This window comes from Tetrao urogallus (genome assembly GCF_951394365.1).
Source record: "Tetrao urogallus genome assembly, chromosome: 22".
Taxonomy (NCBI): Eukaryota; Metazoa; Chordata; class Aves; order Galliformes; family Phasianidae; genus Tetrao; species Tetrao urogallus.
Window position 1 is genome coordinate 2,911,758 of NC_136835.1, and position 53,527 is coordinate 2,965,284.

The 53,527-nt window shown below is 47.3% G+C and overlaps 1 protein-coding gene across 1 annotated transcript; it reads left to right on the forward strand.

Moving 5' to 3' along the window:
• Positions 1 to 296: 296 nt before the first annotated feature.
• ARHGEF12 (Rho guanine nucleotide exchange factor 12) lies at positions 297 to 29,730 on the forward strand (the record flags this gene model as incomplete). Its single annotated transcript, XM_079545870.1, has 35 exons — positions 297 to 346; positions 1,080 to 1,137; positions 1,710 to 1,888; positions 2,420 to 2,497; positions 3,132 to 3,251; positions 3,747 to 3,881; positions 5,081 to 5,152; positions 5,894 to 5,986; positions 6,580 to 6,690; positions 7,183 to 7,281; positions 7,899 to 7,941; positions 8,334 to 8,439; positions 9,262 to 9,399; positions 9,918 to 9,950; positions 10,683 to 10,797; positions 11,988 to 12,093; positions 12,351 to 12,563; positions 13,013 to 13,142; positions 13,227 to 13,262; positions 13,864 to 14,018; positions 14,669 to 14,815; positions 15,578 to 15,663; positions 17,297 to 17,422; positions 18,140 to 18,254; positions 20,568 to 20,668; positions 20,937 to 21,014; positions 22,016 to 22,091; positions 22,505 to 22,672; positions 23,181 to 23,268; positions 23,752 to 23,841; positions 23,981 to 24,057; positions 24,419 to 24,643; positions 26,465 to 26,950; positions 28,570 to 28,886; positions 29,647 to 29,730. The coding sequence occupies exons 1-35, from the start codon at positions 308 to 310 to the stop codon at positions 29,728 to 29,730; spliced, it is 4,323 nt and encodes a 1,440-aa protein (XP_079401996.1). The 5' UTR covers positions 297 to 307.
• Between the last annotated feature and the right edge of the window lie 23,797 nt (positions 29,731 to 53,527).

The window sequence follows — 53,527 nt, forward strand, 5'->3', positions numbered from 1 at the left end:
TGTTGGGATGCAGTGAATCACCTCTCTCAGCATCTCGATGTATTTGCAAACTGACTCTCACATTTGAAAGAAAACAAAGAATTAGGGTGACGTGGTGGGATTGTGGCTTGTATCTACTGCAGAGTGGAAAGAGAACCTTCTTCAGTCTAGATACTCAGAGATTTTAGTCTGATTAAAAAAAGAGGAAGCTGGAGTGGGAATGGGAAGTAGCTTCTCATGGAAATACAGAAGTGTTTAAACCATTCCTGTTTCCTGTGACGTTGAAATTGGAACTAAATGGTTTCTTGCTTCTCTAGATGGAGCAGCCATGCGAGCTGGAGTGCAAACGGGTGACAGAATTATCAAGGTAAGGGCATTCAGCTCATCTGAGAAATTGATCCTTTCACTCAAATGAGCTCTTTCCTTGAAAGAAAGTCACTGATGTCTCTGCACTGATGTTTGCTTTTGCCTGTGGAGGAGAGGAGTGGTAGAAGTTTTCCTGTTTGGGGGATGTACAGTAACCACTGCGAGCCCACTGCTGAAAGCTGGTTTTGTTATGGAGATCATTCTCATCTCAGGACTTGATGCAAGTCCAATATCCTACAAGGTTCCAACAGCAATGTAGGGGAAAGGAGTAGATCTGCACCCAGAACAAACTTATCTCTCAGTCTCTAATGACTTACAGATTAAACCATAAACTAAAAGGACTTTGTAAGTCAGTGCTGCAAAATGATGGCTGTTATTGCTGCTATGACACAGACATACTTGTTTGGAACCCCAGTTCTGTAAATTAATGAGTAAAATTAACTACCCTAAATCTTCTTTTGGTGTGTTGCTCTTCTGCATTTGGTTGCTTGTTTCCTTTGGTGTGTGTCTGTGGTTTTCTTTTTGTAGAGCTCACTGAACAAACTCAGAGAGAAGTTGTTCATCCGTTAGTTTCTTGAAAGACAGAGGAATAGAGAAGGGGGAAAACATCACTGTTCCTCATTCTGCTGCATTGCTTATTGTGTAATGTGTGTGTACCCGAAGGAGATTTTCCTTGTCTGGAAAGCTGTAGCCAAACACAGTTTGCTTTCTTCTCTTCCCTCTGATATCCCCAGGTGAATGGCACTCTTGTAACACACTCAAACCATTTGGAGGTGGTAAAGCTGATCAAGTGTAAGTAAAGGCATGTTCCTATTTTTTTTTTTCCACTTCACTCCTTTAAAAAGCAAGAAAGGCAGAATTTAAAAGGACCAATGTCTAATTTATCTATCGAGTACACGGACAAGGTCCATGTCACTGCATAGATAAGTGACCCTGTGCTGAGAGGTAAAGGTGTGTGTAAAACAGGCAGTAAAGTGAAAGGTGGGGTGGCTGCTTCTGCAGTTTCTCCTTGGTTTGGCGTCTGAAGTTACTGCCAGACCTTGCCTGCTATCTTCCCCTGCTTTGATTTCACCTGAAATGCTGTAGCTGCTCAGGCAGCATTAAGGCAGATTGCTTTGTGTTGCGTGCAAAACTGGCATTTCCAAGGGAAGTGAATTCTTGGTTGGAAGAAAGTGTTAGCGGTGTTTTCTGCCCTAGCACAGTTTATTTTGTGGTATGAGTGTATGTATACTGTAAATGTAACCTGGTAGACTAGAAATTACACCGCGTGCTTTCATTAAGAATGCTTATCACAAAAGGGGAGAGGAAATGGCAATTAGAAATCTGCAAGTACGTCTGAAATACGACTTCTGTTCTCCCTGCAGCGGGTTCCTATGTAGCTCTCACTGTTCAGGGGCGCCCACCGGGGTCGCCCCAGATTCCCTTGGCTGATTCTGAAGTGGATCTGGCAGCATTTGGGCATATGTCTCCCATCATGACATCACCCCATTCGCCTGGCACATCAGGAAATGCAGAAAGGATTACTAGCCCGGTGCTTATGGGGGTAAGATTTTAAAGTGTTCTTTCCAGAGAACCAATTTAGCAGTGGAAAAAATGTAGTCATGTATTATTTTGTTTTTTTTCCTCAAAGGAATTGTTTTGAGCTTCTTGCACAAATTGGAAATAGAATATTTGCCTGGCCATCCAGTGGGCGTTGAATCACGTGGGAAAAACATGTTGCAAGTACATATCCTGCCCCATCTGAGATAATGCAAGGGCAGTTGAGAGGTTACTCTGCTCCTAGGTTGGCTTCGAGATGTGCTCCAGTTTGCATGGTGTGAGATTATGTGATCACAGAGTCACAGAAAGGCTGAGGTTGTAAGGGACCTAAGGACCATCTGGTTCCATCCCCTTGCCATGGGCAGAGCTATCGGTCTGATCCAGTGCTGTAATTTCTGTTAAGAATGGGACTGTAAGGCATGAAGATTTGTGACAGGGAAATGAAAGCAAATGAATACACGGACACTTCTCTTTTTTTTTCTTTCTTTTTTTTTCCTTCTCTGTAACTAACCCTTAATTCCTCTGTATTTTCTAGGAGGAGAATAATATTGTCCACAACCAGAAGGTGGAGATTCTGAGAAAGATGCTACAGAAAGAGCAGGAGCGGCTGCAGGTACTGGAATTTGTTGCTTGCCTTCAAGAGGGGTGCAGGAAAGGGAAGGGGCTGAATTATAAGGAATGGTTGTTGATGTTCAGTGGCATTTTCTTAACATGACTTCTTAACATGACAGTAGCATTCCTTAACATGACTTGTGTTTTCATCTAGCTCTTCTGTGTGCAGAGATCTGACTCTAATTGCTCTTGTTGATCAGCCCTGTAGTTTTCAATCCTTGTCAGGGTAGGAAAACAACCAGCAGTGGGTGCTTTAAGTGGAAACATACTTATATGTCAGTCTGGTCCAATCCTAGGACACGTGAGCATCTGTGACTCAAACTAAGCATGAGTCATTTCTCTCTGGGAGCGACAGTTGGCACAGGGCTCCTTGGTGCTGCTGAGTTACTGGTCTTCAGCTGTATCCTCACTGCAGTTGTGATTATTTCAGTAGATCTCTAGATTGCAGTCATGTGGCACAGGACAAAGGAGAGCTATTTAAAATAGACGTTCCATAGCATCTATAGTGGCTGTGCAAATGTACTGAATATTATTTAAGATGTGTAAGTGGAATGAAGATTAGTGGTAGGCTGTAATTGTAAGCTCTGGTACCGAGGAGATCCTGAGTGATGAAGCCTCATAAAACTACTTTTCAGTCTCTGCAAGAAGAGTACAGCCGATCTTCCAGCTCACGACTGCTCAGAGAGATACAGGAAACAAAGAAGCACATTACTCAGCTGCAGGAGCAGCTGACCAAAGCCACAGGCTGTGCTCAGGTAACCAAATGTGTCAGGCTTCTCTGTGATATGTTCTGGTTGAAAATTCTTGGGAGATGATGGTGTTCTGGGCAAGCAGGAGTTTTTTTACCGTGCTCTTTGGTGCTTGCACAGGCAGATGGCACCCTCTAGAGCTGAGACTTGTGCTGGCAGAAGCAATACAATGCAATGTCAGTGTGTGAAGTGTGCTCTACAGTGGGCTTCCACACAGTCTGTGAAGGACTGCTTTTAAAGCAGTAAGAGCCAATTATGGAATGTATTAGTTTGCCTGAAAACGTGGTATGATTTTCTGTTATCTTTTCTTAGAAGGTCATTGCAACCTCTTTTGGGTACGTGAAGAAAGTTTAATAAATGGTTTATAAATAAGATTTTATAAACGGGTTAGGCTTTGAAACAGCTTTTTTTTCCAGGTTTTGAAACAGCTAATGTTGGAGTACTGTCCCTTGAAATATTTTACTGGCTCAGTGCTGCTCACAGCTCACTTTATCTTTTCAGGATGGAGTTTTGTCCTCCAGGTCTGTGGCAGAATCGCTGCAGGTCAGTGAAGTGGAGGCAGAGAGTGGAGATGCTCTGAGCAAACTGGATTACAGTAGTGACAGCCCCTCTCGACCGAACAGTGACATTGCTGATGTGAGTATTGTACAGCTCCATGGCTGGGATTCTATACCTCTTGGTTTGCTTTCCTTGTGCAGATTTTTAAAGCTTGTGATGTTCTGTCTATTACAGATAGGTGCTGTGTCTCAATAAGGCTGTGTGTTACTAGAACAGGCTTTTAAGTACTCACCAAAGACATTTCCCTGAGGAACCATACTACACTGGTTTTCCATTAGGGATTGGGAAAGCAATAGTGTGGGTTTTGGGTTCTTATCCAGGATTAGATTTTCCTGGCACACTCCCTGTAACCAGACGAAGAAAGATGGATGACAGCATCTTTCTCAAAATTGAGAGAGGCCAATTAAGAGTATCTTTTTAAGAGCATGTTAATGTTCCAATTACGGTAGCTGTGACTCAGATCCAGTCACTGGGCACATTGCCACGAAAGTGAGGAAGAGCCTTACTTCTACCAAATAAGCTTCAATTATTGCCAACAGTAAAAGCTCCTAGTCTGCTCTCTCTTCAGTTATCAATCTGTACTCGTATGGTCTCCTTATTGGAGTGCCTTAACACCTAAACCTTAATTAAGTCACTGTCTGATTAGTGCAGTGGAATTGAGTCTCTGTGCTTGGGCTTTGACTTAAGCTTATTGCTTAAGTTAAGGATGTGGGAGCCAAATCTGTGCTAGTAGTTGGTAGTGATAGGAAGATGGGTCAGGTGCACCTCCAGAACATGAGGTATGATGATCATCACAGATGACTATTTCAAAATACTCCCCTACCAATTCCTTATCTGGTTAGAGGTGTCACTCATGTTTGTTTATAAGAAACACAGAACAGAATTCCTGGCTATCTTCCTAATAAATATTGGGAAATGGGAAAGGGGCTAGCCAGAGAAACTAGCAGCACGAGTACTACATGAACTGCTGTAAAAGGTGGAGAGAGCAAAGAGGAAGATAAGGAGAGGTGTACTGGCAGGTTTTATTTTTACAGCTCTGCCTTTATTCAGTGCTTCTAGCATTCTCCATTGGGTTGTTCTGTTTTGTTGGATGTTTTTGTTGCTGTTTGTTGTTGTTTCGGAGCTGTGCAGTTTGCCTGTTGGTACTTCAACTGGTTAACAATTCGCTCTGAGAGAAAGGAAAACATTTGTCTGTCGTGGCTGAAAAACGTACTGTGCTGTTCTCATTTTCCTGGATTTGCTGTTACTCACCAGAACTGAACTTCCTTTTTTCCCAGAGTCCTCGCAGTGGCCTGAAGGAGCGGGTTTATCTGGATGAGAGCCCAGAGAAGACTGAGGTTCAAGATACTGTGAGTCCAAAACATAAAGAATCACAGCAGTGTCGCATGTGATAGTCCCATTTGGCATGGTTTTTTTCCTTTCTTTTTAGATGAAGCACCCATAAACTTTGCATTAGAAAATGAAACGCGATTAAAGTTGTGCAGGGAATGTTAATTAGCTGAATAAATGTTTATGGAGCTGAAGAGCGGGCCCATTTAGAGACAAGAAATAGATAATCAGCAGTAAAACAGCTGGACCTAAAAGGGCTAAAGCTGTTGTGCATGTTTTATTCCCTGAATTCAACACTAAATGAAGAGCAGTGTTTTTTCTTTAGATCATTATGGCCTTCAGAGCAGATAGAAATGGAACGTGGTTGGAAGTGCTGTCGTTTTCCTTAGGATGACTTCTGAAGTATTTTTCCCTCATCTTACATGATTTTCTACAGTCATATTTCTCCGTTTATACTAAGCTGACATTTATCATATGCTGCATGCTTAGTGTGCTCAGAAATCTGTAGATGATGCAATTGGTTTTGAGTCATCTGCTTTGACATTTCTGAATGCTTCCAATTTGGGAGAACTATGCTGAAAGGAATCTTGCAACCCTAAGCTTGTACGAGGTTGAATGAAGGCACTTGGGTTTCCATTGAAATTTGAGGAGGATTAAAATGATAGCAATATCTTTGACTGGGTGAAGAAAGATTACTGTTCAAGGGAGTAACTGCAGTGCACTTCTCTTCCTTCCCTTCTCCCACTCCTGACTCACCCCAGGATTCTCAGTCCAGCATTGGAAGCCCTTCATCCCGTGTGGGACCACAGATCATTGGAGCAGAGGATGATGACTTTGACACTGAGCAGGAGCAGGTGGGAATGACTTGCAGCCTCAGCCATTCTTCTTCCCACATTGACTAGTCTTTCTGTGCTTTAATTGCAAATGTTCCATGACTTAATTTTATTGAACTGTTCTCGTGTTCAATTAAGGATTAGGGCATGTGATTCCTCTTACCACTGATCGTGCCAAATGGTAACACCTGGGGATTTTTGTCTTTATTTCTATTACTCTTCTTGAATTTCAAGAAGGCTTGAAGTTTTATTTGCTTTATTTAGTTTCCTTTTGCTTATTAAGTTTCTTCTAACTGTTCTGCGCTGTGGTCACAGCAGTGTAGCTCACAAGGCTTTTGACATATTCATTCTGAGGTACTTTAGCTCTCCTGTGTTCTGAGTTGTATTTCATTACATTATATTCAGTGTTGAGAGATGTGTTTAAAAGGTGTGTTGTCATTGTAAGCCCTTCCTGGGATACTACAATGATACTGTGGAGGTTCTGGAATTGATCAGTTTTCATTTCAATTCAACAAATGAAGTGCTAAGCTGTTGGAAGAAGCTTCTTGTTTTGTTTTTTGTTCTGCACAGCAGCTTTCTTGAATAATTCAAACAGTTTCCATGTATCTCCACAGATAAATGGACAATGCAGTTGTTTCCAAAACATTGAGCTCCTGAAGTCTCGCCCAGCTCACCTGGCTGTTCTTCTGCACCATGTGGTGTCCCAGTTTGACCCTGCAGCATTGGTAGGATGTTCTAGAATTGTTTCCCTGGCCAAAATTTGTAGTGTGTGTCAGGATCTCCTTATTCTTGTGTAGGATTACCAACAACATAGCTGGATTGGAAAGGAGAGAAATACAGATCTTCAGCAGGCATGAGCTTATGTCAGATAAAGGAAGAGAAGAATGAAGAGAACTGTCTCTAGAACATTCAGCTATTTACAAATAAATATTTAGCTCTGAAAGCATTTAATTTCAGCCTAAGGTAGTGGGAATGGTCTCTGTCCCTTAGTTCTGAGTTGTGTAGCCTGATCTCTGTGTTTTTCCTTCTCCTGCACTGATTCTGGGGCAGCATAGCTGACCAGCTGAGGCTACCTGTGGTTGGCTGAAGATAGCTAGGAAGGCTTGCAAATCAGCAATGCTGAATTGTTTGCATGACAGTGAAGAAAGGTTTGAGTTAGGGGTGTTAGAAGCGTTGTTGTAGTGTCTCTAAATTACTTCTCCTCCTGTTTCTCACAGTTGTGCTACCTGTACTCAGACTTGTACAAGCAGACCAATGCGAAGGAGACTCGGCGTGTCTTCCTGGAGTTTTACCAGTTCTTCTTGGACCGAGCTGCAGTAGGTTCCAGACCTTTCCTTTGTTTTCAGGCATATTTAGAAAGTTGACTTTTACCTTTCTTTGCTCTCTGAAGTGGAAAAAACTAAGGAGTTAGTCAAGCCTTCAAGAATCAAAAGGATTTTACTGTGTTGTTTAAAATATTACCATTGAATAAAGTAAAATAAATGCCAAATAGCCCCAGCTGCCTGGTAGTTGTATAAATCACAGGAAATGCATTATCTGATAGGAAAAATAATTTGGTTACGTGCAATCTAGCTTTAATTGTCATACACTGCATTTTAGTTAATATCTGCTGCGTGTATCGATGTGTCTGTTGTCAAGCTCAGGCAATTTCATGTGCCTGAGAAACCTCTTTACCATCTCATCTCAGACTGCCATGTTGTGTTGCAGAGGCTATGATCACCTGCTTAGATGAGGTCATCCTTGTGTATTACATTTTATATATGTGTGTGTCTGTGTGGATCATGGGGGAGGTTTCCATCCTGAATATGTTCAGCTGTTTTCAGGTTATATCATTTGGGGTTTGAAGGGCATTGTATTATGCACTTTGTATTGTGCATTTTATTGAGGTGCTGCTTGTTAGATGTATTCCTCTAATGTTCCTTTTCTTTTGCAGAATCTTAAAGTTCCAATACCAGATGAAATCTCTGTAGATCTAGGTAAGGCACTCCTGCCTTGGAATTCTGCTTTTCAGCTTCTGCTGTTTGAGGCAGTCCCAGCAAATAACCGTGGGGTTGCTTCAGATGTACAGTACTGTGTGTTTACAGGGAGAGACAGAACAAATTCTTGTTTTGGACGTGGTGCATGCTCTGATAGATGCATTGGTGGTGGGAAGAGCTGGCCATGTTGGCAAGTGTATCTTTTGGTCTAATGCTGGATGTGACCAAAGCTATTTACGCTTAATGCACTGAAATTCATATTATCAATAAGTGGAAAGCAAAAGGGAATTCTTGGATGGTTTCAGTTGTGTATGAACGACTTTATTCTAAGGTAGTGTGAACTATTTCTCTTCTGGAAAGAATAATCTGTTAACTTTCTCTTCTGACTTAAGAGAAAAGAAGGCCAGAACTCATTCCTGAAGAGCTTCATCGCCACTATATACAAACTATGCAAGATAAAGTCTGTCCAGAAGTTCAGAGGAATCTGGAAGATTTCAGGTAACAGCAGTTGCCTGTACAGTTTTTGTTTAATTCATGCCTGATAAGAAGGAATTCCAAACTCAAGGAACATTTATCTTGGACTGAATAGGAAGATAGCACTGGAGAGAAGGCTCACTCTGACCAACCTCTGAGTGTCTTTTGACACCGTGCTGCATGTAGTCAGTTGCAAGATCAGTATCAAAGACTGGATTCTTTATTCTAAAAGTTATTGGAGCCACATTTAGAATATTGTTGCTTAATGGTGTTACATAAATCTTTCTTAGAATTGTAGAATCATTTGAGTTGGAAGAGACCTTTAAAGGTCATCAAGTCCAATCCCTCTGCATTGAACAGAGACTCTGTATTTTTAATCAATGTATATCATTTTTTATTTTTACTCCCCTTTAGACAAGAAATAATCCACTTTAGAGAACTATCATCTACAAATCATATAATTTGGTAACTGATAAGTCCTTTTATGTGCAGTCATGAGCATTCTGTGCTAGTGTGAGAGACCATCTCAAGATAATCTGTTCAGTAATTGTCGTCTTCATAGCTGAAAGTATTCAAGTCTATGCTTCAAGTATATAACCTTGGATGCTGCAAAAAGAATGCCCACTTCTGGTCATTGCCATAGCTACTTCTCTTGATAAATGCTGTAAAATGTTACCCCTCTGAAGGCCATCTTAGCTCTGTTTTACAGTGATTGCAAATGCTGTAGAGAAATGCCGCAAACCAATAAGGCAACCTTTTTGGCCTTCTGAATGTCAGGAGGTTGCTTTCTCTTGTTACAGGTCAGTATTTATTTTGAAGTGATTCTTTCTTCTCTCTGTATTTCAGGCAGAAACGTAGTATGGGGTTGACCCTGGCAGAGGGAGAGTTGACCAAGTTGGATGCAGAAAGGGTTCGTGACCGGAACGCGGTGGAGAAGGAAAGAGCATGTGCAGAACAGATTATTGCCAAGATTGAGGAAGTCCTGTGAGTATTGGCAAGTGTAATTGAGTGAGGTGAAAATGGTTTCATCCTGAACCTGACAAGTGCAGAGCAAAAGAGTTAGGAGCTACGACAGAAGTGATTTGTTAGCCAGTACTTTTGCATTACTTCCCTGTTTTGCTGCTAATGTATCTCTGAGTAATTATAGCTAAAAGTAAGGCAGTAGTTAGTTAAAGTCCTTATATCTTTTCAAGGAGGCTACTGCTCAAATAGGAGTGGCAGTGCTTCCATTGTTGTCCTGTGTATTATTTGACCTGAGTTCTTCACGGGCTGTAGAAGCAGGTAGTTCCAGAACCTCGTTTGTCTTTCATTTTGATGTGAACCCAATTGTCCCAACTGACCCTTCATTTTTGTTGAACTTTTCTTTTTTTCTGGGGCTTTTTTTATATTGGAAAGAACACTTTGAACACAAGAGCTGACACTCTGGGTAGATGTGACTGGGTATTAATTGTTAACTGAGTTTCTTTTTTTACATTCTCATTTACTTTTACATTTTTACATAGGATGACATCTCAGCCTTTGGAGGAAGACAAGAGGTAATGAAAGTTGTGTGGTCCTAGAAATGAGAACTCGGTTGCTGATGCTGGTTCTGCTGACCCTGTCTTCTGCTGAGCAAAACAAGACAGCCCTCTGCTGGCTGTAACTCCAGACTCTCCCTTTCTGAATCTGCTGGCATAATGATCTCCGATTTGGAGCATCAACCCCTTGTTTTCAAACTCTCCTTGTTCTGAAGTTCATTGTCTTTGATTCCCACCAGAAAAAGTTCCCGAGAGTTCATCTGTGTCGTTTGGTTTTGTTCTGTGGTTGTTTCAGTCCAGTCTGATGTTCATTATCTGTGCATGCTGTGCCCCATTTGGTTTATCTGACACCCTGCAACCAGCCTGTTAGCTTTTACTGTTCTTACAGCAACCAGACCTCTTGCTGTACTGATTTTCAGTGCAACTCTAAACCATGATCTGACTTCAGATATGTGCCTAATCTATGAGTTTACACCTGTGTAATTGGTAACATTTTAATTTTACCTCTCAGGCTGGTACACCTTTTATAAACTGCATCTTTTGTTTATGAGGAATTAGATTCTAATATTAGTTGGGGCTGTCCCATAGTAAGTAATGCATAGTTTCATATTTAAAAAAAAAAAAAAAAAGCTTCTGGTTTAATTAATTTCTCCATGAAACTTTTACATTTGATCTGTTTTATTTTCTTAACAAAATGGATTTTTCCCAGTACATTTCTCCTTAACCTCCATCCTTGTATTTATTTGACAGCTCCACCATACAATATGTGATTCTTACTTACATGAAGCACCTGGGAGTCAAAGCTAAAGAGGCTCGGAACCTGGAGCAGAAGCGTGGCCGTATTGGTTTCTTGCCAAAGATCAAGGTAGTAGTGCTGTAGCCAGTGTGCATTTGTATAAAGCTGCCCAGCATGGATGCTTCATTAGAACTCAAAATATACTTTTGTATGATACCACGAAGTTGGTGTGATTTTACTGCATTCATTGTGTCAAGAGCATCTAGGATTATCAAGCTGCACAGCCAAACAGCTGTGATTGGGTTATACAGAATCACAGAATGGCCAGGGTTGGAAGGGACCTCAAGGATCACGAATCTCCAACCTCCCACCACAGGCAGGGCCACCAACCTCCCCATTTCATACCAGCCCAGGCTGCCCAGGGCCCCATCCAACCTGGCCTTGAACACCTCCAGGGATGGACGGGGCATCCACAGCCTCTCTGGGCAGCTGTTCCAGCACCTCACCGCTCTTACAGCAAAGAACTTCCCCTCTACATCCAACCTAAATCTTCCCTCCCTCAACTTAAATCCATTTCCCCTTGTCCTGCCATTATCTACCCTTGATACATATGTTACATATGTTTTCAGATACATCCATTCGGGCAATTGGTCACTATAGGTCAATTTTTGTCTTAAGAAACTTGCCTAAGAATGAGTTCTCTCACCCAAACTCCATCTCTGCTGTCATCTCTCACAGTATGGGGATGTGTCTGGTCTCAGTAACTGTATATTTTCATCAGCATTCCACCTTCCTTTGAAATGTTAGGGCTGTCATAAGCAGTTCTGCACTGACAGTGTGAAAAGGTTAGATGGAGCATTAGCAGCCTTTCTGAAGCGGTATGCTAAGTTGTATTTCTCCTTCCCAGATTAGAATCTATATGGTTGTGGAGCTTTAGAGTCACGAGGTGTTGTTCCTTAGAGAAACAAGACACTGCTGGTTGCTGTGGCTTTGTCTCTTACCCCAGGAAGGAGAGTGTTTTTTAGCTCCTTAGCTGCTAAGTTAAAACCAGGGTGTGAGTTTTTGCTTTTAACAGATGCATCTTGAGGATGCTGTGACTCCCTGCTGCTATAACCCTGTTACACACTATTCATAAGCTGCTCCTGCTCTCTGTGGCTGTTAGCTGCAGGATGCTGAACCCTGAATAGGTTGGTACAAATGAACTTGTACCAAACTGCTGCTGCTATTTGAAATAATTAGTCAATACGTCAGTAAACAACTGAATGTGAAAAAGTGAGTTACCTGTTTGCTTTGCTCTTCTGTCCTCTGTATTATTGCAGCAAAGTATCAAGAAAGAGAAAGAAGGAGATGAAAAAGGAAAGAGGAGAGGCTTTCCTAATCTCTTGGGTCCACCGAGGAGACCGAGCCGACATGACAGCAGTGCAAGTATGTCAGACAAGGAAATGTGTGCACCCCAAGTATGAGCTTGAAAACCGATCAGACTCTGTCTTTAAAAAGAAAACAAAATATGCACACACACACAAAAAAAGCACTAAAAAGACTCAGCAGAATTTTCTTCTTTAAATTAAGATTTGTCTTGAAAAACGCATTTTATGTAGGTATCCTGGAATAATTCTGATTCCGATTCTGTTGGGAGCAGGTAAAAGCTCTTTCAGCCGTGTAACAACTCTGTGTTTGTTTAGTTGGCAGAGCCATGGAGATACAGAAGCAGCGTCACCAAAAGCACATCCCTGCAGTGCCTTCTGTTAGCCCAGAGCCTCCAGATTCGGGCAAGGTGCGCCAGAGTGGGTCCTCCAGCGATGGCACAGATGCACCATACCCACCTGCCAACCCCATGTCTCCGTTGGCAGTGGGTCCTTTCTCATCTCCAGAGGGAAACAAGGACAGTGAATCAGGTTAGGATGATACTGTTGCAGAGGGACTCTGTTATAAGTTGTATTTGGAGTGGAATACAGAAACGATGCCTCTAATGCAGGGGACCTGAGCAATGAAGATGTGTTTATGTCACATAATCTTCCTGAGTGCTCGGTCATCTTTTCAGACTTGATCCTTGATCAAGTCAGGAGATCTTACTGTGGCCAAAAATTACTGTCTGGTGGCTTTTGTCATGGTGTTGTTGGATCATCCAGTGGTAAAAAGACAGCCTGAGGTCCCTGCTGCACATATCAGTGTTGCCTGGAAACATATCTAATTGAGATTATTCTTACCAAGCTTACAAATTCAGTTCTAGCTCTGAGTTGGAATGAGGCTGTGAATGAAGAGGCTGTGAAGAGGTTGTGAAGATATACTCTAATGTACTCCAATTTGATAGGATTTTTGATGTTTCTTATTCATTCCCTCTCAGGCTCGAAGCAGACAGGAGAAGCCCCACCTGCTAATGAGTGTGTGGATGGCACACCCCGCACACCCAACACTACTTTTGAATTCCCATCTCCCTTGGAAAATTTGCCGGAGGAGGAGGGAGAGTCAGAGAGGTAACCGTGGTACCCCAGGATGTGGCAGTGGATGTAGCACAGCTGTGAGCATGGTTCCCTCATACTTCCTTTCTTTCTTTGCAGAGTGGTCGACATGGGGACACCAAAGCCTTTTCGCAAGTAAGTGTGCTTGAAACTGTTTCAACTTAATTGATTTGTGTGACATTTTCATTGGTTATGAAGCAGAACGCAGCAGTGTTCGTTGTTCTGAGCCAGTACAATTGCTTGTGTGATCTTTTCCTGTTCTTAAGTAACATATGGATGAAATGGAACACCTGTGCATAGGACAGGTGGAGCAGATCGTATGCAGATAAACCCTTTGATCAATGAGTGAAAGACAGTAAGTGCTACATCTGCTGATTGGAATTGATGGCTGATGGAATTGAGATGCTCGGGTTTTCTTCTTAAATGTTAGCTGTGTATCTGCAAAGCAATAGTGACTTGCCCTTTCTCTGACTTGCTATTTGACCCTAAGCAAATTATTTTTCTCTAACACTGGAAGGAGATTTATAAATACACTGCAAGAACAGATATTCACTCCTAGTTGTTCTGCAAAGGGCAAACTTGCAAAACATTCTCGTAGTTTCAGACATGGAACAGCTTATTAGAGAGCATATTTGTGTAATGCTTTACAACTGCTGTGTGTGCCTCGATTTTTCTCTTCTTTCTTCCTTGTATCCGTGCCTGAAATGGGAGTGATGTGGCATATTTTTCCCATTAGGATGGACAGCGTTGGTTTTGCAGATGTGCAAAGTGAGGATGAGCTGTATGACTTTGACATGGACACAGACCCTCCCAACTGGCAGCAGCTTGTGAGCCGAGAAGTGTTGATGGGGCTGAAACCCTATGAGATCAAGAGGCAAGAAGTGATTAATGGTGAGATGGATATCTTTTTCCTATCCTACCAAACAGAAAGCTGAAATCTTGTCCTGCAGAGCTTTAGAGCTGTTAAAATCTAAAACAAGGTCTTTTGTCACCAATCTGTCCAGTGTGGTGCCATGTGTTGCTTTGGGCTTGAGGAGTTCATGTTTGTGAAACTCATATTTGCTACTGAAAAGTGTTCAGGGATGAGACTGATCCTGTCCTTAGAGGAGAAATAATTAATATTTCAGTGTTTTGACACTGAAGAACCAGTTTGCAGTATCATGTGCTGTAAAGGAAAGTGAGAGGCGCTGTCTAGGCAGCTGGAAAACAGACAGTGCAGCCAGTGTCAAACTTCATCTTCAAAACTTCATTTTAATTTCAGGTGTTGCAGTCCTGCAGAGCAATCTGAGCAGCCAATACCAGCCCCTAGGAGCTCACTGTGTAGGGTAAACCAAGTCATGGATCAATTGACTTCTCTGTTTCTTGAAACATGGAAGCATAGTAGAGAGTGGCACCTTTGTGGAGCAGCCTGGAGTATGGAATGTAGATGAGGGAGATGCTTGCAAGTTCATACTTCCAACTTGTATTTGGTTCACGTTTGAGTCCACGTTGTCACATCTTGAAGTCAGCAGTTACAATCCTGCCTTCCTCTCTCTCTGCAGAGCTGTTTTACACTGAGAGAGCTCACGTCCGCACCCTGAAGGTTCTGCATAACGTTTTCTACCAGCGTGTCACCCGGGAAGGGATCCTCAACTCCAGTGACAAAAAGAAGATCTTTTCAAACCTGGAGGATATCCTGGGGCTTCATGGTAAGAGTGGCTGAGGTGCTTCTTGGCTTCGCAGTCTGAGCTGGAATTCAGGCTACAAATACCTGAGAAAAATTGATGCAGGTACCCTGAACCAAGAGGCAGCCTCACACAGCACTTCTCCCCTCCACACACAATTTTCTCCTTTCTGATTTGCAAAGATATTCTGATGAAGAACGCGTGTGCTCAGTAGTTCAGATGCTTGCTTTTTTGTATCAGTGTACACAGACTCTTGTGCTCATTCAAGTTTGATGAAAACAGCAGTGCTTTGATGAATACTCTTTGTAGGGTAATGCTCAGAAAGTTGCAGCTGTCGATGAGGAAAACATGAAAAAGCCATGGGAGGATTGATGTCTTGCAGGTGGCTTTGAAGGGTCACCCTTTCTAATTGTTTGGAGGAAGGACTGCTCAGAATCACAGTTTCTGCTCTGTCACTGAATAATCAGTTGTAGAGGCAGTTGTTTAGGCAGGTGGCTTGAAGTGCGTTCTGCATGAGCCCTGGGTTTTTAAAAGGTCAGTGATACTGAGCCTCAGAAAAGACAAGACTGGAAAGGTTCTTGGAGGTCATTGAAACACAGGAGAGATAGAAGTGCGAAGGAGGGATGTAACATGTTTTAGGTACTGCTGAATTCATTACATTGCAGGACACCTTTTCAATGTTTGGTGCTTTCTTAGAAGAAGTTTTATTTTAAAAGAAATGGAAAGTAAGGAAAATTAAGCATGCAAATGGTATTAATAAAATTTTCTTTTTTCTTTTTTTCTAAGTGGCGTTGAATGATCAGATGAAAGCGGTCCGGAAAAGGAATGAGACTTCTGTTATTGACCAAATTGGGGAGGATTTGCTTTCTTGGGTAAATTCCATTTTTATTCTTGAAAATGTGTTTCAGAAAGTGCCCTGTGGTGTCAGAGGCTAATGAAGGTAATTCCCAGCTAATGGGAATTGAAGGTCTGAGAGCAGTTATTTGTGTGGAGCCAACAAAGAGCTAGGGAAAGAGGTTTAGAGAAAAGCAGAAACAATCAAAGGATTTTCATTTGACAGGAGGTGGGAGAAAAGAAGAAGAAAACATTTCTTTCAGTGCATTGGTAAAATAGAAACGTAGTTTTGGAGACGTAAAATGAGAGCAGGATTTTGAGAAATGTAGTAGCACAATTTACTGCAATAATATTGAAATAAGCCTTACATCACCTTTGGTGCAGTTAAAGGTATTTTAAAATCATGATTTCCAGTCGTAGAGTTTGCATAGCTGAGCCTCTTCAAATCTGTAGAGCTGTTGCAGGCTTTGCTTCAAAGATGAGATCCAAACGATGGGAGCAGGAGTGAGAATCTCTTTGGTTTTTTCAGTCTCTCCTGGGAGTCTCCTGTTTTGTTGTTTGTTTTCAAGCCTACTTAATATGGGATTGAAGATTGATCTGCTTATTCTTTTCAGATGTTCATGCAGAAGTCTCTTGTGATTTATATTTTTGTAATCCCGCCGTTTGTCTCGTATCCCAGAAAAAAGGGGAGGAAAATGAAAATCAGATGTGGCTGGTAGTGAAAAACCTCTTTTAGTTCTCCCCTGTGTGTTGTGAAAAGCAAAAAATAGCTTGTGCATTCGTTTTTGAACAAGTTAAAGCAAGCTAGACCTTACAAGTGTGATCGTTCCATGGCTAGTGTCTGGTTAAGTGGCTAAAACACAAAAATCAAACTAGAATCTCATTCTCCAGAGTATTTTCAGGAGTTGCTTTTGCTGCATCACCACTTGGGCAGTAGGAATGGGAAGGATGGCAGTGATAGTCTATGGGAAGGATGGCAGTGATAGTCTGTCTGTCATCTGCAGCACATTTCTCAGCTGTGCTCGTGGCTGTCATTTTCCCTAGCCATATTTCTGTCCTCTTCTTGTCTTTAAGCATGGCTAATCCTGAAGAAACAGGACCTTTGGTCTTGGCTTTGCTGACCAGAGTCTGGTAAATAATCACCGGTCATTCATCTGTTTTTGCACTTCTCTTACAGCTAACAGTGGGGGACTGTATTCTCTCCCTGAATCTGCATTTGTGGAGGGAACTGGAAATGCTGGGAGTGGTGACAGGAGAGATGTTGGGTTTACACATAGCAGGGCTTCTAAATAGGCTGGACAAACAAAGGCTTAAAAACAGAATGTTTAAAATGATGTATTCCGTGGAAGTAACTTCTCAGATATGGAACACAAGTGAATGGCAGAAAGCTGTGCCAGGGGAGGTTCAGGCTGGGCACTGGACTTCCTAGCAAGGTGGTTGTTGTCTCCAGGCTGTCTGCATTAAAGGGGCATTTGGATAATGCCATCATTAACGTGCTTTGATGATTGTTGTAGGTCCCCCCTCTTCCTCCCATCTTCCCCCCTTCTTTTGCTACTATTCCTCCCTTCCCTTCTGAGAGCAGTGGTGCTACATGGCTTGATGTCTGTTGACAGCAGCTCGTGCTGAAGTTGGGTCTGTCTAATTTTTGGCTTTCGTGACTTTCTGGCACAGTTCAGTGGAGCAGCAGAGGAGAAGCTGAAACATGCCACTGCCACGTTCTGCAGTAACCAGCCCTTTGCTCTAGAGGTCATAAAGTCCCGCCAGAAGAAAGACTCTCGTTTCCAGACTTTCGTGCAGGTGAATTTTATGCAAGGGTTTGAGCTGCTGGTGTGGGATAGCGAAGGGCTTTAGATTAAGTCGTTAGAGTTAATGAGATTGCACTTCACATTGTCTTCAGATTGCCATACACAATGTCTTGCTGGAATGGAGGAAAGCACATGCTGCCCCAGGCAGCATCACATCTCACTTGGGTGGCTTGTTTCCCTAGGATGAGTACTTCTGTGAGGAAAAACTGCTTATAGCAGTGCAATTATGATGTATGCCAAAGTCAGAAGACAGATACTGTAAACCTATTCTGCCCACCAGGAAAGGGGCTTGAATACTTCTGGCATTTGGAGAGGAGAACATTATCTTCATTACCACCAGCTGGGAAGAACTGCAGTTATACAAAGGTTGACGTTATTTTGAAAAATGTACTGTAGTTTTGCTATAGCATGAAGAGCTAAACTGATATCTTCCCTGTGTGGCAGTGACTGAGATTGATTGGAGGTGCTGCCAGGCCTCTGTGCAGTGATGAGGGAAGGAAGCCACTGCTTTGTGAGCCCTTCCTGTACGTAATTGCAAATCGAGAAGGGATGTATTGTCTGAATGATAGATCTTGGCATTTCTTGTCTTGTATTTAATTACCAGAAGGTGAAGTAATAGACGTTTACGTGATGAATAGATGTTACACATTCAGGTAATTATACTCTTAATAAAAATGACAAACGTACTTATTGTGCTGCTTAATTTTAGGATGCTGAGAGTAATCCCCTGTGTCGCCGCCTGCAGCTGAAGGATATCATTCCAACAGAGATGCAGAGATTGACAAAGTACCCCCTTCTGCTGGATAACATTGCAAAGTACACAGGTAAAGCATTTCCACCAGGTAGCCAGTGGTTGGTGCTTGTGTCTCAGCAGGTTTGCTAAGCAAATGTGATTTCATTGCATGGACTGAAGTACAGTTGAATTTTACAGGTCACCGCTGTGATGTCGTTGCTGCCTTCCTCACGGGAGGACAGGTTAAATAAATTCTTTCAAAATATGTAGAATTAAAAAATCCAGTCTCTTTTTTTCTCAATTGAACTCATGTTTCTTCTCCTGAAAAACAGAACAGAACAGAACCATTAAAGTTGGAAGAGACCTCTGAGATCATCCAGTCCAACCATTAACCCCTCCCCACCATGCCCACTAACCGTGTCCCTCAGTGCCACATCTCCATGTTTCTTGAACACCTCCAAAGATGATGATTCCACCATTTCCCAGGGCTGCCTCTTCTACCACTCTTCCCAACAGTCCATTTCTTCTGAATATCCAACCTGGTACAACCCAGTAAAAGCCATCTGCATGCTGATAACCTCCCAGGAGGGCCAGCTAAAATAAGAAGGGCAGGGGGATTTAGTTTGGGATAGGTGAATGGCAGTCTGTGTTGGGTTAGACATGTAATCATTTAAACGTGGTCTTGACAAGTTCGAGGGGTGGAAGCTGAAGTTTTGAAGATAAAACCACTCTGCTCATGAAATTACTGACAAAAGCACTTTGATTTGCTGATGGTTTCTGAGAAAGAGACCTGGAATTCCTGACAGTCTTCTTCCCTTCCTCCAGTTCTTGGGCTGCTTCTTAATTTTACGCTGTTACCATTATTACCTGTTTTCAGTCATTGTGACAACCAAACTGAAGGAAATGTTTCCTCTGTGCCCTCACAGTCCTGATGGCGTGTGAGTACACAGCAATGCAGTAGCTGGAATTACATTCAGGAGACAAACAGGAAAAAGAGCGAGCATCATTTAACTCCTCCTTATTCGTGTTCTGATAAACTGAAACTTGAGCTGACAGAGAGGCAGCTTGCCTCTGTGCTGCTGTTTTTGAGCAGTCATTAGCATGCTTGTTCTTTCTGTAATTTTGTAGGCATGTTTAACACCTTTCTACAGTTTTGGAGGAAATAACTGGAAAGAATTCAATCACTGAAGATGATACTTCATTTGTTTCAGTAAATTGATTTTCAGTAATAAATATGCTCTGAAAAACATATTTTTACTTTCTTCTTTAGCACACCAAGCTAGCTAATCAGGCTATTAAGAGAAAGCACATTTAAATGAATTCCAATTTCCATGTAGATGCACTTGAGAGAGAGAAAAAGAATAAGATCTTCCAATAACAGAAATCCCTGGTCGTCCATTGCCAACATAAAAATATGGAGAACGAAGAATCTAATAAAAACTCATCAAGTTATGCAGTTACTTAAACGAGCGTGGATGGATGTAGGACAGTTCTGAGCAAGGAAGAAAAGAATTAAAGTGTCACAAAGTCTAAGCAAAAATCATGCAGTGCTGAGGCTGATGCAAATCGACATGTTTCTGAAGAAGGGAACAAAGAGCAGATAATGCAGAACAAATTGATTGTTTTCTTTTAAGGTCAAGATTTCCATGTTATCGACCAAAGGGTTGTGCTGTTCTGATCAGTTCTCCATAGAATTTGTTCAGAATTCCCAGTAGGTGAGGGAAGAAAGAGTGCTTAGATTTCCATCTCACCTACACCCCGAAAGTCTGATATAAAATCAACTTCATATAAAAAACTGGAAGGCCATTCGTATGATATTAACTAAGAACTTGAAGAAGCAGTTTGAACTTGGGTAAAAAGCATCGTCCCACATGATAGAGGCCAACAGAGTCCTGGTGCAGCTCTCATCAGCTGTCACATCTGTACAGCACTGCAGAACATTACCTGTTCTTGCAGAGGTTTGAGTTCAGCTGCTGTGTGCCACACTGAAAGTCATTTCCAGTGTAACAGACAAAGAGGACTCATAAGACCATGAAATGCCTTTTCAAGTTTACTAGCAGATAACTGTTGCAGTGTAATTTCATTACTTGCAAAAAATGTACTGTATTTATAAGTCACTCTAATCATAATTAAGAAAGCGTGTGACACTCCATTACCTTTGATGAACTTGTTTATTTGCCAGTTAACTACATGCATAATGTGGCTTGTGCTGGTGAGAATTGATGGGGCTCACCTGTGTCTGTCTGTATGATCTAGAGACTGGCTGGAAAGGGAACTGCTGCATGCTGTTGCTGTAGCAGGAGCATGTTTTTGGAACCTGTTTGCGGTCAGCAAGCAGCACGGCATTTGTGCCCTCTTCATCCTTTATCAGAGAGAGTGATTGCATTTCCCTGTTCTCTTGCAGAACTGCCTGAAGAGAAGGAGAAAGTGAAGAAAGCAGCAGATCACTGCCGTCAGATCCTTAACCACGTGAACCAGGCTGTCAAGGAATCGGAGAACAAGCAGGTGGGAGCCGAGCTGGGTTAGCACCAATGGTCAGGGTGAGGAGAGGGAGGTGAAGGGAAGCAAGCTGTGCACCAGGGCTGGAATCTGTGCACAAGTGACCGTGTATTGTGCTTAAAGGTGTTCTGTGGCACAAGTACTGCTGTGAGAACAGGAATCCCAGGCATTTGGGAACTCGTGACTGCCTGCTCTCTGACTCTAATTAGAGTTCTGATAATCAAAGTGACCATTTTCAATGGTTTGTTGTGGGTTGTTGGTTTTTTTTTTGCAGCATCTGGAAGATTATCAGCGTCGTCTCGACCTGTCCTACTTAAAGCAGTCTGAGGATCCCATGATGGATGAGTTCAGGGTAAGTGGCAGCACTGAAGCAATTGCTCCTTGCATCCTGATTGCAGCACCGTTGCTCTGTTTGTGGCTCTTCCTATTCCATCTTCAGATGTGCAATCTTGGAGATAAACCTTTAGTTTTGCTGACTTCCTGAAGATCTCCGTGGATGTAACAACATGGTTCTGCACATAGGAGTGCTGGTGGAGCTTGTAAGCTTAGTGAGATACCAGGAGGATGATGATGATTTGATACTTTGACTGCTGTCTGTGCCAGTCTCACTTAGAGATTCTGTGTTGTTTATTTATCACTCCTTTATATTCTCCAAAGTCGGTGTGTATTCAAAGAAATCTTTATGTGATGACTTGCCTATAAAACTATATCCTGTAATCTTCCACAAATAAACCCACAAGCATTTAGTTAGGAAATGAAGAACTTACTGGCAGTTATGAAAGCTTGCTGTTATTGATTGTAGACTGAGACTTGGAAGGAATGACTTGTGAAAATTGTCACTTCTACTTGCCTGCAGATCTAAATGTCACAAGCACTGAAATGACTGAAGAATCCATTGACATTATAAAGTCCATCAGATCATTGGAATGCTTTTTATATCAGTATGTCATTCGTGGGCATACTTGACTTGCAAATAGAGTGCTGAAGCATTAACCAGTTGTAATACTGGGACTGCAGACTTTGTATGGGCTATTGCAAAAGCTCCTAGAAATCAGATGACGTTCTAATGCCTTAAGAACTTTACTTAGAAGGAAAATTCTCCATGTGTTCACCTGAAACATCGTCAAAAGATCAAAGAATGAGGATGAGTGATGAAAGACACCTCTCACAAGACTTTTGATGTACAAGCATGCCTTGTTCTCGCTCCGTGGTTCTTTTTCCACGCTGGGTTTAGCTGCTCAAATTGGAGCACCCATGGGTTACCTTCCCTCTGACACTTCTATGCTTTACCACTGCTTGCTTTCCTAGACGTTTCATAGTGCTACTTCTTTTTTTCCTTCCTCCTGCTGACAGAACTTGGATCTCACAAAGAGAAAAATGCTTCACGAAGGACCTTTGACTTGGAAGGTTAATCGTGACAAAACTATCGGTGAGTCTTCCTTGTCAGCTGATGTGGGGTTGAGTTTGTGTGTGCTTGCTGAGAGAAGGAGGGAGAGAGAAAGCATTTCTGCAGTTTCCAATTATGATTCGTACTGCCACCTATAATGATGTGTATGTGTTTCTCAAAGCTGATTAAATCATTCTTGTCAATTCTGAAATGTGCTGGAGTATCATTAAGGCCATGCAGGGACACAGCAGTCAGTCGTGAGATGATCCAATCCCATCTGTAGCTCTCTGCTGTAGTTTTGATGAGGAAGATTTGCAAGCTTTGCCTAGAATGGCATAGCACTGATTGGTGCCTCTGCATGAGTAATCAAAAATGCAGCCTTTTTCTTTCTGCTGGGGTGTGATAGAAAACCATGAATCTTTAACTCGTTCTGGGTTCCTTTGCGCCCTGTGCAGATCTCTACACTCTGCTCTTGGAGGACATTCTGGTGCTGTTGCAGAAACAAGATGATAAGCTGGTCTTGAAGTGTCACAGTAAAATCTTGGCGTCGACGGCTGATAGCAAACACACCTTCAGTCCTATCATCAAACTGAACACTGTTCTGGTTCGTCAGGTGGCAACAGGTCAGTGTAACAAGCAAAGGAGGACAACAAAAATTGGGATTAGATCAGTTGAGGAGAGGGGTTTTTTCTGTCTAGAGTTCCAAAGTTGAACGTGGAATAATGCGTGGGCTTAATTCTTGGTTGTCCAACATCTTGTTCAGTAGCACTGCGTGAGCTGTTTAACTTCTCTGCATTGGTAATAACCTCTTTAGGCATGGCTTGAGTTATAAATAGGCTTCTTTGTTCAAGTAGTCTGGTTTTATTAGATGAAAGGTTCCCTAGAAATGAAAATCACTATGAGGGAAAAGAGAAGTGGTGCGTTTCAAAGTAGCTTGGGCAGAAGTGGCTCTTTTCTTTCAGGACTAATAGTCAGATTTCCTGGATTTCCCTCTGTGTACAGTACCACTGCAGGGTTATTCCATGATCTTTTGCTGCTTCTGGATGGGGGTACTGTCCAGTTCTAGGAATGTCAGGATGCTATGCAGAACGAGGTTTGCAATTAAATGCTTCCCTCTTTGTGTTGCTCCAGATAACAAAGCGTTCTTCGTCATCTCCATGTCAGAAAATGGTGCTCACATTTACGAGCTGGTGGCACAGACAGTTTCAGAGAAGAACGTGTAAGTAATTGCCTCAGTTCCATCTGCTCTTTGATTCGTTGTGCTTGTGAGAGCTTTTGTGTCTGCTTGTGTGTAGTAACTGTGCAGGTGTTCACGAGTTACCTGAGCTCATTTGTATGACGTGTGGCAGCCGTTGTAGTGTGCAGTGTATTAAACTGATCAGTGCTACGTGACAGGTTACATGATGCTTGCACTTACATTTATACATAAAAACAACTCGACAGCTCCTGCTAAGGTCCTGTCATTCATTTCCTTCTGCTGGAACATCCCGGTGAGGTGAGTATTGTGCTGTGCTGCTTCACTTGTGGCTGCAAGGTATTACAGAGGCACTGACTGTAACAGGATTTGAAAGAACAACAGGATTAGACGTTTCTGTTGATAAGAAAGGCAGTAATTGCATTAGCTGGATTTAAAAAGTGTTAAATGGAGCAGTATCCGTTATGCTTCACATCTTGCATGTTTTTATGTGATGTTTTTATGCAGATGGCAGGACCTTATAGCTCAGATGGCAGGGAATGTAAAAATGGAGAGTAGCAGAAGAGTGATTCCATTACCGCAGTCGGGACCTGGCGAGTAAGTAACAGCAGCTGGAGGAGGAAGGGCTGCTTTTCTTTCCCCAGCAGCCCATCTTGTGTCAGCCAAAGCAGTGATTGGCATGCAGCATTCAGATACAGGTGACTAAAAGTACATGTTGTTTCTTTCTTCCCTGCAGAGAAGAGCGTGAAGAAGAGGAGCAGCAGAAGCTCAAAGACCAGCATGACATTCCTGCCAGTAGCCTACAAAGCCCAGGTAACACAGTGGGCCTGGTAAAGGCTGTCAGTAAATTTGATACACAGAGTGCAGATGTGCCAAGGCATGTTCCTTGTGTCCTGGGGCTTTTTTGGTAGCACTGGCTTTTTTGTGGAATGGAACAGTTTTTTTACGAGTCAGGTAAAGAAATGATGCTGAAGCTCCTGGAAAAATACCTCTTACTATTCCCATTACAAATCACAGAAAAAGATTGTTTTTCTCCCTGGAAATGAAAGCCTTTTATCAAAGCTGTGCTCAAGAACCATTTGTTAGTGTTTTCAGAGATTATGAGAATTTTCTGCAGTTTAGCATCAAATTTGACACAGTTGTTCAACCTGAACACATGTTTTCTGTCTTCTAGACAAAGATCTGGGCCTGGACTCTCCATTGATTCTGAATGCTCAGACTTCACCCACCATGTCTGAAAAGTCCGAGGTGGAAAGTCTTCTTGTGGCAGAAAGACAGTTTGATAAAGTGCAACAGGCAGACCTGGCCCTGAAGGAGGCTTCTCCGTGCTATGAACACACAGCCACCAATTTACCTTTGGTGTCAGGAGGGCAGTGGGCACTGGATGCATTAAGGAACCGTAAGTACCTGTGAGCCTTGCTTTGGAGGTGGAAATTGTGAGGTCGACCTTCTGAATCAATGCTAGAATAGTGTTAATGCCTGTTTCTATTAAATAATTTGTTTCTCTGTGCTGTAGATGACAGCATAGCAAAACAAAGTGGATGTGACATGAAGGAATTCTGAGTTCTGAATTTGCACACCGCTCACTTCAGCCACAGGCATCTCATTGCTTTGCTGTTGTCTCTCTGTGTCTAAAATGAGGGTAATCATGAATGGTTACGTATCGTCCACAAAGAGCTTTGATGACAAAATCAGATTGCAGAGCTCTGAGCAGTGCTGTGAAATGTCATTGCCAGTCAGCAGACTTCTCGAAGACATTGCAGTTACCCCATGGACTTGCATTCACAGCACCAGGGGTGCAGAACAGGAAGGGCTGCCTGAGTTGCAGGCTGTGATGTGGCGTATTTCTTTTGCAAAATCATGCAGATGAGGTTGGATGTTTTACGTGAGCAAGACAAAGTCTAGATGCAGATTTTCAGGGGATTTGGGAGCTGGCTGGGTGTGATCAGATTGGTACTTGTCTGTGCTGAAAGCAGTTTGTTCTGATGAACAGATAATTCTGTAAAATTGTTTTTGGAAGATTCTCGAGCATTTTCTCTGTTCTGTGGTCTACCTTTATTCAGAGGAAGAATGCAGGGCTGTGCAACCCACTTGATCAGACCCAGCATTCTAATTCCTTGCGTTTCTAAATATAACTTCCTAAAATTTGAATGAAATCATTAATCTGTGCATCTCTCCCTGGCATTTCAGAAGTGGACACGCAGTCCCTGAATTGCACTTGAAGGGAATACTCTGTACTGCTTCTCTGTGGGTCATTTGCTGTCACTAGAATGCAGAGCATTCATACCCTTGGCCCCAGTTCCCTTTTCTCTCTCTCCAAGTAATTACAGTCTTCTGCAGCTTGATGGTTTACCTCAGATCTTCAGATCCATTTTCTAGGATTCAGAGGCCTTTTCTGATTCTGAATGCTGTACAGATGATCTTAGTATGCATGTTCACAGACCAGCCATAAGAGAATCTCAGTCTGTGGGGTGTGTTAAGGTGGTATCAGTGACCCAGCATCTCTTGGCCATGCAGATGCAGTAGGGCAGCCCTCTGACAGCAGCAGTGGGTCTCACATTTTGACAAGAGCCTTCCCTTTAGCTGAAGGACTGCTGTGCTGTGTGAGCCCATGGATTTTCCTGGGTGTTATGTGAGCATTACATGGTGAGAAAGAACAGCAACTTGCACTCTCGACAGCGTCATATTTTTGCACTGAACAATGTGTCCTTAATACGAAGTGTTTGGTTGGGATAATTTGAGCGCTAAAGGGATGTGGGTTGAAGTTCAGATAAGAATAAATTTACATGAAATTGTAGGGAAAATTGTGGATCCGTCATTTCAAAATCCAGTGGAACACGGTTAGTGTGCTACTTCGAGGCTGGGGTCCCCCATTACTGCCTTTGGGTTTCAGTTCATCTGCAGGGGGTAACAGCCAGGCACTCACCTGCCCTCCAGCTCACTGGACAGCTTCAGTAGGTGATTTGTCTGTTCCAAGCAAGGTGGAACTTGGACTGATGTGTTTGCCCTTCCTTGTAAGGTGAAATGTGGAATAAAGCATTGGTACAGGGCTCCAAAAGACCTTTTATTTATTTTCCCCCCCTGACTTCCCTCCCGAGAGCAGTGAGAGGGCTGGCTGCTCCGAGATCTGTCATTTGAAAGAGGGGCCTTTATGTGTAGTTTGATCTCTGTTCTGGAGGACACGGTCTGTGAAGCTTTGCCATGTTGTCTCTCCTTGCAGTGGACTTGCTGAAAAAGCTGTTGGTCCAACAGCTTGGCTTTGCTGAGAAGGGGACCCTCGAAGACCGGCAGCGCTTCCCCAGGTTCAGGACCGTCTCTCAAGAGGCACAAACGGAGGGTGGAAGTGAGCTTGGATTGCAGCACTCCGACCATAGCAAATTTCACCAGCCTGGAGCAGACCCCACGCTTCCAAGAAGCGGAACTAACGAGCCCACAGCTAATTATGGCCTCCGGACTTCAGCTGAATCACCAGCTCCAGGAGATGCCATGCAGCTGGGAGCGAGGGACCCCAGGCCCAGCAGTAACTTAGCGATGGACCGCATGGGTGTGAATCTGGAGGTCTCTGCCACGGAGCTGGAAGGGCTGGGTGCTGATGAGAGTGGGGAGCATTTCTTTGATGCCCGAGAAGCTCACAGTGATGAAAATCCATCTGAAAGTGAGCTGATGGAAAGGAAGGACGAGGAGGATGTGCAAATACGGATCTCAGGTGAGCTTATTTCCTTCCTTCTTGGAATGGCAGCCTCTCCCAGTTCAGTACTAGAGACTTGGGCTCAGTTTTAATTGGGAAATACTAAAGAAAACCACAGTACGTTTTCCTAGTGAAGCTTCTCTTGCTGATACGAGTTAGGACATTTATTTAAAGTTAGTTCTTTAGTCCTTGACAGTCATTTCAGCACGGAAAAGAGCTGAGCAAACATGTACCTAATGAATTTCCTATTTTATGACAGAAGAAACCAAAATCCTGTGGGGTTAATACACTGTGACAAACTGTATTTACAGAGGCCTGGGCACAATGCAAGCTCTTGATTGCTATTGCCACTGGACCGTGTTATCTCTCAGCTGACGGTTGGAACCTGTAGGAAAAATATTTTCCCTGCAGGCAAAGCATTGCTGTAGTCCATACACAGAGTCATGGCTCAGGCTATTTTGTAGCTATTGCTTTGGCTTCTCATGATTGAGCTTGGGAAGAGAAACGTACAGTTCAGCTTGGCGCTGCAATTGTCTCCAGCGACCTCACCCCAGTCTGAAGCTCTTAAAAGCTTATTATGATTTCCGTTGTTATTACATATGCTATATTTGGCAATGGCCTGAGCATCTCCCAACCTCTCTCTTCTACCCTTCAAGAAGGTTGTGGAGCTGTTAACTCAGCAGAAAGGCAGCTCGAAGGCAGCAGCTGTAAGCACCTTCATGGGACTTTGCACACTTTGCATTTGGAAAGTCCCGTGCTTTTGATCAGCCAGAGTGGTGACCCTGCACTAAATTTAGCACACCAGCTTGCCCTGTGCGTGCTGTGGTGTGAGGAGGCACTCACAGGTAGTAGATTCCATATCTCTTATCTGAGAATATGCTTTTATTTAAAAATTGGATTCTTCATAAGCCAATTTGTGGCTGTCCAAACGCTGCCTTCCAAGTGTGCATTGAAAAATTGTTTGTCTTTCCCTGAATTACAGAAACACTTGAAATTATTAGAAGCAAGCCAACAACTTGAAGCATCTAATTACTTGTCACCACTCACGCTGTTTACTTTCTTAACTGTGGAGGGACATCAAAATCAGATTGCCCTGTTTTCAGTCAATTCTGCTTTCACGTGCAAGCTTTGCTGTAATGCTGCAGAGAAATTATTTAATGTAATTCTATTGCTAGGCACAGTTTGTGATTGCTTTGCTGTCTGTAACTGCATTATCTCTTAACGTATTTTCAGCAAGCTGGATTTTAAAGCTAACCCACCTACAAGCAGGTCAGAAATGGTTTGGGTTGGTGGGTGCCGTGAGCACGTGTGCAGGATTTTCAGGCTGGAAGCAGAGAGCTGGGGAATGAATGCAGGAGGGGAGGTGATGAGCTCCTCTGCTCACGTCCTTGGCCAGCTGTGGTCCCCAAACCGGCCGTGATCTGCAGAGCTCAGCTCAGAACCAAGCTAGCTTGGTCTCATGCACTCACCACTCTGCATAGTGTTCACAGATGCTTTCTCTTACCCATTTTAACATGTCTCAGGAGATGGGCCTCTCCCCACTTGCCTTCCTTAAAGTCTGCTTAAACTGTCTGCAGTTCAGTGGTTCTCAGCGCTGACGGCACCGAGGTGTGAGTAAAAAGCTGTTCTCTCGACAGGAAATTGTTTGATCCTTGATGGATATGACGCAGTGCAGGAGAGCTCCACGGATGAGGAGGTGTCGTCTCTGGTTCTCCAGGGTGCTGCAGGTGGCCACAGCTCTTTGGACTCTGCACAGCAGCAGCCCCTTTCCCCACGGGACACGCAGTCGGACGGAGGCAGCTCCCCATTTGCAGAGGAGATGATGGTTTCCCGCTGGGGAGGAGTGGAAGAGCCCTGCACGGTTGTAGCAAACCCTCCCTTCTGGTCTATAGAGTCACGCGTGCAGATGATGCAGTATATTCAGAAGATAGAGAATAACCTTGAAAAGTTAAAGGTACTGTGTTTCTGCTTGCACTCGTCACTCTTTTTGTATGTCTTAGGCTTTGTTTTAGAAAATAACTTGGAAATGTTCAGTTTTGGGGAAGGAGGTCGTGCCTTTTTCAATCTCTGGCTCTTCCCTCTGGAAGCTTTTGGAGGGGGAACTTGTGGTGCCATTTGCTTGCATTGCACTGTGGGGTTACAGGAAGCCAGCAGTTCAGCTGCAGGCAGGAGGTGTGCGTGCTGCTTTGGTTTCAGTTTGGAGCCATTCTTCAGGGACAGGACAAAAGTGCAAGTGTGTAATGGGGGGGTTTCAAAGGGACCTCTGGCCTGATGGGTATGAATTATTGGCATACAAATGCCTGTTGGCTCTTGTTGCATGCTGCTGCCTTCAGCAGGAGGTGCTAAGTTGCAGTAGGATAATAATGAAGTTTGCAGCTTACTATATCCAGAATAATTTTTTGTATGTTTTGAGCATTTGTCCATACAACGAAGCATTCATTGTAGAGGATTTACAGCATCCTGGTGTGTAAAGCAGACCAACATGTTAAGTTTGTAGCCAGTCTTTAATTGAACTCGAATGTGAAGAGGAGATGGAATGTTGTTTGGGAAGGGGAGGCTGAATGAAGGTCTTGAGATCCAGTGTGGGTCACAAGAATGATTCCAGTCCACTCTCCCGCAGTGCAACGTATCTTTTCCCATTTGAAGCCCTCTTCAATCACTTGATAAAGAGGGAAAAAAAGCCACTTGAGGTGTGTTTTTGCTTTGTTTTTCAGGAGGTTGAGGAAGACTACATCATCCTCCGTCGCCAAGGGCTGGCTGGGTCAGCCTCCACAGGAGAGCACTCAGGTATGACCTGAACAGGCAGTGCAGGGCACACTGACATCAGACATTAACCAAAGAGTGCACAGTCAGTTGTTAATGCTTTCGGACACACACACAAAAAGGTTTCATCTGCTTCAGCATCTCTAACAGGGTGCTGGTTCCAAGAAAGGTCAGAGGAATCCATTGAGTCTCACAAGTGCAGAGGAGCTCATCTCACCCGTACCTCCAGCTGAGGACGTGCAGCTTCTCTTTCAAGAGGGCTGAATCGATGTAAACTCCCAAACAGAGATTTCTCAATGTGTGAAATGATTCCAGTCTTTCTCTGGGTTGCCTCTGGCACCGTGTGAATTGGCTGCTGTGTGGCCAGTCCTCTGGCACTACGTGGTTGCTGGGATTCAGGTTAAATGTGTGCTCTCTCGCTCACACTGACGTGCTTTCTGTGCTGGTGCTGTTGTTCAGGAGCACCAGGCATTCACCTCTCATTGCACCTCTCCTTCTCTCACCACCACTGTTTTCTGTTTTCCTCCATCAGAGAAAAGTTAGTCGTGTTTTCAGGATGACTGAAGATTGGATGAGGACTGTCAGGACTCAGCACCCGCTGCCTTCCTTGTGGACTCTAAGACAAGAGGGTTCAGACCATCCAAATGTGAACCATCCTCTAGCAAAGCAGGCATGGGTGCTTTTCCTGTGGGGCATCTGCACTATCTTGTCAGTGAGGGAGTCTGTTCTATTCTACTCCTCCTCTCCTTGGCCACCAGAAATCTTTTTTTTTTTTTTTTTTTTTTCAGAACAGAAAAACCAAACCAAATGTACAGAGCTTTGGGTGTAGGATATAAAAAAAAAATGTATTTAGACATTTAAAAAAAAAAAAAGGAAAAAAAAAAAAAAAATCATTGTATTTATTTGACTTCATTCCGTGTATCAAAAGCACATTTTAATTTTTTAATCTGCCTATTTTTTGTTGTTGTTGTTGTTGTCGTCGTTGTCGTTGTTCTGTTTTAATTGGGTGGTGACAGTTCTGGCCCTGTGCATCCAGTGTGCTGTGCCTCCTGCTGCTCCTGAGCCTCGTTTGCTCCCAGGGCAGAGGATGTGCTTTGTGTACCTTCCCTCCACTGGACTGGACTCTGCACTCCCTGCTGGCACCCAAACTGCCAGGCAAAGAAGCCACTTATGAAGGTGTCACGATGACTTGTGGCTGGAACTGTGTGCATCCAACGGTCGCATGGGAAATGCCCACATCACCACGTGTCCAGCAAGGCTTTTCCATGCTCTGAGTAGCCAGGCACTTGGGCAAAGTTTATTTTCCCCCCCCTCTCTCTCCCATGAGGGTTCTCCTTTGCTGACATGCGAGATAAAACTGGGAGAAGAGAATAGGCTTTTTTTTTTTTTCTTGACTTTGTTGGCTTTGATCATTGTCTCCTTTGTAAAGTGATAAAATTACTTGGACCTGCAGCACTTTTGTAACTCTTCTCTGGATCAAAAAAAAAAAAAAAAAAAAAAAAAGAAAGAAAAAAAAAAGAAAAAAAGAAAAAAAAGGAAAAAAATGCAAACCCAGAAGTGTTTCAAAGATGTGGGGCGGATGGGTGTCTGTCCCTGATTCACTACTGAATGAATAAGGGCTGCCATTTGAGTTAGCCACAGGTACTGCTGATTATAGGGCCAGTAAATTTTAGTACCTGAACGTCTTGCTGAGGGCTTGGGGTGTTTGGTTGTTGTTTCTTTCTTTGTGCCAATGTGTCCTCACTGAAACAGAGATGTGCAGAGCAGAGGAGGCTGAAACAGCTCTGCAGCACTTCCCTGGGCCTGTTCTGATGGGGGTTTGCTGGTGAGACACCTTTCTGTCTGGGAACAAGATGTAACCATCAGCCACCAGCGGAGCCAATGCTGGGCAGCCTCTGCTGGCTGCGTGCTGCCCTGCGTTGGTCCTGGGATGGGCAGCAGCGTGGCGAGGGGTGGCTCTGCCAGTGGGGCAGCTGTAGTGCAAAGCGTGCAGAGCAGTCCCTTTTTCCACCCTCTTTCCAGGTTTTAAACTGCTTAACGAACCAGAACTGAACAAACCCGTAAATCCCATTAACCCTCAGAACTGCAGGAGCAGCTGCAATTGCGTGGATCCTGAAGTGCTGAGAATCTGTCTTTGGTCAGCAGAAAGATCGCACTCCCTGCTCCATTAAAACAAATGTTTTCTCGTAAGCTGTTGGCACAGAGTCAGATCTCTCCTTTTTTTTTGAACTGAAGTTGGAGAGGAGATCCTTCTTCTTCTTCTTCTTCCCATTAGAAATAGGCAAGGGATGAGTTCGCGTCCAGATTGAACAGAGAGGATTTGGGGCCCGGTGTGAAAGAAGGAGCCCCGATGCCTTGTGGAGCAGGAGGAGTTCTTCTTTTGAAGAGCTGATTGCACAGAGTATCGCTGTTCACCAGCAGGAGCCTTGCACTGCCAACACAAGCCAAAGTGTTCTCTTCCATGCTGGCAGGAGCTGCTTCTTCCTTGGGTCCTGCTCAGGTCCATCCTCACCCCATGAACGTTCTGTCAGTATTAGCCAGGCGCTGCCCTTCTTACCTGCTGGGATCTCCCCTCCCCGCCTTCAGCCCTACCAGTTCCTTTGGTTAGAAGCACCCACGCTTCCTCTTCTTAGCCCCAGAAGCAGAATGCTGCCTCATGCTGATGCAGCAGCTTTACCTGATCCTGCCAGAAACTGAGCTGGGCTGCAGCCAGACCTGCTGTCCAGCTCCCTTTATTCCCCACCCCACATCATCCCCTCGCTCAGTTGGCACGGTGCTGCTCTGCAACCCACACTCCAGAAACAGGAGCAGCCCTTGGACTCCCTGTCCAAAAGCTTTGCAGCTAGCTCACAAGCTGCAGGAGTCCCTAATGATGCTGGATGTGAGCTGGGACGAGGCCAGGGGCAGCTCTGTCCCTTTCCACTCTCAGGATGCACAGGGGGAAATATCTTTGCTTTCTGCTGGGCTGACAGGCGGCAGGGAAGGAGGCCTTTGGGGTGGCTGCTCTGCAGTGCAGGAGGCTGCAGTGCTGTAAGGAAGCCCGACCTGTTTGAACCCAGCTGCACGGAGAGCAGAAAGGTCACACGCCGTGCTGATGGGGTTTTGTTTCTGCTGGCCTGCTGCTGCTGCGTTGGTCAGCCTGGCAAAGGGGGCATTACTCCTGTAGAGAAATGATGGTGGGGTCAGGGATCTGTGCGCAGTAACCTGAAATAACGAGGGATTCCTTTCTACTCTCTGGCACATCTACTGTATGGCAGAACCTCAGGCCGTGCCTCGCTGTGCGGAAGGAGCTGGAACTAAATGCACTTTTCAGGATTCCCCTTTCCCCTCCAAGCCATAACGTTTCTTAAATTCCAATTTCCAGGGTAAGAAAGCATTTTAATTCGCTCCTGCTTGGTGATTGTACATTCCCTTCCTCAGACTGGACAGCAGAGCAAGGCGATGCTCTCTGGTTTCTTTGCCCAGCCCATCCTTCCTCCAACTCAGTTCTTTCCTCCCAGCTGTGAGATGCTGTCTGGCGTTGTGTTCTCCCTCTGCTCCCCAAAGAAGCCCCTGCTTCCCCCCAAAGGTGCCAACTGACAAGCAGATGTACTGCAAAAGGGATCCTGCAGCCAAAACACTGCTGTTGCGTTTCGAATTCAGTCTTTCGGAGCTCTCTTCCTATTAGAATATTTTTATTTTCTTTGTACAACATACAATCATGTACTCTTAACAGAGATTTACTTTAAAGAGAAGAAAAAAAAAGAAAAAGAAATCTGGAAGTATTCTTTAAAAAAAATACACAAGAATCTTTATTAATAATCCTGTATTTTTACTGATCATGTTTGAATGTCTAAAAAGACTTTATTGTTCTAATTATCCAGATGTATGTTTGTAAAATAGCTCTTTTATGACTTAGCTGATAAGGTTGTATGTTTCTGGAATTAAATATTGGTCACTTAAAAAAAAAAAGAAAAAGAAAAATGTTGTTTTCAGGATCTGGGAAATAGAAAATTTACGCGTTTCAAATATCATTAAATAAGCTTAAAGGAAAGAAGTTGTGACTGCTGGATTTTTTGGGGGGTGGCTTTGCTGGAATGGCTCGAAGCGTTGGGCTGCCTGCTGTGCTGATGGGCAGGGGAAGCTTTCCTTGGGTGCTGTGGGTGCTGCTGAGGAGGGGGTTGTGCTGTTCTTTGGGTTGGCAGCTCTCCCTGAGCATCCTGTGGGTGCTGGGTGGGATTTGGACCTGGGACCTGCGGTCCTCGTCCCGCCTGGGGGTACCCAGCAGCTGACTGTAGGCAGCCCTTCAACTCAGCTCAGTCACCACCATTAAGCCCTGCTGGACTGATTTCTTCCCCTGCAGCATCACTGAAGGCTGCAGCTTTGTGTCGCCATCAGCCTGCTGGGCTCCCGTTGGGGTTTGCTCGCAGGGCACAGCACTGGTGGTGATGCTGCAGTGCAGGAGCAGAGTTCTCCCTTCTGCTTTTCCTTCCCTCCTGCAGTAAGGCTGTGAAGTTTCTGGAGAGGTTGCTGTGTTGTAATTGGTAATCAGAGCCCTATTATTCTTTCCTAATGATGCTGCTCGTGTTTTGCCTGTTTGAATGTTATTTTATATATTCCCTTTATTGCACTGCTGTAAATAAATGATCACACGTAAACAGCTGAGCTTCTGCTTGGTGCCTCCTGCAGCCTGTGCCCTTGAACCCACGCTGGATCTGCCAACAAACCCCCATGGCAATGCCTGAAGGTCCAACTGCATTGGCTGTGAGCTCCACCAGAGCCATTTCAGGACCTGAGAGGCTGCGCTGTGCTTTGGGATCGTTGCACGTGGGGCAGCGCTGACCTGGTGATGCATTCCTGTGCCATCCATCTCCTGCTTGTCCCGGTGCAGCTTCTCCCCTGGGTATCCCACAGCATTTCTCTCTCTCTGGGGACACCTATGCAGCCTTTACCTGGGGGGATTGGCCCCTCCTGGTTGCACCCCCACTCATTCCCAGATTGCTCTGTGGGTTGAGTTCAGGCAACCCCTGTCAGCTCCATTCCAACACGACCCTACCATCCCTTCCACTTGATTCCAGGAGCTTTGGATTTCCCAAAGGCCTTTTCTAAACGACCTTCTGTCAATACACTGCAGGTCGTGGTTGCTTCTCTTCCCCCTAAATATTTCAGCACATTGGAAGAGCCCAGCAGTGATCCTGCCCATCTCTGCCCCATACAGCACCGTACAGCTGCAGCTCATCACTGGGCTCTCGGTGCAACGAAGCACCCAAAATATCTCCGCCGCTTTCTTGCAGCAGTTTGTTTGTTTCCAGATGTCTGCGCCTCATTCGACGTGAAGTATCTTCCCCCATCAATATTTTCAACCTCCTTGTTGATATTTACCCAGCACTGCTGAATAAACGGCACTAAGTGGAGCTCCGTGGGTAAGGAGAGTACAGCTGCGTTCTGTCGGCCCTCGGGAGGCTTTGCAGTCATTTCCACAATCTGGGTTTGCTGTCAGTGAACACATTTCCCACCTCCTTCTCTTGGAGGTCTGATTTTCTTTATGGGTGCCCCCTCGTTGGAGGCTGCATGGGGCTGTGAGCAACCTGGTCAAGCAGGAGATGTCTCTGCCTGTAGCAAAGGGTGGGAAGGACCACTGGGTTGGAACGGGATGACCTTTGAGATCCTTGCAACCCAACCCATTCTATGACTTAGCAGCCAGGATGGACCACGGCGTTGTCTTTTTAGGGTGGTTTCTTTCTCCATCTCTCTTTTTCGTAATTATTTCTCACCTGAAAGTCTCTCAAATCTTCTGCTCTCGCCGCCTTTCAAAGAGAAGTTTATTTTCATCTGGGCTTTTCAAGGGGCTGCTTTTATTTTTTGTCCGTGTGCAAAGAGAAGAAACGGCCTTTGGTGGTGGCAGCTGTGGGGGAGAGAACACGAAGGGAGGAGCTCTGCAATCCCAATGGGGGTCAGCAATGCAAGCTATCAGCACGACCTTTAGCCCTGCCGTCACAAAGGTGCATCGCAGAGGGCTCTGTGTGCAGGGGGAGCATCCCACAAACCCTCACTGGGACCACAGATGCCATTCTGCAGTGCTTGGAGAAGCAATTTGCAGCAATTTGGATGGCCCCACATTGGGCCGAGCAACGGGAGAGAGCAGATGAGGTTGGAACCTCAACCTCAGAAGGAGAAGGGGAGGGAGAGGGGAGAGTGGCTCAGCCATTGCCAGTGGATGGGACTGATCCAGGCGGTGCTCAGCCCTGAGCCCATCGCTGTGCCCAAACCCGGCCTAACAGTGGGACCTGAAGGGATGCAGCCATAGCGAAAGGGAAACACAGCTGGCATGCAGGGAAGCCTTGTGCTGTGCTGGGAATGAGGGGTGCCAGGGTGGGCCGTCTGCAGGGGGGGGGGATTGCTCACAGAGTGACGAGCTGTGGCTGTTGTCCTGCAGGGATTGATGTGCAAGGGATGAGCTCGAAGCTCCTGTTCCGTGCATGCCCTGTGAGCAATCTGTCTCTGGAGCAGAGGCGTTTTATTTTGTTTTTTGTTTTTTTTTCCTCTTGTGAAGTTGATTCTGTTTCTCTTTCATCCCAGCAGGAGGGGAAGATGAATTTCTGTCAAATGAGAGTTCATTGCTCCAAATGCAGGAGTCCGGCTAATAGATGGGGTTAGGAGCTTTGTTTTTCTCGCTTTTAAAAAACAAACAACCAAACCGGGAAGCAGAGCTGCAGTACAGCAAAGGGGGGCGGAGCAGCGCAGCCTATGGGGACACCGCCTGGGAGCCGACCCTGGTGCAGCACTCCTGGTGCCCTGTGGCTGAGGAATCCTATGGGACAGGTCCTACCCACCCCATTCCTGGCTCCCAGCACTGTAGGATGTCTTTGCACGGAGATTTCAGGAGCTGTGTGCAGGCGCATCTCATCCCGTGCTCCCAAGGCAGGGTAGGAGCCAGCCCTGGGCAGGGCTGGGGCCAGGAGGGGCTGTAAGGACCCTTCCTACCCAAACCACTCCATGGTTCTGTGATTCCACGACGTGTGGGGAGAAGCGGGGCTGTGGGTGATAGGAGTGAGACCCGAAGCAAGAAATGAGGTGGGATCTGTGGGGAGAAGACAGAACCCTTCTGGATATCAAATGTTCCTCCCAGGAGAGCTGAATCTGGGCTTACGAAAACCAATCCGTTTTGGAAGCAGTGCTCCTTGCATCCCTCCTCCCTCAGCTCCCTGCATGCCAGCTTCCTGCACCCCTCTGTCCCTGCACCCCTCTATCCTGCCCCCATCCTCCTCACTCCCACCCTGCATCCGCCCCCACTGCCCTCCCTGCATCCATCCCTCCATCCTCAGCCCTCTGCTCTCCCTGCATCCCTCTGTCGTGCCCCATCCTTCTCTTTTTCTGCATCCCTCCGTCCCTGCACCGCTCCCCATTGCCCCATCCTCCTCTTCATCCCTCCCTCCCATTTCTGAGCCTTCTCTCCATCCCATCCCATCCCATCCCATCCCATCCCATCCCATCCCTCCTTCCCCATTCCTCTTCCCCTTCCTTTGCCTCCCGTCCCATCTCCATCCTATTCCCCATTCCCCCGCCCCTTCCCTTCATCCCACCCCATCCCACCCCTCCGCCCTCCCCCTGCCCCTCACCCCCCCCACTCCCCACGCCGCCCCCCGCCCCCTGCACTTCTCCCGGTGGCCGCTGGGGGCCCCGAACAGGCGGAGCGGACCCGGAGCACCGCGGGCAGAGCCGCGCCGCGCAGGTAGGAGCCGCCCGGGGGGGAGCGGAGCGGGCAGGGGGGGCAGCGCCGGGGGGTGCCCACAGCGGGGGGAACCGAAGTTCGGAGAGTGCGGGGCGGGGAGGCGAGCAGGGGGGGTGGTGATGGTGGCGGTGGTCCGGGGGATGCTCCGCTCTCGGTGGAAGGGAGATGCTCCGCGTGGCCGTTGTTCTCAGCCTTCGGACGGGAAAGAGAAGGAGCGTTGTTGCGGAATGCGCGGCGGCGGAGTTGGGCCGGTGAGCGGCGGAGGGTGCGCGGCGACGGCGGTGTGCGCAGCCGTGCGGGTTGGTGCTGTGCGGGTTGGTGCTGCGCGGAGCGCGCCGGGCGAGCGGCGCTGCTTGGGGGTAACGGAGGGAACCGTGCGGAACCCCTCCACCACCACCCCGATCCTGGGCCCAACTTCACTCCGTGCCGCTCCGGCCGAACTCCGGCAGAGCACGCCGTGCCGTGCCGTCCCCAGCCGCCGTCGGGGGCTCCGTCCCCGCTGAACCCTCGTAGGTGTGACCCTCGGGACCGTGACCTCGCGTCGGCTGCGCTGCGGCGAAGCGGCGCCGGGGAACCCGCAGCCTCCCCGGGGCCTTCCTCCCCAGCTCCTCCTGCCCCGCTGTCGGGCTGAGCCGTGTCCCCGAACCTCGGCTGCAGCGAGCGGGCACCGAGCCTTCTCCGTTCCCCTCCTCCCCCCACCCGGGGCGGCAGTGGGGCCGCAGCACCATCGTTTGAGCATCCCCGGTACCAACACGGCACCGCGTACCGAACGCCGTGTGCCCGCGGCTGGGAGCGCGATGTTCGGTGCTGTTCTGCTTCTGTCGCTTTGCTTTGCACTGGAGCAGAGGTGGGCTCGGTGGGAGGCGGCTGCACCGAAGCTCCCGCAAGTGTGAGCCGTGTGTGTGCACGGGGACCGCCGAGGCAGAGGAATGATGTTCAGCCTTTTCCCCATCGGTTTCCATTTCGGGTTGGGGCTGCCGAGCGCAGCCAGAAGTTGGGAAAGTTGAGTGCTTGGCTCCTTTGGTGTCGTAGGGGTTTAATTCCCTGTGTTCGGGGTTAATTACTGCCCGAGGTTGGGAGGTGGGTTGGGGATATTGGGTCTGCTGGGAGAGCGGCTGCTGCGTGCAGTGCTGGAGCTCTGCTTTGTGCCATGGCTGTGCTGGGAGCAGGTGGCTCAGGGGGATCAATTGGGAGGGGTGTGGGGGCCGGGGGAGGGCTCAGCCCCTCTGTGCTGGGTGTGCAAAGCTGGGGGTGCAGCCAGGGTGGGAGCAGTGAGGAGTGAATGGGGTGACCAACATCTGAAGGCCAGGGAGCAGCGGGTTTGTGCTGTGGCTGTGCTGTACTGGTGAGGAGAGCTGGCTCCTCCAACAAACTTCCATTTCCTCGGGTCTGGGTTAAGTTAATTCTGCATGCAGGCGGTGCTGAGGGCATGCAGCTGGGCAGTGCCCTCAGCGAAGGCCTGGGGATGTGGCTGGGGTGTGCATGCTGATTCTCACCGTCTTTAGGGGGAGATCTTCGCGCACAGCACAAGTTAGGGCCGAATTCTGTTTCTTTCTCCTGCTGCTGGGCAGCCTGGTGAGCGTTCCTGTTGGTTATTGGGGGCAGCAGGGACAAATATGAGTGAGAGGCTCAGAGGGAGCTCAGCTGGGATTCTCTGCACACACATCCCTATGGGTCGGCTGCCCCAGCACCTGTTGGCTGCGGTGCTGCTGGCTGCTTGCAGCTTGCTGTGCTCTATGGGAAACTTCGTGGTGGGGTCAGCAGTGTTTGGGGCTGCGGTGGGGGGCAAAGGGCAGCTGCTGTGTCAGTGTGTGCTGTGCTCATCGGTGATTGAGTGGTTTAAGGTGGCAGTAATGGAGTGCAGGTGCTGTAAATCTGTAGGTCAGAGCGGTGCAGCTGGGGGCCCCAAGTAAATAAAGTGGTGACAACAGGGATGGCTCCATCCCCCTCCTTGCTGCCACAGCAGGAGGGATTTTGCCGTGGATGCCTTTACAAACCAAGCAAACCTGAGGTAGGGCACAGCAATCAGGCAGGTGGGGCTAATTAGCTCTGAAGTAGCTGAATGGGGCTGATCCTGGGGGTCAGATTGCCGTGTCTTGTAGAGGATGGACTTACAGTAGTGAACCTTCCTAATGCTGCTGCAGGTCAGAAGCTTAACAAAATGGGGGCTGAGTATCTACCCACGGCCCTAATTATGTTGATTTCCTCATTAGGTTCTGCCAGCGGTCTATTTCTGGGAAATAAATAGCAGGATGTGGGCAATAAATAGCGGTGGGGGGCAGAGCGGTGCCAGCTTCCCTGCTTAAGAAAACGGGAGGATAATGGAGGTTATGGGGCTGCGCATCCCCCCAGCGGTCCCTGTGCCCGTCCCGGCGTCCGGAGAGCGGCTTCTATCGCTGCTCGATCCTCCTGATGTCTGCGGGATTGATTTGCATCCTTAGTGAGGGAGAGAGAGCCAGGCGTGTAGGTTTTGTGCTCTGCTCCTCCCCGCCCGCTTCCCACTTCGTTTGGCCAGCTCAGGCATCCGCACGGTGATGTGGAAGCAGCGCGGAGGAGCTCCGTCGCGGCCGCATTGCATATGCATGAGAGAGAAGAGCAGATCGCACCGGCAATCCCAAGCTGGCTTAGGGCTAATGGAAATTCTGCTCTGACCCCAGAACCGCCGCTCTGCGGGGCTTTGCGGTGAGGCTGCAGAAATGCATCCCCATCTTGTGAGCTCTGGGACCCCTTGGCACCCGCTTCCCACGTGCTGCACTCCTCCAAGACGTCGCTGTTGCCGTAGAGCAGTTCTTCTCTTGGTCTGTCACGCTGAGGGCAGGGAGGGATGGGATTTTTGCTTCTCCTTGTGTGAAATTTGGGAACATCTGGTGCGTAATCTCATCTCCTATAGACCGAACAACATCGGGGGCAGAGATGGTGCTCGTGTTCACAGAGCATCTGCTGCTCTCCAGGTTCCATTCATCACTGCCTCGCAGCTCTGCGTTGTCGTTCACGCCGAGGGGAAGTGGGTGTGAAGTGGAATAATAATGTTTCACACTTCCTTTGCACTGGGTTTGACATCCGACAGCGCTGCAACCCATCGCAATGGGCGCGATGTGGTTGCAAGCCGAAAAACATCATCTGCAAATGGTCAGGCCTGCTGGTCTTAGGGGTGTTTTCTGGTCTCAGTGATTTTATGCAATGACAAGTTTATTACAGTGAAAAAATACCGCTGGTGTCAACCCTACCAAGGCCAAATCGGAAGCCAAGGTGGGATTTGTGGGTTCTAACTCAGGATTTCTGCAGTGCAACACCTTCAGACCAACGTCCAGGGGAATATGAGTTCAGCGTTGGCTGTCAGCGTTGCATTTCTTAAGGAAACCCTGTGGAAAGAATTCAGTTCTACCTGAAATTCTGTGCTTGAGAAATGGGTGTTTTGGTTTTAGGCCGGCTGGACTCCCAGGGCTCCTTAACGTAACCCGTCGTGCTGTGATTGCGGCTGACACGGCTTTTGTTCTGCTCCTGCTGAGTGTTAAACAAGATTTAAGTCCCCTCAGTCACTATTTAGTTATTGAGGAGCGTCGCAGCCGCCACAAATGCAAACAGAACTGTCTGGATGTTTGTTTATGCACACATCATTAGGAAGTCTGTGGGAAAAGAAAAAAAATAAAGGCAACGTTCCGGTCTGTTAGATAATTAATCTGCATTTTAAGAATTGTTGAAAGATGTATTTGCAAGCTAGTCCATTGAGCTGCTATCTAGTCAATAATCCCATATTTAATAGTCCCTAAGAATGTATTTCCATAATGCGCTGCAAGCAGTGGAGAAATCTGCATCCTGTTTGTCTTCGGATGTCAGCGCTCGCGCGTCTTGCACGACAAATCTTTTTCTGGTGATGGGTGGAACATCCGGACGCGTTGGCTTCCAGCTGCTGTGGGGAATGGGGAGGGAGAGGGTGGTGGAAGCAAACCTGTGGCTCTGCATCCCTTCCTGGTGGTTCCTTGCTGGGTGCTGAGCTGTGGCTCTGTGCACGGCCTGGAATTGCAACACGTTGGTTGGGATTTGGGGTCTGTGCAACCCAACGTGTGTCATCGAGCTGAGGTGACACGCAGGGGTTTGAGGATGGGTGTTGGTGTTGAGTCGAGATATTGGTGATTTGTGGTGGAAAAAGGGAAAACGCGCAGGCAGCCCCAGTGGTGCTCAGTTACAAATCCCTGCTAATGAGAGCGGGGAGCAGAACCCACACCTGGAGAGAGGCAGTGCTGGGAGCTGCTGCCAAGGTGAGGAGCCAGAGCTTAATTTCATTATCTTATCAATAACGAGCCGGTCCTGGCGTGGTGTGAATTCTCGGGGAGTGTTAGTGCTATCTTTGGCAGTCTGAGCAGAGAAATAATGAATACGAATAGGAAGAGCATTGTGTGCAGCCCTGGTATCTTTACCTTAAAAATTATGTCGGTGAACTGGTAAGAGATAAGAGAAGAGCTACAGGAATAATTTGGGGCCCATAGAGTGTGTGTGGGAGAGGCTGGGGCTCATCTCTGCCCTGTAATGAGGAGAGGGTTTAGGGGGGATTTGAGTGCTGGCTGTGAATACCTGACCAGAGCGGGAGCTAAGGCACCAAGGCAGGGCATGGCTCTGTGAGTGCTCGATCAATTCTGATGAGGAGAAAGGCATGTTTTATGTTTGTGCAGCTTTGTAGGTAGGCGCAGGAGCAAATTACCCAGGGCCGGGTAGATTGGCCATTTTAAAATTGCAATGATACATCTTGAGGAGCTGCTGTAGGTGAAGTGCAGAGTGTGGCAGTGTGGAAAACTCAGCACGAGGCAATGGCAAATAAAACAAAGTTCTGAATACGGTCCTTATTGTCCTTCGCACCCTTTAATTATGTCACTAATCTCTTCTTTTCTTGAGGGAAAGAACAGAATCCACCAGCACCGTGCTCGTGTTCTGTTCCTTTGGGCAATGTTGTACGACAGTCGCCCTCTTCTTTGTGCAGTGGGCAATGCTGGGTTGCCCATCTTCCTCCTCTGACCATCTTCACCAAGCTTCCTCCCACTTCTGCTTTATCTTCCTGCTTTATCAGCATGAGGGAGAGCGCCGTTTTCTCAAACACCTTTTGCTTAAGCTGTAGCTGTTAATTGAGCGCTCGCTGATCGCGGCGCTGAGCTCTGTTGCTCCTCTCCTGGTTGGTGGCTCAGTGCTGGTAACACAGCAGAGCTGCTCTGAAGCCACTCAGTGCCTTTGCTGTTCGTATTTTCTCCCCCAGCATTTCCGTTTGTGCTGGCAGTGTAATTAGCACCATCTCCTCCTCTTTGAGTGATCTCAGCCCATGCCATCCTTCTCCCCGAGTGCCGTAATGCTCCTCATCCTTCATGGTCCTTAAGTGGCCCGAGGCAAGGATTGAACCCTCGAGCGCAGCCCAAGGGCTGTTCCCTGCCTGGATTTAGGGACCCGATTGTCTGGCTGGATTTAGGATCCCAGCTTCCCCTAAAATTGCTTCATCCATTAGAGGTTCTTTGTTGCTGAAGGTTCAATTATGGAAGTGAACAGCGCTTTATGGGAACAGGGAAAGAGAGAAACCAAAGCCGATGTCACCCCCGGGGTCTGGTGGAGCTCCTCATCTCCACATCCTCTGCGTGCAGCACAGCCCTATAAAGCCCAGCACTGATGATGCTCCTCCTGTAGGAGCATGCAGTGCAATGCAGTCATTGCTTGCTCTCCCAAAGGATGAGGCTCGTGGCACAGCGTGGGGTGGCTGCATGGCTTTGCACACCCCGTGGCTTTGGGATTGCAGCTCAGCTGCGGGATGTGCAGGAGGTGCTCTGCAGCCATCGGCCTCTTTGGGATCGTTCTGCTGTGTGTTTGGTGGGCTTGAGTGCCTCTGAAAGATTAATTAACCCCGGGTGAGAGACGATGATCGAACGTTTGCATAGGGGGGAGGGAGATGAATATTCTTGCTGCTGTGCTGAGTGTGTTTAAACTTCTGCTTTTGGCTCGTCTGGCTTGGAGGAGCCTCTGACTAGCAGAAATGATGGAACAATTTATTTTGGATGATGAATTAGGAGAATATAGCTCATACACCCAGAACACGGCGTTTTCAATCACATCTTCATTGCATTGGTAAGGGGAAGGGCGGGGGGGGGGGAAAGAGATTTTCATATCTTGACATGTTTATCCTTTGGAGACTGAGTCAATTATCGTATTGTAGGAGAACTCGTTCCGTAGTGCTCGGATCTCAGGGAATGTCTCTGTGTCAAGAGGAGGATCGTGCAGGGTTTGTTCTGGCAGCGGGGAGGAGAGCACAGCTAGGAGAGATCTGCAGGTGACATCCAGGAATAGGAAAATAACTTTATGAGAAGCAGGAGTTAGAGCCTGCTGAGGTCTGTGACAAAGCTGCACGAGGAAGGCAGGTTGTCCTCAAGTACTCCTTTGCTTTGATTTCGGGCTGCTGGGGACGCTGTGGCACACTGAGCTCTGGCAGTGCTCCTGAGCATTGCTTTGTGCTCCATGTGCTGTGATTACCAGTGGGTGAGGAGGTGTCAGCACAGCTCTCTCCTCGGTTGTGCCGTGCAAATCTCCAGTCCCAACAACAGAAATACCTGAGTCCATTTTGCAGACATCGGCGTTAATGCAGTGCAGCTGACACGCTCCATTTGCTTGCATAAATGCGGCTCTTCAAGCTGTGCATATGCTCCATAGAGCTGCTACCCCTCACCTTTCCTTCTTGCAACAAGCAGAGGCTGGAAGGCCGTTCCTGGACACCTCAGGCAGTGTCTGTGTGTTTGCACATATGTCAGGACCAGAAATGCACCATTTCCAAGCTGCTGTGCGAGACATCGCTCCCGACAAAATGTTCAAACTGCAGTTGTGCAGATGGAATTTTCGAGCTTGGCTCAAGCACTCCTGTTTCTGCAGGTTTGTTTACGTGGAGGTTTTGATTTTCCCATTATTGAGGTGGTTATGTTTTTATAGCATTGCATTGCTCACAGGTCCCTTTTATTCCCTTCCAGTTTGCCAGCCGTGACTAACGGAGGGTTTTGCCGCAGCCCTTTGGTGGAGCAGAGACTCAACTGAATGGGAGGAGGTCTTCTCCTTTCCCACCACCAGAATGTCATGCTGGAGGGTTGGTTGGGGCATAAGCCATTTCTTGAGGCTGTGGCCATAGGCTTGGTTTTGATCCCGTTATTAGGCTGTGTGCGCTGATGGAAAAACTCCACTCTAGGAAAGAAGTGAAGCGTTGAGCTTTGATGCCAGTTGCACTGGATGATCTTGGTGGGCTTTTTGACCTTAATAATTCCATAAACTTTCATTCAAGTGTAAGCATGGAGCATTGAGCATGTCAGCAGCCAACCTGGCTTAGTGGCACAGCTCCTAACGCAGTGCTCCTTTCCAGGACAGCTCTGCCGTGCCATGGGGATCTGAATTTTTGGGGAAGTGGGGTGCACTGCGTTGTGTATTTGTGTACCTGCATGTTCCCATTGAGACAGCTGGGTTGGAGTTTTTTTTATCTTTCTTCTACATTTTTTTTCCCCCTGAACTTTGCCCTGTGGGCGGCACGGTCGTTAACCTCATTAGAGCATCCAACACCTCTAATTATTGGGGGAACGGCTTTCAGAGGATGGAAATCATCCAGCCAGCTGCTGTGCACGTGTGTGTTGGCCCTTCATTTTTCCCAACGGGAGGCTACATCTACTTAATTTAAACAACATAAGGCACAGATATATGTTGTATGCCCACGTGTGAGTGCGGTGCCATCGCCGTGCCTGGCAGTGAGTGCGTGTGTGCACACGTGTGTGCTCGTGGCATGTGGTCACTGCGGCCCAGGAGCTCGGAGTTGCTTTGTATTTGGGGCATTGTTCTTTTGCATCAGGAATGAGGTAACGTGGAATATTTGTAAAAGAGTCACATGGAGCCACCGGGAGCCGTTAGTCAGCGGCTGTGGGAAGGCGCCGGCCCTAATGATGACAGGGGAAAGTTCTTTATGGGGTCTGGGAGCAAAAGGCGAAGAACAAATGGGTACAGGCTGCAGAGGCAGAGGGTGAATCCATCCGGGGATGGCTGCGGGTAGCTGTGTGCAGTGGTGGTGGGTGAGGGCTGTCCCATCCTTCTTGGGCAGGAGGAGAGGGGAGGTTGAAGGAAGCAAAGGGAGGTGAAGCACCGGCCCAGGGGTGTGTAACAGAGCAGGAGCATCGCCCTGTGGCTGTTGCTCCTCTGGGGGCCGTGAGATGGGCTCAAAGCAACTGCCTCTTCGGGTACTTGGATCTATGCACCAGGATGGCCATGAGAAATGGAGCCTTCAGAGAGGGGCTCTTTGTGGTTGCTGCCTGGCCAGTTGATAGGCAGAGCCCCAATCAGTGCTTTGTAGCTGTGCTGTGTGTGTAGGCTGGGATGGCAGCGTGGGAGCGGCTCAGTTGTGATCTGGGCAGTTGAAATGAGGTGGCCCATCAGCGCTGCTCTGTGATGTTTGATTTATTAAACCGTGGGAAGCAGCTGCCATCTCAGCACTGAGCCCCACAGGAATCCATGAGAAGCAGTCGCAAAGAGAGGGAATGGGCTCTTCTCAAACGGCAGAAATTGTGGAGAGAAAAACTGGGGCCGGGCATCGGGCAGTGCTGCCGAATGGCAGAAATAGGGAGGCACTGAGATAGATGGCTGAGGAGGGTCCCTTCCAACTCGAATGAGTCTAGGAGAAGTGGGACCAAACTTTTCCATAACCAACTGTTTTTGTTCCATATGGATGCCTCTGTGCACCCTCTGCTCCCCACAGAGCACGACCCTCTTTGCAGCCAAACTCTATGGAAGTCAGGCTGGGTTTTATATGGAAGCGTACCTTGAAGCTTTCAGGGCCTCTAGAAATGGGGCAGTGCCTGGCTTCTGCTCCCCAGGTAAGGGAGATCGTGGGGTGCTGAGGGATGGCAGCCTCTGTCTGGTGGCTGTGTTTGCCCTCAAAGCACAAATGATGTCCTCACTGCCTGAGACAACTGCTTCTCTTTGACCTTTGGTGTGCCAGACCACTAAAGAAGGAGACCTCACTGTGTTCTATTTCAGGCTGAAGGTCGTTAAACCTGTCAAATCCCCTTACAGCCATCGCATTGGGTTGTGTGTCCACGTCTCGGATGGGGGAAAAACCCTTTGGCGGAGCTGCATTGCAGCTCTGGGAGTGCAGGGCAAGTTCTTGGGGCGAGGTGACAGCAGGGTGTCCTCACTTCTGCAGAGATGGAGCATCCCCAGCAGGTGCTGGGAACAATTCTGCATCTGCAGGGCCACACGCTTTTGCTCAGAGGGAGATTTTGGGGGCTGGGGTCCCTCATCTGTGCCCCCGGTGCTGCTGGGGACGGAGCAGTGCCAGCCATCAGCCCCGTCCCTCCCTGCAGCGTGGCCCTGGCAGCTCCAGCCCTCGGTTACTCTGGCAACTCGCAGCGATCAGGCAGCACCGAGCAGCTGAATTCAGCCCCTTGTTCCGGGGAAAATGCTCTCATTGAAGGCGAACCCGAGCGAAACCTTCCTGCCTTCATCCCAATGAATGGCACCGACACCCATCCGTGTGCCTCGTGGTGGGGAGAAGGCGTGTGGGGATGGGTGGGGGGTATCCAGGAGGGGAGAGCGGGGAGATGTCACCGAGAAGGGAGCTGGGGATTGTGCCCTCGTCCCATTGGAATAAAGGAAGTCTTGCACAGCACTGCCTGTAGTCAGCTGAAAGCGGTAACAAAGCCGTTACGGCGCTGGGGATGTGCTTTTCTCTGGGATGGAAGGAGCTGCCCAGAATGATAATGGGGTCTTTTTTCATTTTTTTAAGGAGCTAACAGGCTACTGCACGAAGTAATTAACTGGACAGATGGGGACGGCAGAATTTGTAAACGTCGACAGCGACAAGAAGGCGCGTTTTGGGAAAGGCCTTGTGTCAGCAGAAGGGCTGCGCATCGGGGCGGGCGTTGGGAAAGCAGTGAAATTAATGAGACTTCTTAAAAAATTAATAACGTTAACAGCTGCATCCAGTTCAGGTGTGTGGTGGGGGCTGCGAGGAGGGGTGGAAATGGAGGGATTGCCTGTGCACCTCCCTGTTTGTGTGTGTGCCCTTTGTAAAGGGGATCCCCGCCACGTGTGTGATGGGGCTGAAATAAATACGGCTGCTGCTGCACCAAGCCCCACCGGTGTGATTTGTCTGTCCTAAACCAGAGCAGGGTGCTGGTGGTGGCTACGGTTGTGTCAGTTTGTCCATCCGTCAGGGATGCTGTCATCCAGCACCAGGAGACACGGCAGGATGCGTGGTTTGGGCTGTGGCAGTGTGAGTGTGTGCCCTCCTTGTGGCAGTGAGTTATGCTAAGTGAGAGCACAGTGGTTTTGATGGAGGGCCCAAGGAAAATATCTCCATCCCTGGAGCTGCTCAAGGTCAGGTTGGATGGGGCTGTGGGTGAGCTGACCTGATGGAGCGGGGACATCCAGCACATGGCATAGGGTTGGAGTGGATAGTGAGATAGTGGGATAGGGATAGTGATTTCTGAGGTCTGTTCCAACCCAACCATTCCACAACTCGTCCCTTCTCAGCGCAGCCTCTTCCTTCCCTTTAATTAACATGCAGGGCTTGGGACAAGTTGCACAACTGCAGAAGCGGTTGGGGATGGGGAGAGCGGCTGCTGAAAAACGCTTTGTGTGAACGTGGCGAGCTCTAATAGAGCAAAACACGACAGGCACGTGTGTGTCTGCAGAATGGTAATGACCCTCCTGAACCACTGCCTGGGGGGGAATGGAAAGCACTTAACAGATCAAACACTGTCAGGGAAACAAGAGCAACTGTGCCCAAATCGGGCTCGGCTTAATCAAGGTAACTCGTTTATGGGGTTGTGATTAGAGTTCAATACTCTGATGGCAGAAGCACCTTTCCTGGGGTTTGTGCTGCTGCTTTCCTTTTTCTGCTCTTCGGAAAGACGCCCCGCTGTTCCCCCCTCCCGAAAAAGAAGTTTTGCAGCTCATTTCCAGAAGTGGATTGTTTTGATGAATTGGGAATGATTTCTAAAAAGTTGCACCGGAAAAAGGTCTTTTTTTTTTGTTTAATTTTCCTTCCCAATTTTTTTAATGGAGCGTACCTGTGGTCTCTATGCCAGCAGTGAGCCCGTCCTCCCCACGTAGCACAGCGTCTGCCTGCAGACCTGCTTGCTGCAAGATATCCTTGAGCTCAAAGTCATCCAGATTGGGCGCTCGCAGGGATGGCGAGAGAATGAGAACTGCAGAGAGCAAGGGTTACGCAGTCAAGATTTTCTTCTTTTTTATTTTTTTATTTTGAGAGGATGGAAATATTTCTGATACTGGACACGGCAAAGGCTGGGCATAAATCTCCTTTGGGACAAGTTAATCTGTTTTTCTTTGCAAGTTCTTTCCAATCCTGATCTGGTGGGTGCAGGCCTGGGACTTGCTCACCTTCTGGAGCCATTTATCAACTTTGATGGTGATCTCTTGGCTTCCTGAAGCTGAGCTCCATCAAAGCCCTCTCAGTGGGGCCACTGGGCTCCGTGTTGGCGATGAGCTGAGGAAGCAGCATCTCTCAGTCCTTTTCAGCCTTGGTAGTAGCAAAGCCAGCATGTAGCAAACTGTGTTGTGGATGGATTGTCTGCAATTAGTTAACTCCTCGTGCTCCTCTTATGGGAACAGCCTCCAGTCATTTCGAGGTGACTTTGCTGTTAGAGGTGATGCAGACACACGGAGGTCCCACTCACGTGAAGGGGCACAACAGGGGTTGGGCAACCTTTGGGGTTTTGTGGCGATGCCAAAACGCTCAGGACACTGATTTGTAAAATCAAGCTCGTTCAGTTCATTACGGTTGGGTAATTAATAGGCGCTCTTTCAAACCTGCTGAAGCTCAGAGCTGTGAGGAGCAGGAGATGGGAGCATCCATGGGGGCTTCTTCACGGGCAGCACTGGGTTCTTCCCTGAGGTTTTGCTACTTGCTGCATCGTAGTGAAAATATAGGAGTGGGAATAAGTGCAGCGAGTCAGGACAGCCATAGCAGTGGGGGGCAGGAGAGCTGCTGGTGGCACTCAGCTCTGGAGGGCACAGCCCATTGCCCCCATTGTCCCCAGTTCTGTGTGGCCTGGAGCAAATCCAGGAGAGCTGGAGGGAGCTCCAGAATGGCCAGTGTACGGGTGGGGGACGTTGCTGTTTTGGAGGCAACAAGCCAAAGTCATGCTGCTCCTTCTCACGACTTCTTTTCCCTTCTGCTCTTTTTTTCTTGAGCTTTTTTTTTTTTTTCCTCTCCAGTAACCCCTAGTAAAGGAGGCAGAAAGTGAGAATGTGACTTGAGGGGCTGGTGGGAAAAAATTGGAATCTTCTTGGTGAGGGGGCTGGATTGCAAAAATTAGCAATTTTTGGAAGCAGGCCATTCTTTTGACAAAAATTAACTGAGAAATTCTCCCCAGCTCTTGCTGCAATCTGCGTTGGCCACCGTCCTGTGTAATCACAGCTCTTGATTTCTGAAGCATGGGTGCTGCTTTATCTGAAACCTTGTACGTGGAGAGTGGTTGGGCAGCAGCTGTGCTGCGCAGTGTGATGGTTCAGCCCTGCTCTGTGTGTCCCACCTTTGCAGCCAGTCTGGGGATAATCCAATGGCTCTGTAAAATGTGGCATGATTGGGCTGGAGATGGGCTTTTGTAGGGTTTTGTGCTCTCAAGGATGCTTTCCAGCCCTTGGGTCACACGCTGTGGTGTGGCAGAGCAGTGTGGCTGTCGAATTGGGCTTTGGAGGAGCAAGGAGCTCTGGTTGGACCCAACAGAGACAAGGCTTTCCCTTGTCTCCCCCCCACCCCTGATAGAGAGATTACGCAGTTCAAAGCTCCTTCTTTTCTTCTCCTCAAGCAGACAGGAGCGTTTTGCAAACGTTGGGAAGTGCCGTGACAGCAGCACAATAAAAGTATTGTTGGATGTGATTGTTGCTTTACCTCTCCTCCCGCAGCCCCCACTCCTCCCTGAGCACCTGCCTTTTACCCAATTTAATTTTCACACCTCCTCCTGCTGCTGCTGCCATCCGTGCCAGCTCTCTGTGGTTCTGCTGTGGGTGTCTCTTATTGGAGCGACTGCCTTGAAGGTGCTCATCCCATCCCTGCTGGCTCCTATGGACCCAAGGGGTTGGTCCCACAGCATAAATGCCCAAGGACCGGGCAATTGTCCTTCTCTTTCCCTAAAACCGGAGCCAGGATCCCCAGGACTCTGTGATCTCGTGGGCTGCGTTTGCTGCATGCGATCTTTATGAATTGTGATGGCTCAAAAGGAAAGGACCCAGAGTGAGTCTCCAGTGCCAGTTTGAGTTTGCAGGATTGGCAGGTAAGAGCAGAGACAATGATGTGCTCTTTATGGAGAAATCTGGGCCCCTTTGATCAGAGTCACTGGTGTGCCAACAGGGATGCTGACTGCTCCATCCCATTGCTCAGATGCAGTTACTTCTGATGGCACAGCTGTGTCAGTGGACAAGGGAAGAACCACTGATGTTGGCTGTCAGGACTTCAGTGAGGCCTTTGACACAGTTCCCCATAACATCCATCCTTCTCTGCAGAGTGGAAAGATATGGATTGGATGGATGGATGGATGGATGGATGGATGGATGGATGGATGGATGGATGGATGGATGGATGGATGAAGAACCCAAAGGGTGGTGGTCAGCGGCCAACACGGTGATGCTTTCTACAAGGGGGACCCACAGCTCTCCAGTTCATTGTCCAGTGCAGCACCAGAGAGGATGCAGTATGTTAGTGTTGGGCTCTGCTGGAGCAAGGCTGGAAGAAATGGGAGGGAAGGGTTGGCACTGGTACAAGCACAGAGCAGCTCAGAGCCATTGGTGGTAGTGCAGGAGGAGGAAAAAGCCTCAAAGCATGGCAGATGTGTCAATGTATCCCTCGTTAAAATGGACAACTATTCCCCAGTTGTTTTTCTATGCACTGATTTTGTTCTGCCTGTAGTATCTTGTGTTTGCATGCAGTGATGTGCTGTGATCCAGTTGTCCCTTAGAGGAGGTATCAGTCTGCAGAGAACCAGGGTTTTCAGTTTGCTGCTGAGGGCACAGGGACGTGGAGGGGAGGTGACATCCATGGGATGATGCTCCTGTCTGCCTGGCACCTCCTTGTGTTGTCTCTCTCCCAAAACCTGAGCCAGCAGGGCAGCATGTCCCGCTCCCACCAGCAACACCAGATCGATTCCCTATTTAGCTGAAATCTCCATGTGGATGCGTGCAGCCCCATGCTGATTTATCCAATAAAGGCTGCAGCTCAAGATGGTTATGAGGGACCTTGATGAAAAACCCAGAGGTTATCCTAAATTGCAGGAAGGGAAGATGGTGCAGCACAGCGGGGCTGTCTGCAGCTGGTCACCTCCACACATCTCTGCCTTTTCTATTTGAAGACACAGAGAAGAGGAGAAATTGCTGTCCTTATGCTCGGGCAAAAAGAAAACAAAGTATGAGTGGTCATAATTTAGTGGGCTCCTGGGTAAATTTGTATTTCATTCTGATTATTGAGTGCATTCTCTAATTGTGGCAATAAAAAGGAATCGTCCATCTTCTAAATGCAAGCAGTAGCACTGATTGTTATTTAATTAGTTGATTCCAGTGGTCGAGGGGTGAGCTTGGAATTACAATTGCAGCTTGTATTATTTCACTGAGATTGCCGAATTAATTAGGAGAACAATGGGATTCTTCATTGCTGGCATCTTAAGAACTTGTGAGGATAACTCTCAGTGCAGGAGAGCGATGCTCCGATGCATCTGAAGACCAAACCCCACCTGGCATAGTGAGTTCAGGCCAAAAAATCCCTTTAACACGGAAGGTTTCCTCTGTGATGAGCAGAAAAAATGTGTGGATGGATGCTGTGAGCAAAGCCATCAGGAAAGGTGAGGGAGGCTGAGGTTCCATTGGCAGCATTGACCTTACGGCCCCAAAACCCAGGAGGTGATGCCCTCATCCCACTGCGATGGCTTTGCACCATTGCAAGGGTCTCAGGAATGCGTCCCATCCTTGCTGAGCTGGGCAGGGTGATGTGCAGACATTGGGATGCTGATGCACAGAACGAGGTCCTGCCCTCCCTGTGCCCATCCAGGCGCTGCCTGTGGATGGGGGCTCGTGGGAAGATGTGCTTTGCAAAGAGCTGCTAAAAGCTGCAGGAATCTGTTCCCCGAGCGAAAAAGCAGACAGGTCTCTTGTGGCTGTGAAAGTGATGGGCAGGAGGCGTCGAGGCTTCTCACTGCAAACATTGGCTTTGTTTTCCTCCTCTCCTATTTTTATTTTATTTTATCGAGAATGTGTTTTATGGAGCAGCCTTGCTGCTGGTTTGTTGTGATGTGGCTTTTATTGTGGCTGTTGGCTGTGAGTGTTTGCAGGGTGTTTGAGTGTTACGGCCGTGCAATAGAAGAAAACACAAGTACATGTGGGGCACTGAAGTACACACGGAGCATTATTACCTTAAAGCAATTGTCCATCCTGGCTTGGCTTCCTCTTCCTGGCTGCTCTGCAGAGAGCTGCTCCTTTCTCATGGATTCTCTGTGTTGCCAGGATTGATTTTTTCAGAGAGAAGTCTCCACAAGCCCCGTTTTATCTTCTCCTCCCTTTTTGAGGCAAGAGGTTGCATTTTTGTTTCTTCTCTCCCTGGCAAAAAGTAAGATGAACGGTTCTCTTCATCTTGGGCAGGACTGAAGGGCAGCTCTGTACAGCAGGTGATGGACGGAGCTTCTTTGGGATCGCTGATGTATTTCCCTCTTTCTCCACATTTCCTCTGGGATTTTGTCACCTGCAGAAGAAAGGGCAAGCATGGTCTGTTCCCAGAGAGCAGGACTTCAGGGTAAGGAGACAGGGACCGATGGAGGCATGGGTGAGATCAGCCTCTCTGGGTGATGTTGGCCATGTAAGTCCATGGAGGATCCTCCAGGGAGAGGTGGTGAACTGGAGAGGGGAAGGAAAGAGAGCGGCGAGGAGGTGGATAAAAGAATGGCACCCTGGAGGTTTGGAGAGGAGCCAGAAGGAGAGCAGTGTGTGAAATACCGGGGAGCTGGTGGTTAATTTACAGCCTCTGGGAGAGGAAAGGGAAGAAGAAAAGGGGGGAAAATGCCTCTGTTGCAAGGGATGTGGAAAAGAGTTTGCAGGGATGTGGGAATACGTGGCATCTTCCTGTC